Source organism: Phragmites australis, chromosome 19 (genome assembly GCF_958298935.1).
Source record: "Phragmites australis chromosome 19, lpPhrAust1.1, whole genome shotgun sequence".
NCBI lineage: Eukaryota > Viridiplantae > Streptophyta > Magnoliopsida > Poales > Poaceae > Phragmites > Phragmites australis.
This window is the reverse complement of record NC_084939.1, coordinates 25,498,420-25,567,724: the sequence shown is the minus strand read 5'-3', so window position 1 is coordinate 25,567,724 and position 69,305 is coordinate 25,498,420. Positions and strand designations below refer to the sequence as shown.

The 69,305-nt window shown below is 43.3% G+C and overlaps 7 protein-coding genes and 2 long non-coding RNA genes across 14 annotated transcripts in view; 7 read left to right on the top strand and 2 right to left on the bottom strand.

The window, feature by feature from the left end:
• Nucleotides 1-2,831, top strand: part of LOC133900858 (vacuolar protein sorting 38-like) — a 4,213-nt gene extending 1,382 nt beyond the window's left edge. For both annotated transcript variants that reach the window (XM_062342119.1, XM_062342118.1), the window contains 4 exons: nucleotides 250-430; nucleotides 1,011-1,165; nucleotides 1,405-1,635; nucleotides 2,382-2,831. In XM_062342119.1, coding sequence (XP_062198103.1) covers nucleotides 250-430; nucleotides 1,011-1,165; nucleotides 1,405-1,635; nucleotides 2,382-2,501 — 687 coding nt within the window. In that variant the 3' untranslated portion in view covers nucleotides 2,502-2,831. The remainder of the gene's footprint in view (nucleotides 1-249; nucleotides 431-1,010; nucleotides 1,166-1,404; nucleotides 1,636-2,381) is intronic.
• A 9,623-nt stretch (nucleotides 2,832-12,454) lies between these two features.
• LOC133899967 (uncharacterized) lies at nucleotides 12,455-15,257 on the top strand. The gene is made up of 3 exons (XM_062341016.1): nucleotides 12,455-12,687; nucleotides 13,304-14,979; nucleotides 15,068-15,257. The coding sequence occupies exons 2-3, from the start codon at nucleotides 13,344-13,346 to the stop codon at nucleotides 15,103-15,105; spliced, it is 1,674 nt and encodes a 557-aa protein (XP_062197000.1). The 5' UTR covers nucleotides 12,455-12,687; nucleotides 13,304-13,343; the 3' UTR covers nucleotides 15,106-15,257.
• A 2,995-nt stretch (nucleotides 15,258-18,252) lies between these two features.
• LOC133900585 (NDR1/HIN1-like protein 13) lies at nucleotides 18,253-19,357 on the top strand. Its single transcript, XM_062341773.1, has one exon. The coding sequence runs from the start codon at nucleotides 18,334-18,336 to the stop codon at nucleotides 19,192-19,194; it is 861 nt and encodes a 286-aa protein (XP_062197757.1). The 5' UTR covers nucleotides 18,253-18,333; the 3' UTR covers nucleotides 19,195-19,357.
• Nucleotides 19,358-27,837: 8,480 nt separating this feature from the next.
• LOC133900100 (actin cytoskeleton-regulatory complex protein PAN1-like) lies at nucleotides 27,838-37,819 on the top strand. 3 transcript variants are annotated; one of them, XM_062341222.1, is made up of 8 exons: nucleotides 27,838-28,037; nucleotides 28,185-28,377; nucleotides 31,236-31,483; nucleotides 32,273-32,446; nucleotides 32,556-32,712; nucleotides 32,824-32,963; nucleotides 33,061-33,096; nucleotides 36,652-37,819. In XM_062341222.1, exons 2-8 carry the CDS (start codon nucleotides 28,233-28,235, stop codon nucleotides 37,561-37,563), a joined length of 1,812 nt encoding a protein of 603 aa, XP_062197206.1. In that variant the 5' UTR covers nucleotides 27,838-28,037; nucleotides 28,185-28,232; the 3' UTR covers nucleotides 37,564-37,819. The 3 variants fall into 3 exon arrangements, with proteins under 3 accessions (XP_062197206.1, XP_062197204.1, XP_062197205.1); XM_062341220.1 differs by having other exon boundaries at nucleotides 28,167-28,377; XM_062341221.1 differs by having other exon boundaries at nucleotides 28,142-28,377.
• Nucleotides 37,820-45,074: 7,255 nt separating this feature from the next.
• Nucleotides 45,075-46,496, top strand: LOC133900754 (uncharacterized). The gene is made up of 4 exons (XM_062341983.1): nucleotides 45,075-45,155; nucleotides 45,238-45,375; nucleotides 45,520-45,753; nucleotides 46,398-46,496. Exons 1-4 carry the CDS (start codon nucleotides 45,075-45,077, stop codon nucleotides 46,479-46,481), a joined length of 537 nt encoding a protein of 178 aa, XP_062197967.1. The 3' UTR covers nucleotides 46,482-46,496.
• A 341-nt stretch (nucleotides 46,497-46,837) lies between these two features.
• LOC133900330 (uncharacterized) lies at nucleotides 46,838-49,618 on the bottom strand. Its single transcript, XR_009906523.1, has 3 exons — nucleotides 49,487-49,618; nucleotides 48,280-48,444; nucleotides 46,838-48,186 (listed from the first exon to the last, which is right to left on the bottom strand). It is a non-coding gene; the product is annotated as an uncharacterized LOC133900330 (long non-coding RNA).
• Nucleotides 49,439-53,159, top strand: LOC133900327 (protein DETOXIFICATION 21-like). Its single transcript, XM_062341419.1, has 8 exons — nucleotides 49,439-49,935; nucleotides 50,707-51,248; nucleotides 51,452-51,538; nucleotides 51,755-51,811; nucleotides 51,891-52,129; nucleotides 52,220-52,338; nucleotides 52,428-52,514; nucleotides 52,639-53,159. Exons 1-8 carry the CDS (start codon nucleotides 49,651-49,653, stop codon nucleotides 52,717-52,719), a joined length of 1,497 nt encoding a protein of 498 aa, XP_062197403.1. The 5' UTR covers nucleotides 49,439-49,650; the 3' UTR covers nucleotides 52,720-53,159.
• Nucleotides 50,353-53,750, bottom strand: LOC133900328 (uncharacterized). The gene is made up of 2 exons (XR_009906522.1): nucleotides 53,477-53,750; nucleotides 50,353-51,245 (listed from the first exon to the last, which is right to left on the bottom strand). It is a non-coding gene; the product is annotated as an uncharacterized LOC133900328 (long non-coding RNA).
• Nucleotides 53,751-53,912: 162 nt separating this feature from the next.
• LOC133900326 (uncharacterized) lies at nucleotides 53,913-58,276 on the top strand. Of its 3 annotated transcripts, none has more exons than XM_062341417.1 (6): nucleotides 53,913-54,680; nucleotides 54,783-54,927; nucleotides 55,378-55,535; nucleotides 56,051-56,135; nucleotides 56,229-56,283; nucleotides 56,547-58,276. In XM_062341417.1, the coding sequence occupies exons 1-6, from the start codon at nucleotides 54,586-54,588 to the stop codon at nucleotides 57,851-57,853; spliced, it is 1,845 nt and encodes a 614-aa protein (XP_062197401.1). In that variant the 5' UTR covers nucleotides 53,913-54,585; the 3' UTR covers nucleotides 57,854-58,276. The 3 variants fall into 3 exon arrangements, with proteins under 3 accessions (XP_062197401.1, XP_062197400.1, XP_062197402.1); XM_062341416.1 differs by having other exon boundaries at nucleotides 53,914-54,680; nucleotides 56,223-56,283; XM_062341418.1 differs by lacking the exon at nucleotides 53,913-54,680 and having other exon boundaries at nucleotides 54,789-54,927; nucleotides 56,059-56,135; nucleotides 56,223-56,283.
• Nucleotides 58,277-69,305: the final 11,029 nt, after the last annotated feature.

Sequence of the window (69,305 nt, the reverse complement as noted above, 5' to 3'; positions counted from 1 at the left end):
CCAAAACCAATCACTACAGGAATATGTAGGGTACTGTAGCAAGTGTTTTCCTTTAGAAACTTTTTACAAACAAAAGGTGATTATGCAAGTAATAATTATTATTTTAACATATTGTCTAAACTTGTGTCAGATGTAATCTTCTCTTAAATGTGCTGCTTGATGCATTTGGATTCTCAAGGTGTTGATTCAAATGACGCAGCTGTTCTATTCCACTAATCTTACCAAAAATATTTTATTTTGTGGTTATAGGAAGCTAATAAATTGCTGTCAGGAGAAAATGGTCGTGGACGCCTTAAAAATCTGGAACAGAAGTTGCTGATGAGACAGCAACATATGATAACGCAAGTTGCTCAGATATATCCTGTAAAGCCTTTGGATGAACAGTCTCCAGATCACAAGCCCAGCTTAACTTCCAACATCATCAAAACAAGTATGTCATTTTCTGTATTGCAACTTTCGTGGGTTTTTAGTTCCATATTCATGCTTGCTATAAAATTCTATGGCTATATTTTCACAAATAAAAATATCGTAGTACTGGTGTACAGTGGCAGACCTTAATTGAAAATTAAGAGAGGACCAGATGATGGCCAAATAATAATTATAATTATGGGCACATGATTACGGTTGTTAACAAAGAATTTGCTAGAGTGTTCATTGTAAAAGGTATAGAACCATTGACTAAGCTACAATGCTGTACAAAGCTTGACTTCGTGACTGGTAGTGATTGCCTAGTTGTAAGACTGTACAGTTGATAATACAAATCGGCCAAATCGATGGTAAGTTTTTTTTTTTTTGGTGTGTAGAGAACTATTGCTGCTAGTTCACTGGCTTGCTTGAAAATTTTCTCCAGGGATATTGGAAGAGGCATATGAAACATGAAAACTTGATATTCTTGTCAGACTTAATGGATAGAGAACTTGCTCTCTAAAACTATTGCTAACTAGTGCATTCATCTTAAATTCTTCATTCTGAAATGGTGTTTTTTGTCAAAACTTAAATGGTACTTTCAGGCAATGCTGAATCAATGTCGCCAAATGGCTCCCAAAACAGACCTTTGGCCATATTGGGTCTACAGTTATCAAAGCTTTCTGTGAAAAAGGCCAGCTACTTCAGTGACAAGACAGAGTTTCAGAAATCTACTACTGTTTTGGGATATGCTGCACATGTATGTATAATCCGATTTGATTATTTATTAATTTATCATCAAATAAAAACTGACTTCGCCATTCATTTGGTATTTCTACTTTCTTTTCTAGAGGATTTTAAAATTTTATTGGTTTATAATTTATTTTGTTATAGAACAAAGAGGCATCCAGATTAGGTGGACGTGCAACTAATCATTCTTCTTCAGTTTGTACTATTTTACAATGATAGACCTAACTGTTTGTTTGTTTTGGATCATAGGCAGTCTCCCTCATTGCATCATATCTCAATGTTCCTCTTCGATATCCTTTGCGCTTTGGAGGTTCACAGTCATATGTTCTCGATCATGCGCCTTCAGTTGAGCCATCATCTATAACCTCAGTATTAAGTTCTGTCCCTCGGAACACAAGCATGAGGACAATGGAATTCCCTCTGTTTTTTGATGCCCAGGAGACAACAAGATCAGCCTATGCAATGTTCTTGTTGAACAAGGTTGGTCTCCTTGCTATTGGGGTATTTATTTAATGCAAAGTGAGCTCTTAACATTATTTTCTCGTACTTTGTGGCACTGTTGCTGATCATAGAATCTGGGTGATGTAAAATGAACTAAGGAAGAATATACATGTTTTTTTTCTCTTGTCTCCTTGTTCACCTAATCTGGAAATTTGTCCCCAAGTCATTTGAAGATAGAAACTTTTTGAGAGCTATCAAAGATGCTTTGACAGAAAAGCCTGCCTATGTTTGTTTGTTAATCCCCTTGAATCTTGATTCAGTTTCAAATAGACAAATTGGCGGTTTTGAATCCTAATCTGAGCAGAATATAATTGTGTTTTGGTACTTGAGTGTGCGAATAAGTACTCAGTTTAGGATAAGATACCAATCTTAAAGTGCATTTGACAGAATGTTGTGGAAGTACCAAAAGTGTCAGCTTGTGAAGATGTTGGCATGTTCTGGACAACATATGAAGCTGTGAGGAACAAATTATGTTAAAATGAATTTAGTGATGCATGATACCTGAAATTGTGATCAAGTAACTGGGTGTCCTTTTTCTAGAATAACCAGTTGTGCGATTGATAAATGTATAGCTGCTCCATATTTTGAAGCCAAAATTTTGATTTGATTCTTGTAGCCACCTGAAATCTGCAGTTACCAAAACTCCTACAAGCGTACATTCATATTGCATTCCTTTTATCGCATCATTTTTTAGACATTAACTTCTCGCTTGTATTTCCTGACAGGATATTGAACAACTTCTGAATTACATTGGTGCTGAAAGTCTTGGGCCGAGACATGTATTAGCTAACCTCAAGCAGCTGACAACGATCATCCAGTCACAACAATACATTTCTATTGATTAGTTTGACCCCAGATACAATTTTGGAGTTCTGAGTGAGTTTAGTCCAGATGTGGGTGGTGCTAGTTTTAACAGGCACCTCTTTTTTTCCTTATGACATAGAAGAGTCAAATTGTTTCTCTGTTCTGATACATTCATGTAAATGAGTAAATCAACATGGTGTAAATTGTTCTCACTTCCAGGTGTACAGGAAAGATGTGGGTGATAACTGAGATATTAGCGGCAAGTATAGCTGCTTGTTCCGGCCAGACTTGCTGGGTGTTTCAGTGTGTTTCGTATTAGTAATGTAAACTTGGTAACTTTTGGCCGACTAGCTAGCGATCTTTCTTGTACCTGCACCATGCACAGCAGATCAGTAAAATAGGGAGCTGGGTTGTTCAACTCTTCCTTTTTCCCTCCCGTTAAGTTCGTTTACAATTTATGGTTGTAGATCTAGCAACCATTGATTTATGGGTTGTTTAGCAGAGTTTTAGTTTCAAGTTCTCAACAGGATTTGGAATTTGTAAGATAAAATAATATAGTTTAAATATCTATTTTTAATCCAAAATATTAATAATGTGATTCAATCAAATACCATCGATCTATCTACAGCTCTAGCTTTAATAATTTTTGAAGCTAGAGATGACCAATTTAAAAAATAAAATAAAATTATACCAAACATATTCCTATACAGCACGTCCCACCCTTACCCCACACGGGAAGGCGACCACAGACAAAAATATGAATTTGTATAATATACCTGAGCATATTTATTGAAATAGATAATATTTTTCTGTATTCACGAATCTAGCATCTGTATTCGGCATACGGTGTACCAAAAATCACCTGTATTTGGCACATGGTGTGCCGAATACAGGGAACAGTGTGTATTCAGCACATGGTGTGCCGAAATACGCTTTTTCGTACACAATGTGCCATCACGTCATGTCACATCATGCTTTACTTTTTCTTTTTCGCTTTCACCTTTTCCCTTTATTCCGACTGCTGGCGACCTGCATGGGGATTTAGGTAGTGTTTGGTTCGTGGGATGGGGTGGGACGGAGCGGATCCATCCTGTTTTTGAGCTGTTTGGTTGGAGTTCAGTGGGATGGGATGGTTCTGAATCAGAGAATATTCTTCAAAGATTCGGGACGGATCCGTTCCAGAAAAAAGACTGAACGCAGCCATCCCACTTGGGACGGGTCACTGACGGTGGGCCCGAAATCTAAAATGGAGTCGTTTCATCCCACCCACCAAACAAATATCTGATTCCGGACCATCCCATCCCATCCCTAAAAACATGAATAGAATCATCCCATCCCACCTCGCTCTCCAACCAAACACTACCTTAGCTCTCGGTCGGCTGCTATAAAATGGTCGCTGCGCATTCATTCGAGCAGAGCGAGTTGGCTGCGTAAGCAGAGCAGCAGGTGAGCGCGAGGATGAGCAGCATTTGAAGCAGCAGTCGAGCTCGAGGAGGTGTAGTGCAGCAGCAATCGAGTGCGAGCAGGAGTAGAGCAGCAGCGCGCGGAGAGGACAACCTTCCGTAATAGTAAGTACGTAGATTATTTATGTACTTAATATTTTGATTAGAAAATGTAATTAGAGAAAGTAGAGTATTTATTCCATTTGAATACATTTGTTAAATGATATTAAGTTGATAAAATAGAGTAGGTATAATATTTGCATATTTTATGATCTCGTAACAGTAATTATGATCTCGTAACAGTGATTTTATATGTAGATTATGTATGTACTTAATATTTAGATTAGAAAATATAATTAGAGAAAGTAAAGTATTTATTCCGTTTGAATACATTGGTTAAATGGTATTAAGTTGATAAAATAGAGTATGTATAGTACATACATCTAAGTAGTTATTTGCTCATTTACGTTTATTTAGCAGAGATGCTATGACTATCTATATTTATTATGGAGAACGTCCTGCTGTTTTGTATGGGAGGCTCGTATCAATTCAGAACTGCCAGCACGTAGAGAGTACGGTTGAGCTACCTATTGATCTAGAAGGCTTAAATCACATGTTATGAGCCTTTTGCGTGTGAACCAGCAATCCTACAATATTGTCCTAGAGGGTGTGCGGCCACGGCTTGTGCCAAACAGTTCGATCATTGTCCATACGTTGTTCGATTTGAGAAGAAATAACGCATGTGCTTTGTACTCACGCAAGACATTAGAGGAGAACTTTGAAATAGGAGTGTACGTAAACATAGTATCACGACTGGTGCAAGATGAAGCGATGCCTAACGTGGAAGGATCAGACCATCATGTGATGCATGATGAGGAGGGAAGGCATGTCAGGGAGGGCACTTCCGGTACAGAGGGACCTGAGTGGACCATGGTGAGGTAGATGCAGGATGCATGGATGATGAAGCCGGTGGTAGCGGGGATGAAGAATGTGCTGACAACGATGACCCGGTGCCGGTGATCCAGTACTTTCATGGTCCTGGGCTGCTAGATTGTACCATCGTTGAGTATAACACCCTATCTAACTGGGAATACCAGAATAGCGACATCCAGATGGGACAACGGTTTCGAAACAGGGAGGAGGTCATCCACTTCATCAGCAACTATGTTGTAATCACAAGAAGGGACCACAAGTGTGCCCGATCTAACCCTACGGAGTATGAGGTCAGGTGTATCAAGCACCCGAATTGTCCTTACTTCGTACGAGCACATGAGCCAAAATATGAGAACTATTTTGTGATGAGTAGACACACCCCACATACATGCAGCGAAGAGGCTGTTAGGAATGTGAGCCACGCTGTTGATGCGAGGTTCATAGCCCAACTCCTTATCACCCTTGTTGGCATAAACTTATGTTTGTCGCCAAAATCTATTATAGAGGAGGTGCAGACTAAGACGGGTATGCTGATCAATTACCACACCGCGTGGCGAGCGAAGCAGAAGGCGTTGAAGATGTTGTTTGGAAGTTTCAAAGAGTCTTACAACTATGCCCCGAGGCTGCTGCAGAAGATTGCCGTGACCAATCCAGGGACCCAATGGGCTATGGCGGATGAGCCGATTAGGCTAGAGGATGGGTCATACAGCAGCACTGACCGATACCTCATTAGGTTTTTCTGGTCCTTTGCCTAATGCATTGAAGCTTTCAGACATTGTAAGCCGGTGGTATGTGTGGATGCTATATTTCTTAGCGGCAAGTACCATGGTAACCTAATGACAGCGATGGCGACGAATGCAAACAATCATATCATTTCTCTCCCGTATGCAATGGTTGAGAGTGAGAACAATGATAGTTGCTTTGGTTCCTCACCTTGGTGAGGACATATGTCGTTGGCAATAGGGAACGAGTTTGCATTATCTCAGACCGCAACAAGGGCCTCTTGTATGCATTGTAAGTGCTGCATGACAGCACAAATCACTCCATTGTATGGCCTGATGTGGAGAGGAGGTGGTGCATGCGACACTTAGGTGTGAACTTGTACTCAAGGTACCACAAAGAGGGTCTTGTAAAGAGGTTCAAAAGGTTGTGTCTTCAGAACTAGCAAGCGAAGTTCAACGAGATATGACGAGAGTTAAATGAGATCACTCACAAGATGATGGCAGAGCAGGAAGCACAGGAGGACTATTTGCGGACGCAAATCGTGGGGGGCCAAACCATCATTAGCCATTCACGTGCTACGTTTAGCCAGTGGATAGTGGGAAAGCCGGCGGAACGTTGGGCTCTAATCCATGACACTCAAGCCTCCGCTATGTTCATTGTCATGAAAATATCCTATCTAAAATTGTTGTCTCTCATATTAGGTATACGATCATGACAACGAACATAGCGGAGGTGTTCAACAATGTCCTAAAGGGTGTACGCGGCATCTCGTTGTGTGGTATAATTGAGCTCACATTCTATAGAACATCTGACTACTTTCAAGACCGTGGTATAGCTGCAATGGAGTACAGCACACGATTTGCACCTAAGGTGGAGGAAATTATATCCAGAAGGAGGAGTAAGGCACACTTTCATCGGACTAGGATCTACGACCGGGCCAACAATGAATTCGAGGTCATGTGTCGCCGTCAGTACACTTCAGGATACAACGCGGAGGACACAATGCAACAATGTCAAATTGGTTCTCACGAGGTAAAGTGCACATGCAATAAGCTAAAAATGCATCATATCTCGTGCTCCCATGTCTTCGCCGCTTGCAGGGACATGGGCGATAACGAAGGATCATAATACGTATCACCCTATTTCACGATCGATGCATTGAGGAGCACATGGCTTTGGAAGATACGTTCCTTCAACATCGGAAGCAGCTACAAAAGCAATCGAGGGGTCTAAGTGGGTACCTTATCCCAGAGAATGATGCACGGATCCTAGGAGGCCTAGAGCCACGAGGTTGCAAGGTGATATGGTTGCAACAGATGCTGTTCATGGACTATGTAGGTGCAAAATATGCAAACAATCTGGCCATGACAGGAGGACTTGTCTGATCAGATGGTAAACTATTAGGCTATGATCGAACTGGAATGTATTAGATTTGTTGCAATTGAGTTTGTTTTATGAAGTTAATCGCAAACATGGTTTGTATTGTAATTTGTCATGCACCTATTAGTTGTTGTACCTATTTTGTAATAGCTGTTGTCTTATGTTGTTTTTTAATTGAACCATGAGGCTTGAAATCATTGGCATGGACAACGTTCACCTTTCCGAGCTTCTTCAGCTACGGTACAACGAGAACCATAAGGGAATGATGATTTTCGCAGGGCAATAGGTACAACGATAATATATGAATTTCAATTGCCCTGATAACTTGGTACTTACTCAATAAATATATTACACACCTTTGCAGTTGGTCCCGTTGCATTCCAGGAGTGTGCGCAAGCTTAAGGAGTTAGACCCTCAATTCCACGAGCCACTCGCACAGGCAGGACTACTACCGTTCACTCTTATGATGGCCGGAGCTCCCATGGAGGGCGGTGGCAGGACTCCCCTCTCGCCGATCGAGGTGTCACTGCTCACATGCCTCATCAACCGCTGGTGTCCTGAGGCGCATACGTTCCACTTTCCTTGTGAAGAGATGACCGTAACTTTGCAGGACGTGACCATTCTGATCGAGCTGCCGATAAGGGGCACCCCGTTAGTACTTTCACGACCAGCAAAGGAGCAGTGGAAGAGTTATATTCAGGGCAGGTAATTATTTGTTACGTAATGCACTTCATTTGTTCTAGTGTTGTTCGTTCTTCATTGAGTCTCTGCATCTTGTAGGTTTAATATGCATTATGACATGAAGGATATTAGGCTCTCCATGTCATGGATTCATGGGTTACCACAGTTCGGTCCTTGCCCACCGGATGTGGACGAGGCTACAGTTATGCAGTATTACGAGGTGTACTTGTACATCTTGCTGGGAGGCATTATGTTCTGCAACACGACAGGCGTTACGTCCGTACGAGCTGATACCTTACAGTTGGGGATCTGTTGTGTTGGCTGCTACGTACAAAGGATTGTGTGGCACTACCCAGCGGTCAATGAAGATGGGATCTATTTCTGGCTGCCTACACCTTCTATAGCTCTGGAGCTGGGAGTATCTTCCGGTTTGTCGACCGTGGGTGAGCAAGATCTACTATCCAGTTTCCATCTCCGATTGCGTTGCCGACGACATGAGGCCTACGATGGGGTATTGGTGGATTCATGCCAGGTTGCGATGGACTCACCAGCAAGACCATGGAAACTACTTCCGGTTGATCAGTGACCTTGACGTCCTCATCGTCGACCTCATGGAGTGGGATCCATGGCGTATGGAACGAGTGGCCGAAATTGCGATCGGAGGTCTCATCGCATCCTCTTGTTTTTGTGACTCGAACTTGTGGATGACCAGATGCTTCTTGCTGTACATGAACAATGTGGAAGTGTATTCTCCTAACCGTGTACAGAGGCAGTTCGATCATCGACAGTTGGTGCCAGTACCTCCCCCACGAGACGCTGGTCGGGCGCACGAGTAAGTGTGTTATTGTACGTTATTAGGTGATCCATGTTACAAAATTATAGCTGTTTATGCCATGTACAGGAGGAGCGCACAGGGGAACGCAGACACACATGACTGGTCGGAGATTAATGCGGAGCACATAAACAGGTGGATGGAGTCAAGCGCAGTGGATGTCATCGTTCCTGCGGGACAGTACGACGACAGGACGTAGTGGGAGTACCTTTTGTGGTACTGTTCCCGCACGTGTGCCACCTTACCCAATGGCAACGTACCGCCAGCCCCCAGACCCTTCCTCGAGGATCGTGCCCGTCTTCTTCATGTGGTGGTAAGTGATGTTGTACTTCTAATGATTTTCATTAGTTACACATCCGTATTACTGACATAACCCTCAACAAATATAGACCGAAGCGGGTACAAAATGCATATGCAGGCGGAGCAAGCATGTGGAGAAGCAAGTGGGTCATCCACGTGAAGGGATCAGAACCCTCTCAGGGACTACATGAGGACGAGAGGGTCTCATTTGTTGTCCATGATACGTGGTGTAGGTGGTTATACCCCGCGTTCTAGAGGGTACGATGTACTCGCCATGGACTCATCCTGTGCCTCCCACAACAGGCGCTCGTCCAGTGCTCATGAGGCACAATCATGGGAGGCACATTCGTCTACGGCCCATCATGTGACACGTTCTTGTGCTGAAGTCGAGGAGGTTACGGAGGCTCTTGCTCCCGCCCAGTGTACACTGGGTTCCCAGCCCCCTCAGTGGACACAACCTACTCAAGCTACGCAAATACCTCCACCAGTATTATTAACTCATCATGAGGACGTCATTGACTGCATGTAGCAGACGCCAACCTAGAGCGGCACACAAGATTTTGACTGGGCTGCTGCATTGCAAGCGGGTAGCTTCACCGAGCTACTGAACGGCCAGTACCCCCAATATCCCCATGCACCTGGGGGTTCACAGTGGTACCAGCATGCTGAGACTTCAGCATTCAGGACTCCGTCGGAGCACGTACTACCGACATCCATACTCCCGCATGACGATCCTACATCGTGGTACATGCAGGGCCGACTTAGAGGTTCTGGATACACATTTGGTGGAGTTGCAATACCACACAGCGATGAAGATGACGAGCAAGGGCACACGTGGCAGTGGCCAGCTCAGGCCGCTGGGATGAGGGCCACACACCCGCTAGATGCTTACACTCCTAGGGATTGCGTTAAAGACGTCCAAATGGGCCGTGCCTACTGGGCCGGCCCGAGGCACGGCACTGTAGGCACGGCCCAGGCACTGCACGGCTCGATCACCGACGGGCCGGGCCGGCACGGCACGAGGCCACGGGCCGTGCCTGGGCCGAGCGTGCGGCACGACCCGAAGCGTATTTTCTATTGTTTATATATATTTTTAATTTTTAGCTATTTTTTAATATTTTTAATATTTTTATCTATTTTCTATATATTTTTATATATTTTTTTTATCTATTTCGGCCCGTCGGGCCGAAATCGTGCCCGAGCCGGCCCGGCACGGCACGATCACCGATGGGCCGTGCCGTGGGCCGAGGGGAAGGCACGCGGGCCGGCACGACACGGCCCGTTACTGTAGATGGGCCGTGCCGTAGCCGGGCTGTGCCAAGTCGGGCCCGTGCCGGGCCGGCACGAATGGCCCATTTGGCCATGTTTAGATTGCGTGCAGCGTCATCGTCGTTAATGAGCCAGTGCAGTATGTTGTGTACTCATATGTTTTGTGTACTCATCTGTACTATGTGTTATTCACTATATTATGTACTCATCTGTACTATATCTTATGCACTGCAGTGTTAAAGTAATTACATTTAATTTACATAATCTTTGTCAAATAATTAGGACACATAACTTATTTATGAGTTACTTATTAAGCATTTGTATATATCAATTACGTTATTTCATACCTGTTTAATGTTTATTAAATAACCAGCGATTCGTGCTTTGGTGCAGAGCAAAAACATTGCAGTCAAAGATCAATACATATATGGCGGGATATTCTAGTACTAGCTATCCATGGATACCTATAACGATCGATATAGCATTAAATACCTCCTTACATGTTGTGTATGGAGGGAAGGATGATACCTTTAATGAGAGCAACCTAATCCAAGTTGTGTCTAAATTGCATGCAAGACGGCCCTATTATGCGTTCACCGTTCCACTCCTACATGTAACAACCGACGACCTTAGGGCCCTCTTACATGAGCGCCGCCAAATATACCTCAGGGTGTGCGAATTAGCCGACCATCCTTCTGTGCTGGGTTTCTGTATGAGGCAAAGAAGGATGGTGATGTTGCCCGACCAGTATGCATCCCACATACATGTTCGTTATTTTCTATTTGGTCACCCTACTTATCTTATTGCTATTGATTCGAATGCTCCTCTTCTGCGTTAGGCGTTCCCAGAAGACGCAGAGTTGATCGACAAAGAAATCCCACACTTCTTGGTAATCCATATGCTCTTCGGCGGGGGTATGATACCTGGTTCGCGTAGAAGACGACGAAGATCAGCGAACCTATGGTGTACAAGAGCGCCCTCTACTATTCTACCTGAAAATGATGACGCTGATGCGGCCGATGATTTCATGCCACCAATGTCTCGACGTTCCACCAGCCATACAGGAGAAGATTCAACGAACACTACAAGAGGATGTTCACACATCACATCGACATGATGTCCAACCAACAACGAAATAGGACGTGCTCCTACCGTGATACCTCAAGACACCAACGACAAAGATTTCATGCCACCTCGAGCCCTCCCTCTGAGGCCTCCATCTCCGGAGGACCGTGATGATCGTGAAGATGATGTTGGATTTCTTTGTACCCGTCCTCACAACTTCTAACCATCACCTCGGAGACGACTACCATCTTACCCTGATAGTCTTGACTGGCACAACTGGCATTCTTTCGTTAATGTACGTCGTCACTTTCCACCGCCATCTTGAGATGATCATTGATACAAGGGTTAATGTTGTGCATGTTTAAACATACCTAAGTGTTAAGGCTGCCCGTCGACTTAGAGACTACATGCTTTCTTTATCATGTATTTTGAAATGTACAGTTAAATTAGTAAATAATTTATAATTTTGTTGAAAGTTACTAATTACATGAAATGACAATACACTGGTACATAATTATAAATTTTGTTGAAATTTGCCAATAAAATGAAGTGCCAACTCACCGAGATAAAATGACAGTTAAATTAACAACTCATTTTAAATTTAGTTGAAAGTTGTTAATTACATGAAATAACAAAATACCGGTATCAGATGACAGAAGCGAACCGCGGCCAGCCACGACCATATTTGCCAATTACATAAATAACAACACGTGCAAAAAAAAAAATCATAAAACAGGTACTTCGGCACACCGTGTGCCGAATACATACTGTTCCCTGTATTCGGCACACGGTGTGCCGAATACAGGTGATTCACGGCCCAAAAAAGATATTTTCGGCACACCATGTACCGAATACAGATGCTAGAATCGTGAATATAGTAATATGTTATCTATTTTAATAAATACGCTCAGGTACATTATATAAATTCGTATTTTTTGCGTGACCACATGCTGCTGCACCTTCGTTGTACCATCTGGAGACAGATTGAGAAGAAATTCACAAGGCTTCTGCCTCTACATGCGAATAGCTCGAATGGTTGGTGTGAGCTCAATATGAAACGGAGATGGGAGGGCTTCTAGCCCATCTCGGTCACAACTGTCCAGATTTTGATCTCGCAGCTTTGGTGAAGGCAAGTGGTCAGGCTTGTTGCCGGTAAAGCATTGTCGCACAATGGCGGAAAATGGTGAAACCTTAGTGTCTTAGCTATGGAGCTGTACGGTATGGTCCACGCTGCAGAGTTGCAGGATCAGGCAGAGCCAGGTCAGATGGATCGGATGCCACCTGTTGCGGGACAAAAATCAATCAAGCTTATCTTCAAATGACAATAACGTGAATTTTCAAGCTTCACTCACCCTGAGAAGGACATAAGTTGGCGGTGCTGCTGCTCCAAAGCAAAGAATCCTCCTAGAAGAGAAAAAGGAGAGCTTTCGTGCCTCCTTGGCTCCTTGCTTGCTTTATTCTCTCCCTCCCCGTCACCTGTTCCCCCTGGCCATTCCTTCCCCATCCCGTCACCTCTTGCTGCATTCGTGCGAGACGTTTGAAGGATTCTGGCTCTTGCTGCCGTCTCTCGTCTAGCTGCGGCAGGAGCGTCTTCATTTCCCAGTTATTGTGCCGTGAATCTTGTTTCTTACGCTGCACTGCTCATTTCTTGATGAGTGCCATTGTTAGATTCTCTTGTGAGCAGTCATATAGCTTTGTGCTGCCAAAGCTCTTTGTTTCATTTTGCGTAATTTCAATGTGTTGATTTGATCTGCAAATTTGCTTAGGTTTCGATTCTTTTACCAGAATTTACTATTGTTTTTCTCTCGTTTGGGTTGCTCTTAGACACATAACTCTGTAGTGCTAGTGGATTCAGAATAAACCGTCTGCTGAAGGATTGGGTATCTGATCAAATTAGTTTCTATTTGGTACCATTGATATGTTTTGTAAAGCAGTGCCTTTCACTCCCTCATTTGCTGTACAATGTTAGGTGGTACAGATCAAGGATTTTCCGACCAAGTATCAATGTTAGACAGAACAGATGAATTGTTCACCGAGAACCAGAAAAAATCACAAAAAAAACATTTTTCATATTTCTCTTGATCTGTAACTGAAACGACGCTCAATTGACCACCCCATATTATGGGATCGATTTGCCTTGACATGCTTAAAGCACTATACTTGTTTTCAACTATTTCCATAGTACTAATATGCTTCCTGCTTCCTATTACCATACCAGGCTAGGCTTTTGCCTCAGGACTGAACTCAAGGCGATAAATATGGCTTTCGATCTGAACCATCTTCTATCGCACATCAAGACAACAGTGTATTCTTCTATCAGACTTGTCTATCAATCTGCTTGTGATTATCCAATGCTTGGCGCTGGCATTTTGCTGCTATTCCTGCACAAACTTTGCCCTTCTCTAATCGCTTTCCTGCTGTCTTCCTCCCCGGTCTTCCTGTTAACTGCACTTTTTCTTGGAGCACTTTTGCGTTATGGGGAACCAGGTGCACCAGTGATTGGAGAGGAAACATTGGAGAACCAACACACTTTGTCCCCTAATTCCGAAATTTCCATTATTGACTGTTCAGTTGAGGAGATTGAGAATGTTGATGTCAAGGCTCACCCAGCGAAGAGATTTGAAAGTCAAGCTATATACACTGAGGAGAGAACTTCTGATTGTATTTTGCATTTTACTCACTGTGATAATGAAAATGTCACGTGTGTGTCAGCCGATGCTGTTTGTGCAGAATCTTCTGAATTTGCCAAGAGCAACGTCATTGTGGACAAGGAAGAGGGTGTCAAAGAAAGCTACGAGAAGGTTGAGCTGCAAGAATCTGACAACACCAATTCTGAGAGGGGTCACGATGGAGTGAAAAATCAGTATCAGTTTGGTGAACTCATGAGCTCATGTTGGCAACCTGTAATGAGGCAGGATCCTTGTTCTGATTCTGAATCTGATCTTACCGAGAGTTCTTCTGATGCATCAATCACTGACATTATTCCGATGCTCGATGAGTTGAAACCACCTGCAAACTTGGGGACTGGTCACCGTTCCTCAACCTTCAGAGAAAACTTGAATTCTTCATCAGATGGTGACGAAGATGACTCTGAAGATGGTGACCTTAGCTCAAATGAAGATGGGGCAGAAGAGAAGAAAGATGACGGAAATAACTGGAAGGATATTGCCGTTCTAAGCTCTTCTGATTTGGAAAAGAATAGTAACTTTGAGAGTTTGATGGAGCGGCGAAGAGCGAAGAATATTCTGAAGTTTGAACTCGACAAGGGGTTAATGGACATGCAAGCCGCTGATGCAATTCAGAAAATGGAGGAGGTCTCGCGCTTCCATGTCCAGGTTCCCTCCATTTCCACACCAAGGTGTAATCCGTTTGATCCTTCAAAATGTTCAGAGAAAACAGTAGAGTTACCACAGATTCCTGATTCAGCACCATCTGTTCTCCTTCCCTGGAGAAAACCATTTGATATTCCATTCGACCAAATTGTGGACCATGACAGGCAATTGCGGGAAACTTGGACTCCTCGCTTGTACTTTCCATCAACTCAGCATAGAAAGCATGGGAACTTATATGTACGGCAGTCTACTTATCTGCAACATCACATTGGCATAAAGCCAGAAAAGCCTGAACTTAGTGGAAAAGATGCTTGTGATAGTCACTCAGACAGCGATTCTGAGCGAGCAGGGAACAATGGCAAGTTGTTCGGTTCAATGGAAGCACATATAGGTGAAGAGATAAAAATAGTAAGCGCGGCAATTTCAGATGCATGTGTGTTGGAAGTAAATTATGGAATTAATGAAGGCACTAAAAACACTGATTCTAGCGATGAAACGGCTTCATTTTATGTCCAGAAATCCATACCTAGCGCTTCAGAAACAAAGGATTCAGTTTGTGCAGGTAAAATTGTTCATTTTTCTTATCATAACAGATGTGATGCAATTTACCTATTTGAAACATTTGCTCAATTGAGGCTTATGTTGTGCAGGTATTGAGAAATGGGCATTGCCTATCCAAAGAAAATAATTCTGAGCAAAACAGGTGGACATGCTAGAAAACTTGGAGGTTCTTATGTATTACATCAATTCGATGGCTATTCTTTTATGGAAAAAGTCTATTGTACTACACCGAACAACTCACTTTGTCCGTTTGACTCCCTTAACAAAATCTTGGCTGGTGAGGTTTCGTGTAAGACCAATTCGTGCCGTACAAATTTCACCGGTGCTGCACGGATTAGTAGATGTGAAAGTGAAGTGGATAACACCCAGGCTGCAAAATTGGAGAAGCATATAAGACAAGGGAGAGGATTTTTTTTTTTTTTTTTTTTTTTTTTGCGAATTAGACAAGGGAGAGGATACAAGGAATGGAGAATTAGAGTTGCCTTGTTAAAATTAGGAGTAACAAGATCACGATGGAGAAAGAAAAAACAACATAGTTTTTTCAGAGTTGGAACAACAATATGAAATTTTCATTAGACGTACTGTTTATATGTGGATGCATTTCACCTGCTGAATGACACCGTTCTATACAAATCAACTCTGGATGTTTGGATGGAATAATCTATAAAGTGATAGCCAGCTCTGCTTTCCTCATCATGGATACCGTCAACAGCCATGTTTCAACGGTGGGGAGCTCTCTTAAACAACACAAGCAGCCCGACAAAGGGATTAAAATCCCTAATCATCCTCTTCTGCTGGGAAATTTGAAAAGAGCACAACAGGAATTTTTTTGAAAGGTAGAACGATTTGCGCTTAACCTTGCCCAGAGAATCAGAGAGGAGACAGATATTTGGGCATCTACGGGAGCGTGACGCTTGGGACGTCTCTTTTGAGGAGAATAGGTTTTTCTGTCCTTTCCAACCGGCGTCCCGGTCGGACCTTTCTGTTCTTTTCCGTTTTGGTTTTGCAAACTTTGCTTCTTCTTATTAATATAACAAGCAGCTCTCCCTCTCTTTATATGCACACATATTGTATATCTATTATGTGTTTAGGTGCAACGTAGTTCACCTCTGCGTTCACCATCGGTTACAATTTTAAAAGCAATATAGTTGCAATACATAAGATAGGTCAGTTACTGTAAATATATATGATTGTAATTCGGTATCTTCTCTAGTCGTAATTATATACTTTCTGTCATGTGATTGCAAGTTGTTCACCTCTGCGCATAACCCCGGCTACGATCAAAAACAGTATAGTTACAGTCTAAGATAGATTAGTTACTACAAATATATATAGTCGTATCTCGATAACTTCTCTAGTTGTATTTATGCACTTTTGTTATGTGATCGTAACTTATTAATCTCTGCACACATCCCCAGTTATAATATCAAAAGCAGTATAGTTACGATCGTAACTGATTTTTTATTATCTGATCGTAACTCAACTATCTGTGCCGTCGTAACTGACTATTTTCTTAGTCGTAACTTAGAGATAGCGTAAAGGTGACTGCAATAATCGAGAGTGACACAACAGTAAACTACAGAATCTATAAGTAAAATAGTCTGACATGTATCATGCATGAACTTAAAGCTTAATTAAGGTACGATACGAAATACTGCTAGGATATTCTTGAAATTGGACTGTCAGAGGCCAGAAAACATGGTGCGAAATTGATAAATGTAAACGTCCATGGAGGAATTTTTCAAAAAAAAAAAACGTGCATGGAGGCATTGATCAAGCCCCTGTCACGCACTAAAGAAAATAGAGTAGATAAAAACAAGCATTACGATACAGGAGGTACGCAAAGTAGAGCAGACATGTTCCACAGTAGACAAACAAGCTCTAGTCGAAGTAGAGAATTGTGAACCCACAGTTTGGAAATTGGAACCTTGCCTGACTCTGTGACAGGCTTGACTAGACTTCATCCTCGAGCTAGCTCCCAACGTCATTATCGTGCATGATCAAATCACACACCAACTCCTGCATCACAAAATTATTTTTATTAATATAACACCTGGTCTGAAGAATTACAATATTGTATTTAAGCAATAGTTGTGAAGTCTGGAAGAGCGTGAGATGACCGTTTCCCTCCCTCGTGCCCCTTTGTTTCATTTCTTCGATCATCTACTCTGACGCGCTGCTCTCCCTACGCGGCTCAGCTCTGTCAGGTAGGCTTGGTGACGGAGCGGGTAAAGATCAGTGCAGTAAGAACGCATCTGATTCGAAATTCGAATAAAAAGCCAATTCAAATTCAAACCATCTAAGAGGTACAAAATTATCTTCAACTCCAAATCTTGTGGAGAACCAAAACCTGACGGAGACCTATGGGTGTAACCCTTCGATTAAAAAAAAACTCAACTATGCATTAAAGTGCCACTGAGGACTTTATAAGCAAAAAAGTCAATTTAACAAGCTATTGCATATAATAACATAAGAATTCATAGCACAATGGTTCATATTTCAAAGCAATTAAATAATTAGATAAACTCATATAGCAAATAAGAAAGAAGCATCCAGCATAGTAACAATCCACACATGAGTACCTTGAGATTCTGATTGAGTTGCTGAGTTAGATGGCGGTGCAATAACAGTAGCATCATCAGCGTGAGATCCATTAGTATCAGGAGTTGACATTTCTAATCAAGCTGATAAAAATCAAACGAACATAATTAAAGACATGTATTAAATCAGGGATCAATTGGTAATTCAATTTGAAGCCATGCACCTATGCAAAAGTCCAATACTCCAATTCATTTACATTTAGGTAACGAATTTTGAATGTTTGACCTAAGTGGCGGTAGGAGTCGCGAAGCAATAGCAACGCGGGCGAGTGCCAAGGCAGCGGAAGCGGGGGAGTGTTGATGCCGCGGCATGGTGGGTAGCGCCGAGGAGGGCGACACCGGGGAGCGGAGGGTGGTTGGCGATTGTGGCTATGACTAGAGGGTGAAGGGAGTTGAGGGTCAAGTGAAGCACTAGAGCTAGGGTTAGCTACTTAGTCAATCCACATTGGGCTAGGCAGGACTGACTCTATTTTCGAGCAGTCAGTGGATGTTTATGGGCGAAAATTGATCCCATCCTGATCTCACCACCAAATAGGCTCCCGACCCGCAACCCTCACATGGCTAAAATTGCACCCACCTCCACCAGATGTAAAACCCGCAGAGATGTAACCCGCCCCGACCCATTGCCAGGACTCACGGTCACATGCATAAATGTAGGCAACGTTCACTCGCACGCTGCTCCATTTCCATTTCGTCGTTGCCCGCCTTGATCGGTTCAGTCAGCTCACAACAACACAGGTTCAGCCCCTGTCTCCATGGCCGACCGCGTCCACCCCATGCCACAGCCTTCGTCCTCCTCCCCGCCTCGACGACCCGATCGACAAGCCGACGCGGACGCTGCCGCGGCGCCCACGGAGACGACGCCGCTGCGCAAGTCCTTCCGCCGCCCTCTGGCGCCGCCGCCGGGCACCTACATCGTGCAGGTCCCCAAGGACCTGATCCTCCGCGTCCCGCCCCCGGACCGCGCCCGCCGCTACAGGAAGCTCGTCGCGCGCCCCACCAGACGCCGCCGCCTCCGCCGCGCCTGCTGCTTCTCCTGCGCCGCCATCCTCCTTCTCATCCTCCTCGCCGCGGCGTTCGTGGGCGCCGTGTACCTCATCTTCCAGCCCCGCGCGCCATCCTTCTCCGTCGCGTCCATCTCCATCCGCGGCCTCGACAACCTCACCCTCTCCTCGTCATCCACGCTCTCCCCGGAGCTCGACGCCGGCGTGCGCGCGGACAACGGCGCCAACAAGCAGGTCGGCATCGACTACCGCGGCGGCTCGGAGGTGGCCGTTTCCTACTCCGGCGTGCGGCTCGCGTCCGGGGACTGGCCCGCGTTCTACCAGGCGCCAAGGAACGTGACGGTGTTCCCGGCGGCGCTGAGGGGCCAGGGGGTGAGCTTCACGGAGGAGCAGAGGAAGCAGCTGGCCGCGGAGCAGGCGGCCGGCGCGGTGCCGCTGACAGTGGAGGCAAGGGTGCCGGTGCGGTTGAGGTTCGGGAAGGTGCTGTGGACGTGGACGGTGGACGTGAAGGCGAGTTGCGACGTGACGGTGGACAGACTCGCAGGGAACGCGGCGGCGGCGAACAGGGGGTGCAGGGTCAGGGTGAAGCCGCTCTGGTGGTGGTGGTGGTGATCGCCGGCACCACCGCTAGCTCATGCGTGGGTAATGCTGCCGCTTAACAATGCATTCAACACAGAGATTAAGTACCTACTTAGTACTCCGCCTGTGAAGTAAATTAATCTCAATGTCTAGAGATCTTTTGGTATATATATAGACAGAGCGGAATTAGTTTGTACTTCCGGCTTAAATATCTATAGTTGTTTTTTTTTATTATAACTGAAGTATATATTATTTTTTATATGTATATATTACTTTCTAATATTTTTTCTGAATATTTATTAGAGGAGTATATACCTTTAGATGTATATATATTAGACTCGTTGTAAAAACTGTCAATAAATTCAGTATACAGAATTCTCGGTTGCACTATGATGTAACTAGGGTGAAATTAGTATCGCAGGTAATGTATATGTTTTTTTTTTAAAAAGTAAACGTAAATTCAATCAGACCATTCAACCGTGTTGTGACTTGTGAGACTTTGACTGAGCCACTCTTGATCAAAATTTTGGTAATTTTGAAGGAGAACTAAATAGTTAATTCTGGAATTTTCTTTCATGACAGGTGGGACTCACCAAGAAGATGACAAAAAATAATGAAATTTGGGTAAAATTTTGTAAATTTCGATCTTTTTACTGATAAAAAAATTGTAAAACAAAATTAAAATACTAGCCAGGTCAGTCAACTCGTGGTGCCTGCCCTACTTTCGTTCGCTACCAACTTATTACCGGGTCATCTTGGTTGTATTTTTCTTTTTTTTCACGAATACCAATTGACCTTTTGCAGCTCTACTGACGACTAAATTACGGCATGCAGCAGTGTTCTGAAGCCTATTTTGATCTTGTTCTGAAACCATACTGATGCTATTCTTCATTTCCTCCAAAGCACGACCACCATCAGCTGGCGCGAGCGATGAACCATTCAACGATAGCAGCGTGTTAAGTACTCATCAATCTCACGTCACCTACTGATTTGGTCTAAGCTCAACTTTTGCAACCAGCGTGCAGCTGTATGTCATCTGGGATTGTTCATTCTATCTTTCTTTTTTTACAAAACGGATAGGAGAGTTGCTTGTTGTATTGATTAGAGGAAACCCGACATGCCAAAGCTACGAAGAACAAGATCAAAATGACTCAAAACATGCCAAAGAAAGACCGGCCAAAAGCTAGGACTAGGATTGTTGTCTGCTAATGAGGTGGTCGCGAAAGCCCAAAGGGTTGCCCCGGCTTTAATTTTTTGTATGATCCCACATGTTGAGCGGTCAACATGATTAAATGTTTCGGTGTTCCGCTCTCTTCAAAATTCTCAGCAAACAAGCATGATAAACGACTTGAGGCCCTTAGTTGAAGTGTTTGGCCTAGATGCCATAGTGGTCCATCATTGGTGCACTAAAGAAGTTACCAACCATGAATTGGGATGAGTTGCCGGTTGCCCAATCCAAAGGGCCAAGTCAGACCATATGCGCCTAGTGAACCTGCACTCAACAAAGAGGTGGTGCCCGGTCTCATTACCACACCTACACATCACACAACATTAGTTACAGGGCCAACCTATCCGATGTCCACACCGTATTCAGATTCGCAAGCCAAGCAAAGATCTTGCATTTGGATGGCGCCTATACCTTCCAAAGGAGAGTGCGAAAATTATGGTCTGTTGAGGTTGGGAACTGGGCCTTATAAGCCAATCTAACTGAGTATTCACCATGGATGCAGAATTTCCAAGCGATGTCATTTCTAGGCATTATCTTGTAATTGCACTTGTTGGGATGCAACCATAAATGTATAAACTCCGCAAGATGCCCCAGCATGGCCCCAACGGTGTTACGAATCCCAAGAAGCATCCTCTAAAGCATACTTTAGTTATTGGTTGTTTTTTGTTGTTGTTGAGGCTCGGTATATATTCGATGCAAAATCTCAAGGCCACTGGCCATGGTGCCAAACGAAGTTCTAGAAGAAAATTCTTTCATCGTTGTGAATGATAATGTTGGTCAAGGCCACGAAAAGAAGTCTATTAGAGTCATCACAAGGGATCTTTGTCCCCAATCATGACTTATGTGATGCTTTCTACTCGTACAATAACCAGCGTAGCCAAAGGGCTTTTAAGAGATTTTCAAGGTTTAGGATTCCCAATCCCCTTTGTTTATCAGACGATAGGCCCTACTCCAATTAACCTTGCATTTCCCCTAGAGCTCGATTCCGATCCAGCCCAAAGGAACTGTCTCCTCATGCAGTCCACTGCCTTAAGGATGCTTTTTGGTGCTTTGATTGCTATGAGGTGGTATATGGGCTAAGATGTGAGCACCGACTTAACGAGAGTTAGACGTTTGCTTGGGCAATCAATTTTCCTTTCCATGGCACAAGCTTTTTGGCAGCTTTGTCAATAATAGGCTAGAAATCACTCCTCTGGAGCAATGGATGGACAATGGGAGGCCCATGCAGCTGATAGGAAAGGTTGTACATTGAGCCGGCACATCAACACGAATGACGTTTGTCAAGGGATGATCCCTAACAATGAATCTGGGGTGTACCAGATCACGAACGCGTTGATCGACATTTCTTGTGGTTGGATCAAATGAATGCTAGAACGCGGGGGATTCACATTCAGGTCCAGGCCTCCCGTGGAACAATAGACCTACATCCTATGTATTTTCTCATTGATTCGATGAACTTGTTATGTAATACCTCTCCTGATCTCCCCTCCCACCTTTATATAGTTGTTTTGCGGATTCAAAACATGGCGCTTTGAATTGTTGTATATGTATAACTGTATGTATATGTTGCGGGCATGCTAATATACTCAAAATATACGAAAAGAAATAAAGACAACTGTAATAGAAACACGTAATTTTATTCATTCACCATTTGAAATCATAAAGTACAGTTTAATATGATTACAATGTCACACACAAGTACAAACGCACGCGCTACTGACTATCTTCTGGCGACTATGTCTTCTGGTTCCTAGAGCCTCGTGAGGCCGCCGGTTAATTACGTTCGACTTCCGGCCAAACTACCTCCGATTAAGCTATTTTGCCGCTGATCGTTGTCAAGTCGTCTCCGAGTCTGCAAGGCTGTAGTCACATACATCACAGACCAAGCAAAGTAAGCGTCAGAAATCAAAATAGTAAAAGAAATAGGACAAACAGTCTATCATGAGCTTTACAGACTGTATATATATATCCCAGATCATCATCAGTCACACAGGACTCAAAAACTGTAGCCCCTCATCATCGGTCGTAGCCTCAGGTGCTACACGAGAGATAGAGGGAGAGAGAATCTAGCTACATGGCAGTTCACCAGGTACAACCTCGCGGGAGCTCGGTGAAATGCAACATTTTCTAAACTCCTATCTTTGGCCTCTATTACTATCCCACAGGCAACAGAACCACAAAGGCAAATACCACACAGGCGTCGGGGTGATAACAATAACAACCGAAGCCATGAAGGAGAATGTCGCACAAGTATCAGGGCGATCATGGTGAGCCACAAAGGCAACAACCAACAGAAGGGCCACAAAAGGATCAGGATGATCACAGTGCGCCAAAAAGACCACAAAGGGAGAGAGAAGGGTCACAAATACATCACAAGAGGGGCAGGGGACATCATGCCACAAAGGTATTAGCAAACCTCACGACAGGGAGCTCATCTGACATCGAGCGAATAACCCTAAGATCAGTGGATGAGGCAACATCGGAGGAGGAAACCCACAAGAACCAGACTAAACAAAAGAACAGAGACAGCATCCAAGCACCAACAACTAAAGGGCCATCATCATGCCATCATAACCAAACAGCCAAACAACCACACCCATCACAATGAAGCATACAAGTGATGTGAGCTCCATCCATCAGATGGAAATGCTACCGTATCCACTAAAGAAGGAAAAGATCACTACCTTGAGCTCTTGCCCTTCTCCTATCTCTCTCTCTTGGCTTAGTGATTGCATCTTTGAGATGTTGAGAGCATATAGTGCATAATTTCAAGAGTTTGAGCAATTTGGCACTAGTGATCCTTCAAGCAAGCATCATTGACTTATTACTCTTGGAGTTTGTCACCTCCTAGAAAGTTTGAAGGTTGTGGCACTGTTGAGTCTTTCAAGGAAGATTGTGAAGGAGCCGCGATGATGATTGTGAGAGGCTTGAGCACGTCTTGCCGGAGCGGTAAAATGCTTAGCTAGTGGAATCGAGGTATTGAGTAGTTCTTGTTCAATTCCGATTTAAAATCAAGTTGCTCGGTATGAGCCCTTTCTCGTGTGAGAATTGAATATTTGATAGAGAAGTGAATTGAAGCTCGAACTTACCTCAACGTGGATTAGAGGTGATCGGCAAATCACCGATACCACGGGAAAAATCTCTTGTGTCATCCTTGAGCTATTTACTTTATTGTTGAGCTATTTACTTTCATGCAATTTACATCAAGCAATTTATCTTCCTGGATTATAAATTGTTGCATGTCACCCTAGGTTTGTAAACCTCAACATAGCTCTTAGTTGTCTTTCATATTGCTCTAGTGATCCTTTAGTTTGTTTCCGCAAGTTTTCTTGATCGTTTAGCAATTAATTTTTAAAACTGCCTATTCACCCCCCTCTAGTCGATATACTTAATCCTACACCTACGCTATCAGCGTCTTGGCAAAGAAGTTCACCTAGCTCCCAGGCATCCTGGCGGTGAGGATCGCGGAGGATGTTGCGAAGGCAACGAAAGTCACGACGGAGTACATTCTTTAGTGCTATTGCTTCTATGGCCCGACTTCAACCACGAGGTTGTTTGGGAGGGGGTTATGACCGTCGGTCCTAAAGCTGAGGCGAGGCTATAGGTGGAGTGCCAAGGGTCAGTGGAGTATGTAGGGTCTCTCTTTTGAGTGGTGACCATCGAAGAGTAAACACCGCACTGTACCTTAGGCTTGTAGCATATTTTAATGAAGTTTTTCATTTCTTTGATGGATTGTGTTACTGTTATGGTTGTAGTGCTTCTACGTTGACTAGCCCTTCGGCTCACTCCACGCCCCAACCACTCCATCGACCAGCGAAGCCAGGAGGCCGTAGCCGAGTGTGAACTTAGGTTCACAGTCGAGCGAGAGACCCTGTAGAGTGATCTTCGAGGTGCGCTAGACTTGCCATAGACTAAGCCACTTGTAATCCTATGCTAGCCGAGTAAGACTTGACCAGCTGACTCTTGCGTATTTTGCGACCAGCTTGTCAAGAGGAGCTGCTTGCGGCACGTAGAGACCTGGAGCGGATGATGATGGAAGACCACCGATGGCATATGTATTTCTATGATTGCCTTAGTCGTACGTTTTCTCCCTTCGGCTCGTTGGTTCGGTTCGCCGGCGTTCACATTCGTCCAACTCTCGGGAACACCGTGATTGGTCAAATCAACTGGCTCTTAGCGGCCTCCGAGGAGGCAGGTGTACTCGAGTAGAGGCTTCGTGAGACCATTAGCAACCATCTGTTTAAGGTCAGAGTCTATGGCGCTTGCCTTGCTCTTGCCTACGTCAGCAAACAATTTCTCGACATTGACCTTGCCCTGACGGTCTCTGACGGCTTTGTCGATGCCCGAAAGACCACAGAGGAGCTTCACGACCTTGTAGACTCATTTCTATTCACATATCACTCCTTTCTTTGGATTGTCTGGTTCGAACCGCTAGGAAGCATCTTCAGATCCTAGGGACACTGAACAGAATTTTAGGACTAGCCCCCGAACGTTACCCAGGTGGTCATTTTGTATCATAAGGACTTGCTCCTAAATAGATTTTCCCTACGCTCATGTGGTGAGTAGGCTCTAATTACTCGTTACACCTACAAGGGGCCAAGGTTTTTCAGTATCGCTTGCTAGTTAGGTATGTGGAGACTGGGATAGCTTTTAGCACAATAAGCCCTTCGGTGGCGACCAACGCTCGATCCAAATTGGGAATTACTTCATCTTGACTGTTTTCCTTCAGCTGCCCACATCCCTGACATTGTGCGAGTAGCAATTTTCTTCCCCTTAAGCGACTTGGTACTCACAATATGCGCGAATAGGCAAAATAATCTAGGAGCATAAAAATGAACACAAATACAATACTACTCTTGCCCCTAATCGCCTAGTCGGTAGAAGGGCTGCCGACCAGGCGGTCTAACCTTTGAATCGAAAAAACTTACAAGCCGATGGCAATCTACTCTTGTTTGGGAGATCCTGCAAATCAGAGAAAATAGGCTTACGCTAGAGCAGTCTTACACAGAACTTGCGCAACTGGTCTATGTTTCATGAATTGTGTAATACTTTCCCATCCTCGATGGCTTGTTTGACCGCATCAGGTCGGGTAATCTCGACCACTGTGTAGGGCCCTTTCCATTTGAGGGAGAGATTATTCTGACCTATCTTATTCTGGATTTTCCTTAGAACGTGGTCGCTTACAACCAAGGTTCTCTCCCATACCTTGTGGTCATGGTAACGCCCGAGTCTTTGCTGGTATCGGGATTTTTGAATTAGAGTGTGATCTTGAAACTCTTTGATTAGGTTTATGTTATCCTTCTATCGAGTCACCTGGTTATCGTCTAAGTAGTTGGCTACTCAAGGAGACTGGAGGACAATCTCAGATGGGAGCATTACTTCAACGCAAAACACCAGGAAGAATAGAGTTTCGGTCGTGGCTTTGCTAGGGGTCATTCACAATTATCAGAATACTTTAGTTAGTTCGTCCATCCAACGTCTCAAATAGCTTTGAGGCTGATCAAAGACTCGAGTTTTGACCCTTGTATTTCCATTCTATTTGCCCTTTCGACCTACCATTGCTCTGGATGTCCCACCGATGTGTAGCATACTTTGGTACCAATCTCTTCACAGTAGTTTGTAAAAGTGCTATTGACTAACTGAATCGTATTGTTCATAATTTTGTGGTTTGTAATGCCAAACTGCACCGTCAACCCTCGTATGAACTTAATCGTTGCCGCGGCGGTGATCTTCCAGATCAGCTCAGCTTCAATCCACTTAGTAAATTTGTTGGCTGCCACGAATAGTAATTCAAAACCACCACGTGGTTTAGGAAAATGTCGCACAATATCGAGCCCCAAACAATGAAAGACCAAGAGAGTGATAGAGTTTATAGTGCTTGGGCTAGTAGGTTTGGTTGTCGGCCATAGTACTGACACAGCTCGCATCATTTCACCATCTCGCAAGTATTCTGGAGGATCGTGTGAAAATAAAATCCTTGCCATAATGCTTTTCTGACCAGAGTGTGGTATGAAACGTGACTATTACATATGTCTCCGTGGATATCAAAGATCATGGTGCTCCCCTCTTCCTGAGTGATCCATTTCAGTAAAATATCGTTACTCCCCCTGCGGTAGAGGCGTTCCTGTACTAAAGAGTATCTATGGACTTGTTATATGACCCTTTTTACCGACGTATCATCAGATCGCTCGATTCTAAAGACATGTTAAAATCTAATCCATTTATATGTACCCAAATCAAATAGGGTGACCACTTCGTGATCATAAGAGGACTGCACCAAAGGTCAGAACAGCATGCCTGAGTCCGGCATCAACAAGCAACAAGCTCATCCCTTGCTCAAGCTTTCCAGTGCTGAGATATGTGCTCTGGCACCAAACATGTAAACTGGGATTTGCTTTACCAATCTAGATTAATACTGTCAGAAGATAAATAAGCCCTAGGATTTGCGACAAGCAGAGTCTTAAACCTCCACATTCCGCCAGAACTAGAAGTTGCAGTGTTGCCACTTCAAAAGGACCATCTCCTGCTACCAGGTACTAGCTACCGAATATACATGACAAAAGAGAACATAGCAATCTTACTAGCCATCTAACCGGTAGCATCACTTCTTTCTTCTTTTGGAAGTCCTCTGTATTACCTGAACACGGTTATAATTATTAGAATTCGATTTGAATTTAGATGTCTAATTTGGTAAAAAAATTAGACATGCAAAATACAACTCGAAATCGAACACAGATGTTAAAATTCAACTCGAATTCAGTGCCTAATTCGGTAAAAAAAAAATTGGACACAAAGTGTGCAGGGAAGAATCACTCCTCAATTGCTTCAGCTTTAGTGCTTCTCAAAATCCCCCAAGGAATCGTGTTCGATGGACCCGTGTTTTCATTTTCTTCCACCAGTTCAACTTTCACTCCCTTGCATCTCTTCCTCGAAGAACGGTTGGCTGATTGATGGGGCTTGATCTTCCACATACTTATTCACATCATCACCATCATCAACTTCGCTCTCTAGCCGAACGTTCATATTGAATTTACAAATAAAAACTAAGGTACTACATATTTACAATAGATAAATATTTCAACTTCAAAAAAAAATCTCTACTATTTTAAAAACACGTAGCGCTTTTTTTTCGCGGTTTATCTCAACATCTTGCAGACTATACTTGAACTTCACAGAAATTACTCATCTCGTACCACTTAATAAATACTCGATTTTCTCTCTCCCGCGCTCTCCCGTGTGTGTCCCACAACCTCTCAAGTGCTCTGTTTTGAGTCACACGCCCTCCCACAGCTTCACGCGGCCTTCTGTGTGGATCCCATACGCTTCTACATCTAACGTGCAAAACGCGTGTAGCATTTTAGTCAGAATAAATTATCACTGTTATTTTTTTACTCTTTTATCCACCGTATCTTAAAATTTATTGAAAACGGACACTCTTCTTCAAACATAGTCACAAATTCGCGTCGCTGCGAACACGAGGAAGGAACTCCTTCAACAGCCAAAAAAACCAAAAAAAACACACCCAAGGGGGAAAAAAGGGAGGAAGACAGAGGGTTTGGTTTTGGGGGTGTCATCTTATTCTCCTTCGCCTTCCCCTTCTGCTCCTCATCTGCGGCGGCAAACTCAAGCTCGGGAGCTAGCTACCGAGGTACTCGTTTCTCTTTCTCTCTCAAACCCTAAGCTCCAGCCTTTCACCGAAATCCCCAAACTTTCTGATTTTTGGGCGATTTTTCTATTTTTTTCCTGAACAAGATTGCCTCGATCTTGCTTTCCCAAGAAGCATAAATTTCTCTAGGGTTTTAGCGTCTCCGCAAGGGAGCGGAGTTAGGGCTGAACCTTCGTGATGGCGGGCACGAAGGCAGATGCAAACGCGGAAACGGGGGACGGCGGCGGCGGCGGCGGCGGCGGCGGGGGAGGCGGCTCCTTTAGCGAGCAGAGGCTGGTCGAGAAGCTCAACAAGCTCAACAACTCAGCGGCGAGCATTCAGTGTATCCTTTTCGTTTCTTTCTTTCATGCTTGTAAGTTTGTTAATCTAGCTGTTGCTTTCTGTTTACTGTTTTGATTAATATAGTATCGACTAAAGCCCTAAATTACAAGTTGCAATGTATATGAGTAGAACAGGCTAGGAGATTTCATTGAACATTCAAGGTTAGTTTTCGTGTGCTGTTTCTTTTCTGGTTTGTACCTGTCTTTTTCTATCAGTTTGCTGGTGCACACGGGTAGAAGTTATCAAGACTGCCTCTTGTGGTTGAATGTGATTCATATGAGTGTATCTGTAGTAAAATCTGATATATTTTTCTGTACTTCCTGATCATTCTTTTGGTTCTATTGTCTCTCTTGGACAGTTTGATCGAGAAAAATAGTTTTCTTTTGCCGCATTAGAATTGTAATTAGCTTTGTGCTGCACTTGATTTGTTGTGTTTTTACTGCCAATGCTTGGTTTCCAATTCTTTTGATATGATTTTCATTGTTTTTGAGGGTGTGCTCTTTGTGAAATGGAAAATAATGACAGGAACTCCTAGGACTGTACATTACATTTTGTATTAAGCTTTAGGTCATAGATGTCTCTTTATTGTTGGGGCATATTTTTTTAGCCTGTTCAGTTTACCATATCAAGTGAGCAGTAATTATATGCAGCATCCTTTAATAAGGAGCTCAAGTCAGTTTAGTCATCTGATTTTAACTTCTCAACTAGTCTCTTCTGGTTGCTGTTATTTACGTACCAGTCTGGTAGTAACTAGTATACCTGTTTTTGCTCTAAATTAGCTGTTTGAACAATCTCTATGGTATTCTGATGGTTCTTACCTATTCTGTGTTCAAAATAAATTGTGGCAGCATTTTATTGTGGTGAAGTTGTATTGGCAAAGATAATTCGCCTATTACATGTGAAATACAGATACTCCCAAGAAGGAGCATATCTGAGTCCTATGCGGTATCCGATTCGGATACGGCTCGGATACGTATTCAAGAAGCATCTGGAAAAAAATAAATCATAAAATAGCAGATACTTTATAGATACTTTGTGGATACCTCAAGAGGATACGGCCCGGCCCAGCAGCAGTTTGGTTCGGCCCACTCGAATCCTAAAGACATGCTTCCTTCTCGCCTCCGGCCTCCCTCTCGGCTCTCGCATCTCGCCAGGCCCCAGCCGTTGTTGTCGGTCGCGACCACGCCGGCGGCCACCCGTGTCTCCAGTCGACAGCCGCCCTGCCCGCCCGCGCCTACAGCCGGAAGCTGACCCGCCCTCCATCCGGAAGCCACCCCTGCCCATGCCTCCAGCCAGCAGAAGCCCGCCCGCCCGCCCACGCCTCCACTCCCTCCAGCCGGCAACTGCCCTCCAGATTTGGTGAGTAGCCCGTTCGCTTGCCCCGAAATCTGTTATAGCACAGCCGCCCGCATTTGGTGTCCTCCAGTGAAATTGATATATTGAGGATGGGGTACACAGTAGTACAACATATTGAATAGCTGTGCATTTGGTCATATGGGCCTCTGAGCATCTGCAAAGTCAGTAGTTTGTTCAGAACTGCAGGGCGCAGGCCCATGTGGTCACTTATTTGGGTAGATACCAGAGTTGCTATGAACATAACAATCAGTAGATGTTCAGAGTCTGAGGCTGTCTCTCTTGTTCATGTTTTTTATTTTAAAAAATAGTAAAACGTATCTGCATATTGGGTTTTCTGAAAAAATGGCGTATCCCTTATCCGTATTGGTGTTGCATAGGCTATTACATTATGGCCATATATCTTCATTTCAAGCCAACTAACCAGTTAAGAGAAGATATATCCTACAACATTATTGATTGAACAAATCCTGCAAGGGAAACTTTTGGAGTTGAAGTAAGGGTGTAACATTTAGCATGCTGCATGCTGTCCTATATTGACCATAAAAAGGGAGAATCATATGATTATATCCATGTCATTGTGCTTGCATCCTGTGTGGGGAAGTCCATGTAGTATATGGTATATGCCACTCCATTTCTAAGCAAGTCATGATGAAATGTACTGCAAATATTGCCGTGTCTTTTAGAAATGTCTTACATACTAACAATTCGTATCCTGAAGAAGCTAATGATCTCAGCCGTTGTTAACTTTCCACGCTCATCCAGACCTTTAATTTATACTCACCTACCTTGGTTTCCACCACTGAACCTTAGTTCTTATGGAGAAATTTGGATTTTTTTCACTCTAAAGAGTTGGCTTAGCAGTTTTTCCACTCCAAAGATTGGCTTCGTAGAATTGCCCTCAAAGCATGGCCTCTTTGATTTCCTTGCCATTATGTCAATTCATGTTATGTATAGTGGCACTCAAAACATTGTTTTAAAACTGCATAATGGCAAGGAAACCAAAGAAGCAATGTTTGGAGTGGCAAAACTGCGAAGCCCATTCTTTAGAGTGGCAAAAATCCAAATTTCTTGTTTTTATGCGGAATGTTGCTCTTTTTTGGGGCTCGAAACAGTGTTATGCTTCTAGAGATGTAATATAAGACTCACCATCAAATCAAGATGAGATGACTGAAACTGTGGACCATTTTCTAATGGGAATTTACATGGTAGGTAGGTTTTAAGATGGAGCCTATATCAACCTGGGAAGTATGCTCCCTTTTTTGTTCATGTTGGTAGACTCAGCTATGTGGCTTATATTCCTTGTGTGCTTTAATTATGTCTTGATACAATATGGTTTAATTTAGTCCAGTTTTCTCAAGCAGTAAATGACCACATTAGTTATTTATTTCCTCATTTCCTCTTGCTGTTCATGATGTCAAGTTTAATAAGATTTTTTTTCTCTATGTAACTTTGCACCTTGATTGCAGTAGTGTTTTTTCCGGGTGTTCCTTAATTCTTATGCAGCACTTTCACAACGGTGCATTTTTCACCGCAAGAGAGCCAGAAGGGTTGTAGACACATGGGAAAAGCAGTTTAATAGTGCAACAAAGGATAAGAAGATATCGTTCCTGTATCTATCAAATGACATACTGCAAAACAGCAAACGTAAGGGAGGAGAATATGTGAATGAGTTCTGGAGGGTTCTACCTAGATCACTGAAACATGTCTATGAAATTGGGGGAGACGAAGGAAAGAAAGTGGTGGCGAGATTGGTACGATTTTTTATTTGTTTCACTGTTACATGATTAATGCTTTGCAGTCCAGCAACTCCTTTAATTCTAGAGTGCTCCTAGTGCCTTGCCCAACGCTGGAGGATTTAAATGTGTTAGTACCATCATGGTACTATAGTACCATTGGATCAATGATTGCTGTTGGTTTAGTTGATATAGCAAAGTATTGGAGCCATATGTTATTTCTGCTTTTAAGTTATTCAACTATCCTGTTATTCCCTGGTATACTTCTCTGGATTCCAGATATTTTTTGCTCTGATGTCTTCTGAAGGTACGGTCGTGGTCATTTGCATGGTACAGTAGGGTTTGACATACATATGTGCAGAAAATGTGAGCACAAAGTCATACAAGAGTTTTATCAACTAATTTAGCGAATACACCTTTTAGTTTCTAGCCTCATTTCCCTCTTTTTTCAAGAGTGATGGGTTCAATAAATATCATTGTCTTTTCATGGTGATTGTCTTGTTTGGTAAATTGGTATTCAGCTACCAGAAACAGCAATCCGGTCTTTCTTCCACTTGTGTTCCTTAGGTGTATAAATATTTGCATGGGGTCCTTCAATCAGAATTTGCTTGGACCTTCGTCAATATTCTGAAAGGAAATTTGTTGCAAAGTTTGATGGAGCCATTTGCTCTAATAAGATACTGTATGCATCGAGAATAGGTTAATTATGGATAAACCGATGGAAAATTTAATCATTTACTTCATTTTTTATTGCAATACCAAAATAAAAAAGAAATGTTTCCATTTTGTTATTTTTTGGAACTACAGATACGAATTTGGGATGAACGGAAAGTTTTTGGGACCCGTATTGGAAGTCTGAAAGATGACATTCTTGGTGACAACCCTCCTGCATTGGATAACACTGGGAATAGTTTGAACCCTAGCTCTAATCCCTCTTCAAACTCCAAAGCTGCACGGAAGGATTCCAGTACAATAGTAAAAGTAAGTTGCCTACTATCCTGTGGCACAATTTTGCTTTCTTGTATCTGGTGGATTTAACATATTGAATTGGGTATGAGAGTGCCTTCTTAGTGTTGGTCTATTACTGTAGAAACTGACTGTTGGCGGGATGCCTGAAAAGATTGTAACTGCATACCAATCGGTGCTTGATAAACATTTTGATGAAGATACAGCTTTGAAAAAATGTAAGAGTACTGTTGAGGTTTGGAAGAAGATAAATAAAGTTATAGATGATGCTTGTACCCATGGTAAGGATTTTGCTCACTCACTAGTTATTAATGTTATGGATTTCTGCTGTTGAAGAAATTTGACACCATTGTTATGCTTTCTGCTATTTTGGCCTATTTATTTTTCATAAGGTATTCAGCCAGCATCATCATTGATTTCCGACCTTCAAGAACAAGAAGCAACCCTAAAGAAGTGCATTGAACAACTTGAAAGTGTCGAGACGGTGAGGATATTCCTGATCAATCAATTAAAAGAAGCCCTCAGCGAACAGGTCTTAAGCACTCCTTTTATTATCTTCCAAATGTTCCATCTCTATTACACATGCCTCATGTTTTTAAAAACTTATGTTTTCCTTGTTTATATAACAGGAGTCGAAGTCGGAGCTTCTTCACAGCCAGTTGAAAGTAAGAATTATTCTTTTATGTCTTCTTGCATGTTATTGTCCTTTTCATTTGTTGTTATTCCTTGCAAAATCACATCGTAGATCATTCTATCCTATGATGCCTGTTCATGTCCAACTAAACAGGGTTTATTAGGTCATAAATACATGCTGATCATGTTCTTGGATCTGTAAGTATTCTCATTATGATGTTTATCTTCCTTGGCCCAGCTATGTTTTTTTTCCATGTTAAAGTCTGGGAACCATTCTTTCATCTTGGTACTTCCTAAGATGTCCCATGACATGTGGGCATAAGTGGAGTTTTTGCTTTATCAATGGTATCCCATTGGTGAAGTTGCGTCCACACGTTCAGTATCTATAGTGTGATAAATAATTTAAAAAGGGTGGTAGCCAACTCACAGATGCATAGAGAAGCTCTAACATGGTTCTATTGCTTAAATCCTTAATCCTCTAATAGGATAGCTAATGACTTCGGAATCTCTAGTATATTTTGCCTTTGCGATGAAAGGCAGACCAACTGTGCTCTGCTTGGTATCTGTTTGCTGCACATATATGTCAATGATCATAACAACTTGGTGCGCCTGAAGTCCAAGATGGTCTTTTAAGGTGTGCTTAGATGCATTTGGATTGCTTGGACCATGGTGTGATCTGACTGTTCTGTGCACTGACATTTTTCCAATTTGTTATTTGTTCTTTTCAAACAAAGAATGGATCAGCCTTCACAACAAGAAAAGTGTCCAGTGTCCTAGCCTTTAAAATTATTTTTATTATTTTGTATACGCTTTCTAGTTCTTAATGGTGCGTAGTATAGCTCCTAATGTAATCACGTAGCTCACATCTCACCACAACTTTCATGACACTTCTATAATAGGTCTGATTGTTTGATTTCCTTCTCGTGCATCTGCTCCCATCAATATCGCTTTCCCACATGTACATGCAGTGCATAACACTATTCAGCATCATCAAACATGCCTCGAGATTTAGGGCTGTCACTGGGTATGGTATTATTGGGAACCCAATTGACTTCTGTGTCCATACCCATCTATATTTGACCTATATATCTATCCATAGCCATAAAAGTGGGTACTACTGATTTACTGAAAGGATATGGGTAGAGCAGTGAACAGAGGTGAGAATATACTTGATTATCCATTGTTTCCACATTGCAAGTGGTACTATCTTTGCGCTTGGACCCATCAATTTGCACAAAGCAGCTCCTCTGCTTATCGAATTATTTCCACCAAATTTCATCCATGAAAACTTTATGGTGTCAATGCAAGGTTAGAATTCAAAATATTGAACTTTAAGTCTTTTACCATTCATTTTCTTCAAGCCTATGGGCCCCACTTGTGCAGTTAGTCCTGCCAATGTGTGCAAAGTAGATCCCTATACGTTGAATCATGTCCAACAAATTTTAATTGATCTCGTGGAAATTATATGGTGCGGAAGCGATTTGAAAATCAAGATACAGAACTTTTTCTTTGATATATAGAGTGGGAACATTACTTTCAATTTCAAGCGGGTTGGGAGATTGGGGGAAGGATTAGATTGGAGGAGATAGTTGTGGTGTGTTAGAGGACTTGGCCGTGGACTTTTATCGGTGTGGCTGTGTGGTCAGCTACCGCCTTGGCGTGACAAGTTTGAGAAGGGGACGGGGAAGGTAGAATGCTAATTCTTGTGTGATTTTCTTGGGAGTAGGCAAGCTTATATAATGCTTTCCCTAACAATTGCAACTAGGACTAAAACTAGGAAGTGAACTGGTAGAGCCTGGCTAAGGTAGCGCAGGAGAGAGGGGAAGAAGAGAGGGAGGCACAGGGGAACAACAAGATCAGCAGGGGTTTTCGGCAGGAGAAGAATAGAACAGCAGAAAGGACAGAGGCAGAACAGAGAGAGAAGGGAGAAACAGCTGAGAGGTAGAGAGATAGATAAAGGAGGGACTTCTTTATTGCTTGAGGATACATGATGCCTAATGCCAGCTATATATAGCCGGCCACCTAATCCTATCTAGCTAACAAACCTACTAACAAACCCAATAATCCAACTAGCTAACAAACCAAATCTAAAACAACCCAACAGCTAAGCTTAACCAAGTTGGATTCTGTCTGAACCTAGACTGATCTGCCACACCTATGCTGGCCGCCTCTCCTCTGGCGGCGTGGGCAGGCGATAGTCTTGACCCTGGCTGCTGCCGCCTCCAGGTTGGGCTGGCCCTGGCCCATGGGAATTAGGCCCATGACATTTCCAACTAATGAAAGATAATAACTCAAATCTAATTAACTTAAACTAATTTAGGCCTGACCTGCAGGAAATATGTTGCCGCCGGCTGCCTTGTTCTTGCGCAGGACATACCCGACGACAGTTTCTCATTCTTACCCTTACCCGACACTACCAATATTGAGGGTATGGATTTGGGCATAACTGCATGGGTAATGTTTGCCCAATGGCATCCCTATCGAGATTGTTGCAAACTTTCGAAATTCAGATCACCATGCTGTCTTCTAACCTTTGCCATGTATTTCCACAAATCTCGAGACACTTTGGAGGGCAAAGATAATACATCTACAAGGCTTAGAGTTCGCTGAAATTTGTTGTAATTGTACATATGTTGGTGTGAAATATTCAACTTCATGTGTTTGACAATATAGCTTCCACGTCTCACGCAACTCCCCACATATTTGGGTGTAACGGTCCTCATTTTGGAACTGACATTTCAAAAGGTTTTCAATCTCACTGTAACTAGCACCAAATTCTAAATTCATGCAGGTTTCTGTTAAAAGAGTTTTCAATCTCACTGTAACTTTTGAAATGTCATTTTGGAACTGGCATTTCAAAAGTGGTTTTCAATCTCACTGTAACTAGCACCAAATTCTAAATTCATGCAGGTTTCTGTTAAAAGAGTTCTAGACTTATGAATTCTTGTTTTAACGAATCCCACCGGGGCTAGCGAGCTGTGAACACATGTGTTGGCTGAGCCATCTAGCATCCTTGTAACACAAGTATGCCTCTTACCAGCTCCTATTGCAACCTGACCAGCACATGGCCTTTATAAGAAGCCCACTGCTCACTTGGACTGCCTCCTGATTCCAACTTAAGCGTGTTAATTTGAAAAGGCCAACCTAGACTGCTTCCCTAGCACCTTGATATGTTATCTACTTTTCAGAGCGTGGCCCTGTACAGCACCAGCCATACAGGTCTTAGGTCTTCACATCTTCCTAGTCTGGCCCTTGCATTCCTTTGTCTGATGGGAATGTGCTGATAGCAAAATGTGTCTGTTTTCTTCTTTTGTTTGTTTTTTTAATGAAAAAATGCGCCTATAGTGATGGAGCCATGCATATGTCTTGTTGACTATTGCTGCTCCTCAATTGTATTGTTCATTCCTGTGAACTTCTTGCTGGAATTTTTCTATGGGGGCACACTTAACTTTTTTTTCCAGTATTGATAACTATCATCATATATGAGATTGTAGTATCTTTTCTGCAACTGTAATCGTGCTTTAGCTGTTATTTGAGAAATAAGTAAATTGATATTCGTCTAATCTCTGATCTAATTGCCAAAATAGGTTGCTCGAATAGAGGCTGCACGTGCCATGCAACTAAGACAACAACATGGTGGTGCCCTTGTCACCAATGGTGCAGGATCGAGCTCTAGTCCACTCATGATTACTCCAGAGCGAACAGCTACCATGGTGCAGGGTTCAGGAGTAAGGTCAATATCTCCCCAGTTACAGCCACTGCATCCTGCAACCTCATTTCCCACCGCAGTCGGTGCAGTGGGTGATGAGTCCAAGAAAACGGCAGCAGCTATGGCAGATAAGCTTGCATCTTTGTCAGCACCTGAGCAGGTGCTGTCCTCCATTTTGTCATCCTTTGTCGCTGAGCATGCTGCTTCCATGAATAGTGGATCGCCTTCTGGAGAACTCTCTGCAGGACCACCAGGCTTCCAGATTGAAAAGAGGTCTAGGCTTGAGAAATCCGCACAGACTGGTGACATGGTTGCTCCTCCCTTTTTTGGGAAATTGCCACAGTTGCAACAACAGATTGGAGCAGTGCCTACTTCTCTTGGAGGCACACAACCACCAACACAAGCAAACCAAGCACCTGGCCCATTTCCACCACCTCCACCACCATTGCCATCTCTATTGCCACCACTTCTGCAACAATACAGTCAAAGTACTGGAGGGATGATTGGAATGGGAGCTTTCGGGATGATGGCCGGCTCTATGCCACCTCCGCCTCCACTGTCTAACATTCTGCCAGCAGGTTTTCCAAGACCAAGCGGGCCACCCCCTCCACCTCCCTTTCCACCAGCTCAGAACCAACCCCAGCAACAGCAGTCTCCTCAGGCACCACAGCAATCACCGACATCAGCCGGATTCTTTCAATCATCAGGCATTGGGTTCTTCCCACCGATGCAGGTGCAGCAATCGTCTGTCCAACGACATTCGCCAAGCTATAAAGGCAGCACAGGCTGAAAGATTTGTAGAATAGGAATGCGGCTTTTGTGATGTATAACTGTTCCTTTTGGTCTGAGGAGTTTGTTGAACTCTTCCTGGTCATGTGAAGCAGTTAAACTTTCATTTTTCTTTGCATTGATCCTTAATTAGTTCTGAGACAAAGGGAAAGTGACATGACATTGTTACTGAAGAGTTGCCCAATGGTAGAACAGTTTTAGATGAAACAGTTGTAAAACTTACTGGTCATAGTCTCATAGGGATGATGTGAACTGCATATATCTGTCCTGTTGTTAACATTTATTTATTTATTGTTTTCATTAAAACATTTGGTGCAAAATTGCTGTTCTTCTTCACTTGTTTCCTACATTGGGGTCAGTTCGAGCAAGGGATGGTGATTTAAATGGGGTGAAATCAGCAAACTTGACCTTTGTAAATAGACGACGAATATCTTGCACAGATTGATCTTATGTTGCCAACAGTGCACTGGAGAGAAACTGACATTTTCCCAGTTCCATCTTAAACAAAATGAGGCCTCCAGCGAAGCTACGAACTAGCTTAATTAGCAGATCTAGAGATCGTATGAAAACACTTGTGATCTATAACTATGCGGCACTAGAATTACCTGCTCATATAAAAGAAGCACTATGAGATTAGTATTCTCTACAAGATGAGGAGCATTGCTACCTACAGGAGACAAGAGATGGAAGAAGCAGCTTCCAGGCTCCGGTCATCGCCTTCATTCAGATCAGATGGATCCGGTAACTAATTGTGCCAGGGGTTGAATCTGGGCACCGGCACGGGCTTCTTGCTGGCGTCGAACTCCACGTTCGGCTTGGCCTTGGCCCCCGGCGCCGTCGTCGGTTGATGGACGCCGTCCTTGACACGAAAGGTGTTGGTGGCCACGGCCGCCGTCGGTTGCAGCAGCAGCAACCTCCTGGCCGTGGTTCGACGACGCTGCAGCACCAACCCTTGTGCTGGTGCAGGATTGCTGTTGTCGCGAGGAGTCAGGGTCGTCGGCGACGCTGCTGCGCTCGAACTACTCAGCAGGACAAGATGATGGAGCACGAGCATGGCACTGATCATGGCCGCGCCGCTGCGTTGGGACTTCATGTGTAGAGCCTCCAGCTGAGGCTTGTGAGCAGCAGCAGGAGCAGTGTAGGAGTAGTAGTTCTTCTAGGGGGTGATCGATGCAAGAGTGCTTGTGTCTGTTCGAACTTTATTGGAGAGTGTTAGTAACTGCGACAAACTTGTATATACTATGTACGCGAGTGGCCTGGAAGCACGCTACTTCCACTGCCCGGGAACATGCAGATGCAGAGAACATGCTACGACTCTTCTCTTCTGCTCTCCATAGAGATGTTTAGTAGTGGAGTGGAGCAAACGGGCGAGCCATGCATGAATCATATGGCCGAGCTGTGTGAACATGCATGTCACCCTGAGATGTGCTTCAATCTCTTAATCAATACCAATATACTAACGGTTGAAGAATTCTCAAGCTCTCAGAGTCTCTGCTACTGTTGTTACTGTAGCAGTGGCTCTGGATATGTATATGCGTATATACGTACATATATACACGTACAAGTATATATATGTATGTATACATACATACGTATATATAAGTATATGTATATGTATATATGTATACATACATATGTAATTTTCTTTTTCAAAAAATTCTAGAAAATGTCGAAATGAATATTAGTTATATTAATAAATCAGCTGGAAAAATATCTAAAACTCAAAAAATATGAAACAAATTTTTTTAGGTTAGTATTGCTTTCACCTACATGTTAAAACTATGTGCATGTATCAAAGTACTATTGTTTTCTCTATAATTAATTAAATATGTTTAACATTAATAATTTTATAAATAAATATTGAAATATACAAAATTTGTGAACCTAATTTTTTAATCTTTTTTTGTCGTGCTCCATACAAAAAATAAAAAATAGACGCGACATAGGCGCGCTAATCAGACTAGTCAATTCTATAGGTGGAAAAAACAAGCGAAGGTTGATTGTCTTTGACCGAAACACCTCCCTTTTTTTGAGCTGGTCACTTGTCAGATCTAATCCTAAACGCATGGTCGATGATCTACACATACCATTGCCGTCCTTCCTTCTGAATGAAACAAAAGAAAGAAAAATTGGCAATATAATCCGTTCTTGGAGAATCTTGTTTCGTTGTGCGTACACTGCAATAATGCAGCAGCAATGCAAGCTCCAGATTCAGATCGGCATTATATTGTGGGCGATGTACGGCCAGTAGGTCACAAGCGTATCATAGACAGATATATAGCATGCTCCTTCCTTTGGAACCGCAGCAGCTATGCACTCTCTAGTCCCGAGTAAGTAAATATATATGGACAATACATACATATCCGATATTATTCCAATTCAATTCCTAATACTAAAATCTGCTTGATTGTGTCTCATCTCTGAAGTTGGTCAGTAGTAAGAGTAAACAATGTAGTGCTAGGCACCCACAGGTGGCTCTGAACATGGAAGTGAGGTTGTCCAAGGACCATCTGTCTCTCAAGTCCACAGATTTGACCGGCTATCAGATCAGTTGGCCGAGCTCCGTCTTGCGTGGCTCCTCCGCAATCAGTCATTGAGACATTCTTGGCCTTTTTAGCTCTTGGACCACCACCCGTGGTAGATGCATGCCATACTCGAGTCTACATTTCTAATGGTGCCACATGCTGTTTGCAATTGGATGGCTGCTAATCAGACTAATTTCTTTAACTGAACTCAACTATAGCTGTATGCAGAGACCGACGATAAACTCTTGTGCAGTTATATTAGTTTGATATAATGATGAGAGTTAATAAAACTCTTTTTTCAAACAAAACTGAACTCAACTTTCTATATGTGCTCTGCAAACTTCGAATCCAACTGAACTTCAACTTCAACTATCTATATGCATTTTCTGATTTTTATTTTTTAGAGGACTGCATTTTTCTGCTAGTGGCCTAGGGCACAGATGGGTGAAAAAAAATTCTATAAGATCCGATCTTACAGAAAGATTTCTTCTTATATATGACAGGTGTCTCTCTTCTTACTTGAGTTGCACGTACCAGTTGTTGGATCAAAGAAACGTCTCGTAGGGATTTTTCGGTAAAGAGTATAGTAGAATTTACTTTACAGATGAGATGGCATTCACGAAAACATCGTCGCCAGGCGCTATCATTGCGAATCCCAGGCCCGTCGAAACCAGTGGCAACTCTGGTGCGTTCTGTGCTGTCCTCTACGCCGTTGCATATCATGTTGTCCATTATCGTGCCACATTGGGTGATTAAGGAGGTCGACAAGATTAGAAAATCTTTCTTATGGGCCGGGGAGAGAACCTCATCCGGGGGCTGCAACACTGTCGCTTGGTCCAAGGTCTGCCGACCACTCGATTACGGTGGACTCGGTATTCTCGATCTTCGGCGTGTTGGGGTGGCCCTCCGCTTGCGGTGGCTTTGGTGGTAGAGGACGGACCCTGATAGGCCTTGGGGCTCTCTTCCTTTGCAGCATGAGCGCCCGGTTCTTGCTCTCTTTGACGCTTCAACGACCGTGGAGGTCGGCAATGGAAGAAGAACGCTGTTTTGGAGAGATTCTTGGTTGGGCGGTGTCGGTGTACCAGGAACTGGGGGTCCCTGAGTCCCAAGACCAGGCCGGCCGTCCGCCACGTGTCACTATCTCGCGAAGTCCCTCCTGCAAGATGAGGAAAATCTAAGTTTCGGGAGAAGGTGCTCGGGACCACAGCCTCTGGTTCCCGAGCACCCCAGTTCCCCGATGACCCGCAGAGTCCAAGTACCGGGAAGAAAGTGCTCGGGAGGGTGCCCGCTCGCCCCGAGTACCATAGTCCCCCGATGGGCCAAACAACCAAGTACTCGGGAGAGAGTGCTCGGGGCTGCACGTGGCAGCCCCCGAGCACTCGGTTCCCCGAAGGATCTACAGAAGGGCTCGGGAGAGAGTGCTCGGGGCTGCACGTGCCAGCCCCCGAGGACTCGGTTCCCCGAAGGATCTACAGAAGGGCTCGGGAGAGAGTGCTCGGGGCTGCACGTGGCAGCCCCCGAGGACTCGGTTCCCCGAAGGTTCTACAGGAAGTGCTCGGGAGAGAGTGCTCGGGGCTGCACGTGGCAGCCCCCGAGCACTCGGTTCCCCGAAGGTTCGCGCAAGATCACCCGACGCCCCGACGACCCGGAAGGACCCGTCGGCGAGGTGTCATCCAGTCAAAGGTCCGAAGCTGCATTTAATGGGCATGCGCGGCCTGACATCCTGACATTCCCAACTGCCCACGCCGCAGTGTTAGTCCCTGCCATGCTTTGGCAAAGGGGCGTGGGTCCATTAATTGCACGGGTCACGTCCTGTATCATCCGGGGTATCTCGGGATAACGTTGCCAGGATCAAAGTGTTCCGCCTGCCACCCTGCCCTGACAGAAGAACAAGACAGGGTGGGCGCGCCGGGTGCCTCTGTGGCCGCCCGGTGGGCCCTCTCAACGGCGCCAAGACGTCCACAGTAACGGGTGGTCGGATACGCACCGCATTTTTCCACCGCCCCTGTCACTTCGTTCGGACGGAATGATGACGCCTTTCTCCGTGGTGTATTGGAACTCGTGCCCCCACTTTCCCATTTGGGGTAAGTCGAGGTCGGCGTGTGTATAAAAGGAAGGGATGGATAACACAGGAAGACAGACCTAAGAAACCGACATAGAACCACAGGAAGACAAGCCCAAAAACCAACCCGACACTCTCGAAGAACACCACAAGCAAGCTCGAGTAGAGCTAGAGCAAGGGAGCCCCAAGCTCTCTGTTAGCCATACACCCTTGTAACCAGGCACATCCTTGAAGGATTCCCTTCAAAGAAGTATATTGCATCCACACAGGAGTAGGGTATTACGCCCCCGAGCGGCCCGAACCTGTCTACACCCCGGTGCATTTATTTCTTTTTGCACTAGGTCGATCATTCCCCCACCACCGACCGTTGCATTTATTTCCGTTTCCATTTATTCCCCCGACGAACTCGTTCAGGATCATCCCCCCGGCCGAATCTTTAAAAAGGGGCCTCTCGGGATCCCTGCGACAGGAGTTCATCCTCCGACAGGCGGCAAGTCTATTCGCTCTCTGGCTCCTGATCTTCTTCATTGCGTTGCTCCTTCAGTGGTCAACTCCAGAACCATGGCTGATGCTTTGTGTGGGCGGCGTTGGACCAGAGACTTGTCGGGGCCGCTCCATCTGGACATGATTGCTCAGTACCTGCGGCTATGGGTTCGGCTGGGTTCTGTCCACCTCTCTACTGGTGAAGACCGGCCGGTGTGAAGGTGGACTGCAACTGGCGAGTATTCGGCTCGTTTTGCATATAGGATGCTCTTCCAGGGTTCCGAGTTCTTCATTGGCGCCAAGATGATCTGGAAGTCTTAGGCGCCCAGAAAGGTGAAATTCTTTGCTTGGTAGGGTTTGTTAGGAAGGTTGTGGACGGCAGATCGTCAGCAGTGCCACGGTCTGCAGGCAGATGGCTCTTGTGCGTTCTGTTCCCAACTTCCTGAGACGACGAACCACTTGCTTCTCCAGTGTGTCTGGGCGAGGGAAATTTGGTGGCGACTCCTAGGAGTTCAACCTCCTCTGGATCATCCGTCTTTTTGTGACTGGTGGCTCAACTTGAGAGGTAGCGTTGCCAGGGATCTGCACTGTGGTTTGGACTCTCTTATCCTCCTAGCTGCTTGGACAATTTGGGTGACGCGTAACAGCATCGTTCAATAATGGCCGTTTTTCTACCGCATCAATGTCGGCTTCCATCTGGAGAGCGGCGGAGCAAGCAGCCGGAGCGGTTCACCTTGCTACGCTTCTGGCTCACTTGCGTAGGTTTCAGTCAATTTTATAATCTGTGCAATGCGCTGTAGCTGGCTGGTTCTTGTTGCTTATCTCCCTGTATTTTTTTTCCTCTTTCTTTCTTCTTTCTTTCTTGTTCTGTGGACCTAAGGGTCTGTTGTATCTAATCTCTAAAAACTTGGCTTGCTACCGGATCTTTCTTCCGGGTCTTCCTTAATGCAAAGATACGCACGTCTCCTGCGTATTCTAGAAAAAAAAAATTCTTAGTCTTATGCCGCCACCGCCGCCGCGGCGAGCCGGAGATCGAACAGCCGGCTGGCGACGATCTGTGGAGCTACTCCGCCGTACGTGATCCATGGACAGCGCTAATGCCAACCAATCTGCCTGCGTGCGTGCTGTGCTGTGCTGTCAGGGAAACAACCGTGGGGCGCCGGAGGCGGCGAGGAAGAAGGAAGGGGTGGTCGGGGTTTCAAATAACGACTACCCTCTGACCTGATGTTTCGCTTGATTCTGCAAACAAATCGCCAAGCTAAAATCTGCAAAATTTCGTAGATATGGATGTCCGATGTTGAAACAACATACAAAGTTTTAGAGTCAAAGACAAACTGTCGGGAGAAAACGAAAAAAGAGATTTCTGGACTCGGGGTGGACGGTATTTTGAATACCGACCACCCCTGAACCTCCTGTTTCACTTTGTTTCCCAATCAAACAGCAACGAAAAAATATGAAATAAATCGCAAACATTTGGAATGATACGGAGAATCAGCAGATAAAATTTCAGGATCAACCATTACAAGTGGAGGGAGAACGAAAATGGGTACTTGAGATAAAAAAATTCGGTACTTGACATAACGACCACCTTTGACCTGTATCAAGTCGTGACGAGAAAAATATGAAAAAAAAAAACACAGAGATGAATGATACAACGGAGAATCGATACACAAAACTTCTGTTCCAAATGGAAATACCTCTTGGGTTTGGTCCAGATGCTGTTGAGCTGGTTTCAGACAAACTGCACCATGGAACAAACCAGCAATTCCACGGCACGACGGCTAAATGCAACATGACTGCAATCTGGAAGGCCAAAGTTCAGCCGAAATGCAAATTGTTCGTATGGCTACTTCTGCAAAACAAGATCCTAACATCCAACAACCTGGCCAAAAGAGGATGGCCCCATGATCAAACTTGTAGACTATGTGATCAAGAAAATGAGACACCGACATACCTTTGCAAAGACTGCGTTTTCACGAGAGAAGTGTGGTCCTACCTTCAAATTTGGCTACAACTCCGCAACCTTCCAACAGTGGACCAATATCACACCATTTTTGGATGGTGGTGCACGGCAACAAATAAGATCGACAAGCAACTAAGACGTCAATTTGACGGTCTTGTTCTTGTTTTTTGTGGAATATTCGAAAAGAGAGAAACTCAAGGACTTTCCAAAACTTAAGTAAGACGGCGATCGAAGTGGCTTTCAAGATCAAGGACGAGACCTACCTTTATCTGTCTTCTTTAGGTGTCTTTTAATGGTTTTTTCTTTGCCTCTCTCTGCTGTTGCTATTGTCGAGTTGTTTTTTCCCTCTGTTCATGTCTCCCTGACCGGGTGGTCGTTTTTTTTTGGTTTCCCAAACTCCTTTTTACTCCTTATCTAATAAAATTGGCGGACCTCCCACCATCGTTTCTAAAAAAAGAACAAACCAGCAGTGAGAACAAATGAAAATTCCTTTTGAGTTTGATCCAGACACCTCTGAACTGGCTTCTGACATAACAGAATATACAGTAAAACTCAAACAGGTCTGATAACTGTTGTGCCAACTGTATCGTGCCTTTAGTTAAATGCAGTTATCAACTATAACATTTTACTGCTTGATTGCAGTCACATGAACACGATCGAAAGCTTCGGGCAGATTTGACTGTTGAAGAGCAGCTTGAACAAGAGCTGAGTACAATGCTAAAGGACATAGTAACAGTTCAAAATTTTACTGGGACACATGAAAAACGTCGAAGAAGAAAGGTAATATACTCACTACTCCATACTTTAATACGATCCACTTATCAGTAGAATCTAGAGATTGATTTGCGTTCATAATATGAAATCTTGGGCTGCCTGTTCCCTTTTCCATTTGAGCTGACCTTTATATCTGTGTTGGGGTTTCAGAGTAGTATAGAAAGACTGAAAGTGTCAAGGCATTTAGCTGAAGAGGCAATGAATTATTTTGAGGAATGTGTTTCAATTTCAACAATGGATAGCACCGATTTCTCATCACCTGAGGACCCTCAACCAAATCCAGTTGTGAGTGTCCCACCAAAGAGCAACAGTAGATTTTTCCACAAAGGGAGATCAAGCTTTCAAGAACCCCACACTCCAACTGATCAACGAGGCCATCATGAGGTTGGTTATTCGATTTTCTCTGTGCTTGGAGTCTTGTTGTTCAAGTTCGCTCATTGAGGTTCTTTTCAATATGCTCTCAGTTGTTGGAAATGCACGGTAGTATGAACCTATATTGAGACTACCATGTGTTGATGTATTCTTGGGATATGTTGTGCATCCATATTTCTGCATGCTTGATGTAGGAACTGAAACTTAACGTTAAGTGCTCTGAATCATGGGGCGCAATGCAAAGTTTCAGTTATTCTATTCAGAAGTTCTATATCTATTTTTTTTTTTGTGGAGAAACAAAGTTAAAATGTAAGCACACCTTTTTAATCGATTTTGGATAAGCACACCTTTTTAATCGATTTTGGATACGAAAACATGCTGCTTCTTACCATAGCTTATAGAGGTCCCATGAGGTCCACTGCACCTGAACTTGGGATCATCCTGAAATCCCAACTGTACTATGCTTTATGGCGATAGGTTGTCACAAATCATAATATCATCGGTCATTGTCATCTTTCTCTAGTTGTTTCCATACTTTAGGACTATCAATAGTGATGTTTTTTGTCTGATGTATGGATTCATAGGATATCCTCATCTTGAATTTTTTCCATGGCATTTTAGTATAATGACATTTATGGATTTTTTTTTCCTCCCAGGAATCTGACAAGCAAACCCAGTGCTCAATTAGCATAACTGGATCTAATGTGTGTGACAGTGTCATACGAATTCCACTTGTTTGAAAATTAGAAGCAACTCCAGTGATGATCTGGATGGCTTTGTGTAACACCTCTGGACCACCACAAGCCTGGAGTACTACTAAAAATAACCTACATGACCGTCAAATCTTAAAGAAAAATTCGGCAGTAACTCTCCTGCAACTAAAAGTATAACTGACGACTCATCACACAGAGCTATATATGATATCACACTAGCAATAATGAACATCCTAGCAAGAGGAATATACCTAGATCATACATCCAAACCACAATAGATCAAACATACATCATAAGACTAAGAATCGCCCACTGACAACACAACAAGTCTAAACAAAAGATAGAAGTGATTGTGCAAATGCCGTGCAGCTACCCATCCCGCGTGCTCGCTATCATCTCAAGTTGTACTTGGAAAGATAGCAAATGTGAGATTCGAAAATCTCAGCAAGTGAATTGCTTTAACAAGTTATTTAGTTATAGTTGATTAAGCAATAATCTTTACTGGACAAAATTAGAAACTAAACATGTTATCAACATCTAGAAACATGATTAAGGGGATGCCTATCTGCTGATGTTTTGATAGAGTACTTGCAGCTGTGGGACGCCATTGAAGGGATCACACTACAACCAGAAATGCAAGATTTACACATGTGGACATGGACATGATCAAGAGATTTTTCTTCCAAATCAGCCTACAGAGCCTTATTCACTGGTGCTATTGATTTCAAGCCATGGAAACATGTATGGAGAATCTGGGCGCCTCTATTGTGTAAATTTTTCATTTGGCTGGAGATTCATAATCGTTGTAGGACACCTGATCAGTTGGCGAGGCGAGGCTAACCGTATCCTACGTTATGTCCCTTGTGTGATCAAGATGACGAGACAGTGCAACATCTCCTCACCAATTGTGTCTTTGCTCTAGAGGTGTGGTTTCAGCTGTTAGGGCGTGTTGGGCTGCAGAAATTCGCACCTGAACCCCATCATATGGTGTTTGAGGGATGGTGGCATCAAGCTCATCTAAGGATCGATAAACAGTGAAGAAAAAGATTCAACTCTCTTGTGATCCTTGGAGCTTGATGGATATGGAAACATCGTAACGCTTGTGTTTCAATGGAGCCTCACCACGAGTTCAAGACGTTCTCTTTGACATAGCTGATGAGGCTCGGCTATGGTGTTTAGTTGGAGCGAAACGGTTGAGTACCTTGTGGCTGGGTTAGATCCTAGCCAGAGTGGTTGTTGTAATCTCAAAACTGGCATGTATGTTAATCTAGTACCCAGGGGTGTGTGAGTGGGTTGGTGCTATACTTTCGGTAGAGTTTGTGTTTTGGGACTATCCTTTTTTCTTTAATATAAAGATACGTATCTCTCCTACTTGTTCGAGAAAAAAAACCTACATTGTTCCATGATGTCCAAAGCACTAAGAGATAAATGTGAGAAAAGTAGATGTTCTCAGCAATAGAATTCATCAGCAGCACCCAAGTTATAACTCATAAACACTTGGCCAAAGATGAATCTTTCAAGTAGGAGTACATTCTTTCATATACCTTGGATAAGGCTACAACATCTAGCTTTTCTTGGATTACGGTTTCATGATTTCTCGGATTAAAGTTCCATGATGAACTGGTATCTTTCTTGCAGACTGAGCAAAAAAAGTTGATAGAAGATGTGCCCAACGAAGGCACTCCTGCCTTTTCCCATCCCAGAATTCTGACCGTGTAGTAGCTTTGTATCTCTTTAATTAAACAAAGTAAAAGAAAGGGCATATAAGAAAACCATGAACTAAAATTTGGTCAATGACACAAGCATTTCAGGAGAAGTTACTAACCTTGGATTTATCTTTATGAGGAGTATCTACTAGAAGAGGCTCTGTTATGGAATCTGGTATTGTTGTCTCCATATGTTTTTCACTTGTTTTATCAGTGTCAGCACTGCAAGGCCTCCTTTTTATAGCTTTTGAGGCCATACTAGCTGGATGTATGAATCATGCCTGCTGTGAGAGAAGTACGGAACATATTGACAAAACTTCACCAGAAACAACTAACCAATAGAGAGCAAGACTAAAAAACATTGCTCCTGGTCAACAAGAATCCCAGGAATAAATTAGATTTTGTTCTTAAAAAGAAAGACAAAACCATAGAGACTTTTGACAAACAAAACTTGACAGTTCCCAGTAAAGAACAAATTGAATGAACCAAATTTATAGTGAAACTTGCCTAAAAAAGTTCGCAAAATATAGTGCAACGATTCGAGACCAGAAAAGTTTATCTCAAAGAATTGCACAAAGCCGAACACACCCAATTGCATCGAATTTACGTCCAATTCATCAACAGTCCAAAAATGGCTGACTGGTTCCCCTTTCCATGCATTGTGGTTTCTCACTGAAAACGACATGAAAAAATGACTGGTTCCTGGTGTTCCATTAACGTGTCACTGTTCTTGCCTCTCTTTTATCTGAAACACTAGTGATATTAAGGGCATGTTTGATAAAGTTTTAGCTCTAAGAATTTTTAGAGTTAGCCATTTCTAGCTTCAGAAATTTATAGAGTTGGAGCTGTTGGTACAGCGAGAGTATTTGGATGAACATCTTGTTTCTATTTAGATTAAAAATAGTAATTTAAACCACTTTATCATAACCTATAGTCTCAAAATCTGATGTGGAGTTGTGAGTTAGAGCTCTGCTAAACAGGATTTAAGTTTGGTGTGTGATATGATCGATGAAGACGGTTGGCAAATGAAGGAATTAGCCATGAATGGTGCTGCCGCTGGTGCAGGATTTGAGGAGGCATGCATGCTGCGGCACATTGAAATTGGAATCATCGAATGCTGGAGGGCGGGAAGCCAGTGGCCTGGGCGGCCGACACGTCGCACTCCATTGACCTCGCGGCAATGGACGAAGCGAAGTCGATTACTAGTGGTACTATTCTTACTGGCACAAGGCGTGCTTGACCTCGTGGCCGCAGGATTTGCCAGTCAACAATCCATATATATATACATGTCTGTGCTTGCTGTGTCCTGCCATCTATATAACATACCTTAGCTCTCCAAGATTCTCACACCTTAGCTCTCCAAGATTCTTCACACCTTGGCTCTCCAAGATTCTCACTCCTTCACTTCTTCCAGATACTGATCAATCGATCACAGCTCACGCAGCTAATAAGTCGAGGAATAGTTAGCAAAGCAGTTGGATCTGCCATCGATGGAGAAGAGGGGGGAAGAGGAGAAGGTGCCCCTGCTGGAGGCTCGTGGAGATGGAGGCAGCAAGGTGGAGGAAGAAGAGGAGTCATCGTTGTCGCTGGGTCGGCGGGTGTGGGAGGAGAACAAGAAGCTGTGGGTGGTGGCGGGCCCGTCCATCTTCACGCGCTTCTCCTCCTTCGGCGTCACCGTCATCAGCCAGGCCTTCATCGGCCACATCGGCGCCACCGAGCTCGCCGCATACGCCCTCGTCTCCACCGTCCTCATGCGATTCAGCAACGGCATCCTGGTACGTTCCTGATCAAGCGACGGCAAGTTGGTTTGCCTGCACCACAGCATGCACAAGACATTTTTTCTAGCCACAAGCTTTACCTAACCGCACTGGGAGTGATGTGACATGTCACAAACAGAGAGATAACATAAAAATGCAAGACAGTTAGCAAGTTATGTCTGATTTAAATGAAGCAAAATCCAACAAGTGCTTAATCTATACGCAAGAACCATATTCATCAATGCTGAATGCGCCATGCAACAGTATTGTGGTCCATGCCCGATACCATCAACAACTTGAGTTTCTTCTCCATATTTTCGGCCCATAAATTAAAGTTGAGTTTGATCCCAGCTTGGAAAGGTAGCAAAGCAGAACTAGAGGTACAGACAGTGGATGTCTCTCAAGCTCTGAACTTTTCTTGCACGTTCAGGAAAATTAAATCAGTGACTGATTCATCACGGCCATTATATACCCGCCAATTGTAAAGTCACCGTCCATTGCACCAAGTCATGGCAGAACATGCAAAATTGAAATGAACAACTTCACTGAATTGCTTCACTAGCTTGCTTCCGTTCTAGGCCGACCACCCAAAAAAGACCCAAGCTGAACAATATTTGCTGTGCAGTGCACTACATCACACTGATGTTATCACCAGAAATCAACCTGTATAAACGACAACAGCGCAGAATTACATAAGAACCTCAAAAGTATATCAGTATATACCAGCCCAGATTACACTCTGCCAGCTTAACTAACTACACATTGCATGGACATTGTCATAAACTGCAGCTGGGCATGGCGAGCGCACTGGAGACACTGTGCGGCCAATCCTACGGCGCCAAGCAGTACCACATGCTGGGCATCTACCTGCAGCGCTCATGGATCATCCTCTTCGTCTGCGCCATCGTCCTCCTTCCAATCTACCTCTTCACTGAGTCACTCCTCATCGCCCTTGGCCAGGATCCCAAAATCTCTGCTGTGGCCGGCACCATCTCACTTTGGTACATCCCGGTCATGTTCTCCTACGTCTGGAACTTCACGCTCCAGATGTACCTGCAGTCGCAGAGCAAGAACATCATCATCACCTACCTCGCCATGCTCAGCCTCAGCCTCCACCTCGTCTTTTCATGGCTCATGACGGTCAAGTTCCAGCTCGGCCTTGCTGGGGTCATGGGCTCCATGGTCATTGCCATGTGGATCCCGGTGTTTGGGCAGCTTGCCTTTGTCTTCTTCGGGGGTTGCCCCCTGACCTGGTCAGGGTTTTCATCTTCTGCGTTCACTGACCTTGGTGCCATTATCAAGCTCTCGCTATCTTCTGGTGTGATGCTCTGGTAAGCAGCATTTATGTTTGAGTATACAAATACAGTTTCGAAAAAACAACTCTGTTGATCACAAAATTGCAATGCACATGCTGACTAGGTGCTCTCCTACATATCATTATAACTTCCTGGTTATATCAATACTCTTTTTTGGGGCATCTATCAAGACTTCCAATGCGCCTGACATATATATCATTTGTGCTTGCTTTTTTCAGTTTGGAATTGTGGTACAGCACCATATTGGTGCTGCTCACAGGGTATATGAAGAATGCAGAGATTGCACTCGATGCTCTTTCAATATGGTAATATATAGTTTACTATAAACTTCACTTAGCAAGTTACTTATTATAGTTGGCATTTCTTCCATATGCTTTAGTTTTCCACTCATAAGTAGTATTTACTTTGAGAACAATAGCTACTTGCTCGTGCATACAAGTCATTGTACTGGTTATGCTGTTCCTTTTGTGGTCACAAAAAACATAATTAAGCATTGTGGTATCTACTTGTGAACTGTGCAGCCTTAATATCAATGGTTGGGAAATGATGATTTCTATCGGCTTTTTGGCAGCAACAGGGTAACCACATTATCTTTAGCTTGTTATTCATAAATTGCTATTTTCGCAAATTTTTGATGTTAATGCGATGTATTTTCAGAGTGCGAGTGGCAAATGAACTTGGAGCAGGAAGTGCAAGAAGGGCCAAGTTCGCGATCTTCAATGTGGTCATCACTTCTTTCTTGATTGGATTTGTGTTATTTGTGCTCTTCCTTCTCTTCCGTGGAAACCTTGCCTACATATTTACTGAGAGCCAAGCTGTAGCCAACGCAGTTGCTGACCTTTCGCCTCTGCTAGCCTTCTCCATATTGTTAAACAGTGTTCAACCAGTGCTATCAGGTCAGCTTCTCAGTTTTACTGAATGATAAATATATTACTATCATGGTAGCTTGTTTTATTGACACTAAAATGTCATTTGATTATCTTTAGGTGTTGCTGTTGGTGCGGGCTGGCAAAGTGTAGTTGCCTATGTTAACATTACATCGTACTACTTGATTGGCATCCCTCTTGGAGCAGTCCTAGGATATGTGGTGGGATTTCATGTAAAGGTAAGAACATACAGTTTAGTATTACCATTGTGTTTGGTGCATCTTGGCTTTAAGTTGTGTTCTTCACTCCCGTTGGTCGTTTGTTGTAGGGCATTTGGATTGGCATGCTCCTCGGAACACTAGTTCAAACTATTGTGCTTCTGTTCATAACATTAAGGACCAACTGGGAAAAACAGGTAACCTTGGTTCATTGCTTGCTTACTGTTGTACTTAAATATGCTATTTGCAATGTTCATTGATAATAAATGGGCTGCTAGAGGTTACACAAAATGCTGAGTTGTTTTTTCTTCCTATTTGCAGGTGGAGATTGCTCAAGAGGGATTGAAGAAATGGTACATGGACGAGAAAAGAAGACTGCAAGGCTCGAGGGAAAATCCGTGAACTGGCCCTTTGATTGGGGCTTGTGGGTCAAACAAAAAAAGATTTCCTCGGCGTTCGAGACCCTTCGGCAGATACGCAAATTTTTTCACCATCTCAAGAATGATATGATGGAAGTTTAGCCTACCCACTGAAAAAACAGAAAGTGTTTTGTGTTCCTCCTCCTCAAGCCAAGCAAGAAAGCAGTTGTCAGCAGTAGTGATTGCCCGGTAGAAAAGTACCATCTTATTTGCCAGCGGCACGACATAAATATGCGATCCTCTGTTTGCTATCCGTAAGCTTGGCAAGAATGATGCTCCGAATTAGTTCTGGGGCATGCTAGTGTCCTCATCAGAGCAGTGGCTGTGGTTTGGGCATTTGCAGCATCTTTTTGTATGTATACTTGCACATAATTAGTTGGACATTTGGACCCATTGAGCTCTTGTTATATATATAGTTCTCCACTTGAATCCTTGTTTTGGCCAAATCAAAATGGATCGGAATACGAAAGTATGTGAATAAATTGATAATTTGTCACTCAAAAGATTGACACTTTAATTAAGATACCATCCATGTCAATAAAATGTAGAACCAACTAAGTTAATGGCAGTGGTGACTTCTTAACCCTCAAAATGCTGTTTTCAGATAGCGGGAGATAAATGTTGCGCAGCTTATACAACTCACCAACTGCACGGCGTTGGAACTCAACGCGTGATAGATTGCGCAAGCGAAAATGAAATCGAGATCGGAGGAACACAAGAGAGGAGAGGAGGAGACGAACCGAGATGAATGAACCCCGTAGGCGGATGGGCCGACTGTTACAATCATCTCCCATGTAGGCTCGTCGCCCCCACATCGCCGGACCGCCATCTACTCCCCTCCTCAATCCCCATGGTTGCAGATCTAGGCTTGTCCGCCGGCGTCTAGGCTCATTTGCCGCCGCCGCTGGGAAAGAGGAGCGCGGATTTGCTACACAACGCGTCACTCACGGCCCAATGCACCTAGTTTACCTGGCAAGGAACGAAGGCCCAGTTTTTAGACGAGGCTCAGGTTTGTTCTCTATTTTGTTCTTTCTGTTTGGTTTTTTTTTTCATTTTTCTTTCTTTCCTCCTCATTTTTTGATTATGCTTCTATTATCTTATTAATTATTTAATTTAATGTTTGAGATATACAGCCGATATTACGAGAGCTCCCCTTTTGTGATTCAGAGCGCAGGAGCTGGCAAAGTTGGCCTTCAAAATCTGTTCCAGAAGACATCTTGTCAGCACCAGAGCGTTGAATTTCTGTACAATAAATGAATGCTGGTGTGGTCCAAGACCTGAGGTCTTGTAAACATTTTGTTTGTTCCGCTGCTATACAATACTAGCATGTTGTGAATTTGATTAGTGAGATATTGTGTAATACTTGATCTATTAGTATTTTTTGTTTCGGTCCATATGATCCCAGTGTTCTTAAGTAGTGAGTTTAGTATCATCTTAATAGTTTAAATGGATTTAGACTAGTTTATAATTATTTGTGTTTCAAACATAGCACCTCTAATTTAAATTTTTTACATGAAATGAAACGTGAACAAAAATGTAAGAGATGTGATATGCGTATATAAACCTATCTCATAAGTGGACTAGGCTGTAAGTTAATTTTGACCTTGAAAGAATAGGCTGTAATACCCGGCCTATTAATATTTCCGTTAAGTCTTTATGTTTTTACATGAAGAGTGAGAATAGAACCCCGGGGACCCTGGCAGGTGGGCCGTGTGTTTAGAGAATGACAGGTGGGCCTAGCACTCTCTCTCTCATGAATGAAGATTGCCCGCGGAGCGAGATGAAATTTGAAATAAGCAAGCCCTAAATCCCCACCTCTTCTGCTCAGTCCCGTTGCTCCTGTCCATCCATGGCGGCCGCCGAGCAGGAGAAGGGGCTCCTCTCGTCGGTGGTGAGCGAAATTCGGTGCTACGCCGGCTCCGACCCCCTCCGCCCATGGCTCCGGTACGGCATCAGCATCACCATCCATCGCCTCTTCCTTGCCCGTTCCCCTTCCCTCTGCATCGTTTTCTTGGTCGATAAATCGATCCACCCGTTGTTTGCCAGGGGGATGCGTAAGATGGAGCGGGCGCTGCCGCCCGCGACGTTACGGGAGAAGCTGCCCAGGTTCCTCCAGAAGTGCGCCCAGGAGTTCCAGGACGACGCTCGCTACTGCGACGACCCCCGCTACCTCCGCGTCTGGATCCAGCTGGTCAGCACACCTGCCGCCTGCTGCTACCAGCCATCACACCATCCCATTCCTGTTCCCCAGTTAATGCTAAACTTCATGGGTTTCATTGCGGATCTATTGATAGAGGACGGCGATTGATTGCAGTTCCATGCTGACTTTGAACGGTTTGGACTTTGGAGAAGCTGCGTTCGAGCCCCGCTCGACGCCGGTTCTCACCAATTTGTCTCCCTTACTGTATTTCCCTAAAAAAAAACTTTGATCAGTTTGGGGATCTATTGGGAATCTACACTAGTTCGGTTGTCATTTTTCTCTGATATAGTGATATTACCCTGGTACCTTTTGTTTGCTCATACTGTAAATTGCATAATATCCTGGCGTGAATGTTTTCCTGAAAAATCTCGACTTTGTAACAAGAATATTCTCTTATATCGAAGTGCCTTATTGTGATCTTAACCCATTTTAATGGCATAGATGGACTATGTGAAGGATGCAAAGCCATTGCTCAAGAAGATGGAGAGGAACGGAATAGGCCTCAAGAGAGCTTCGTTTTACATGGCTTATGCACTATATTATGAGAAGCACAAGAGATTTGAGGCTGCGGAGAAGATGTACTGTTCGGGAATACAGAAGTAAGCTTGTACCCTGTATTTTTACTGATACCATCCTCTGCTACTACAGTTGTTATTATTGCGTGAACTCAAGCTGAATTAGCTACATCTGATACATATGTTACGTCCAGAATCTTGTCTGTACTTTCATCATCTCGAACTAGGCATATCTCAGGTCCACCTACTGCAAATCAGTTAGTAGTTAGATATTTAGCATCTTTTCATTCTGGGTTCCTGAGGCTATTTGATTCAATGCAGCGTCTTATATGTAAATATATTCACATATTAGATCACAGATCATTGTATATCAACTTTTTTCTGAGATGCACTATGGTAGGTTCATGGCCAACGTGAACAACTCTATCAAATGTGGTAGTGCTGGGGTATGCAACACTTAACGATTGATGAGACAATTAGGGAAGAAGGATTGGGAGTAAAGCCTCATGCCAAAATAGATCTCAATACATTGTTCCTTCGAAATTTAAGCTGGTTACTTCAATTCAAAAAAGCTAGTTACTTACTGAAGTGTTCAATAGCCTTGCAGAGCCTATTGAGGAGTTGCATAAAGCACATGAACAGTTTATTCTTCGCATGGAATCACACAAGAGGAGGAAAGATGAAGTATAACTCTCATTTCATGTATTACTTCAGTTTGGTCATGGCTAATGTTGGGTTTGTTGACCTTTTTTTAATACATATGTGCTTTAGCTGCAGGAAAGAAAGCCTAGGAAAGCTGGGTCTAGTGCTACATTTATGAACCAAGTTGAAGGTAGGCCTACGAAAAAAGAGAACTCAAATCAATCCCTGGTGTAACAAATGTTGTCTTTGCCAAGTTTCTCTATATTAAAAGCTTACTGATCAATGTTTTCGAGAATAAAAGAAATATTCTCCCTTTCATCACTTATTCATTCTTGTAGATCCTTACCTTGAACTTTCCTTTGGATAACACATTTTTTCTGATTTATTTGGCATGCAAATAGAACGGGTGATTTGATCCAGTATTACCGTACTTATTTTTGGAATACATTGCAGGTAAAAGCAGAGATCATAAAGAACTGAAACCCAATACAATGCAAAAGTCAGGAAGCAGTTCGAATCCTTCAGTAGGTTGTTATCCTCCATTGGGACCTGCTAAAGTTGGTATGCTATCCAGAGGTAACTCGGGAGGTATCAAGAACTTGTCTCGTTGTAACAGCGACGATACTGTAGTTGTACGGTTTGTCGGCTCTGCACTGGTTGGGAAGTCAGAAACTGAAGATGCCTGCCATCATGGCCTTGTCGAACCAACTATAAACACTAAGGAGGCTATGGATGCCATCAACAGCATGTTTTTGGAACCACTGGAACCAGAGACAATGCTCAAGAGGCGATCAAAGCGTGAAAAAACAAATTATAAGCAGCAAACAGGTGCATTTGATATCTATGTTGATGAAGATGAACCTAACGGTAATGATCCAAACATGCTCCAAAACAATAGCCTGAAGCAAGACCATCCAAAGTTCAGTCAGCAAACAAGAGGGTTTGAGATCTTTGTTGATGAGGATAGTCCTAATGGCAACGACCAAAATGTGGGGCAAAACAGGAATTCTGAGAAGGAAAACATTAAGGTAAATCAGAAAACAAGTGGGTTTGAAATATTTATTGATGAATATGAGGCTAATGACAATGTCGAGAATGCCATATGCCACAAGAATAATAGGTGTCCTCCTGGACCATTGTGTGATTCGTCTAGGCAGCAAGGCAAAAGTGACTTTCAGAAGCCATTTGTTGGAGGATTTGCAATATTGCCAGATGAAGAAGAAAAATGTGAGAAAAGTGATGATGGTGTTAAGATAAATTCCAGAACTGTGCAGACTACTCATGATAAGAATACTTTGCTCTGTGCACTTCGAGCTGATTCAGGAACAAGATATCATGAAGGTTCTCATGCTGTGAGTTCTGGACTTCGAGAAGACACTGTCATTCATAGGTTTGTTGGATCTACTATTGTTGGTGAGCCTAAGGTGGAAAATGCATGCCATCATGGGTTAGTCGATCCAACTGTCAATCTAAAGGAGGCTATGGATGATATAAACAACATGTTTGGGAAACCACTGAACTTCAAGGATGAGAAGACAAATAAGCCAAAAACCAATACACTGTCAGATAGAAAAGCAGCTCCAGTTTCCGGTTTCTCCATATTAGCTGATGATGACCTCGAAGAGAACCCCACCAGCAAAGCCAATCGGAGCAATTCCGGAAAATTTGGTGCTGAGGATGGTCTATTTGAGCCCACAATCACCACCCGTGATGTCATGGCGGAGATCAATGATATGTTTGGAATGCCACTGGACTTTTAATATACTTGGTGGGAGGGAATTGAAACTCAACACATAATTTGCCCTCACCATGTCATTCTTGCCTTGAGAAATATGCAGTTTTTGGTGTATTGCTGTCTTGCTGATATGAAGAACTCGCTGCTCTCGGGTGATTCTCTGGCGCAGGAGCTGGTAACGACAGCACTGCTGCTGCTGGAGTTGTTGCTGCTGTGATTAATCGCCGCAATGTTTTCCAGAAATGGTATGGTTTGCGTCCACATCTTTTAAGTGTCAACCAGTTGATCGCTGGTGCGGTGTCATGTATTGCTGATATTTGCTTAAATGTTGGCTCAAGGCTCCATTTTTCGTGTTGAAAAATTGTGAGACTTGTACATTTGATGAAACTTTTAGCAGGCATGGGAATGCTGCTCTGATCATCTGATGTCCATAGGTGTGCTTGTCAAAAACCAGAGTCTGATGACATCTCAGCATGATGAAGCAGCAGTTTAAACCTTGGAAGAAAATCGTCCAAAACTACAAGTACACACACACACAAAAAAAAAACATAAGAACACTAGCGTTGTTACGTCATATGTTCAGACTTCAGCAACATTGTAAAGACGAAAAGACGAGCTATTCGAAACCTAGCTCGAGCTGCTGGTTGGTTCGTTTCCAGTTGCCGAACTCAGCTCCATTTGAGTTCATGGGTGGCCGATGCTGAGCTGCGCCAGCCGCGCGGCGATGCCCCCTCCGCCGCACGCCAGCGCACCCTCCACCCTCGCCACGCGCAGGAGTGTGTATATATATACACTCGGGAGTATATACTCTTTACTATGATATACCATATAAATGAATTTGATATACTTATTATATACTCATTCTAAGATACTTCAACGTGAATTGCATAAAAAAGTTGAAAAAAAATCCATCAATTTCAATAGATTTTGATAATACCTTCATATTTGTACATAAAATATAATATACTAAAAAAATATGTACAAACCATTAAAAAAGTATACATACTACTTGGATGATTTTATATACTCACATGCTACATATACATACCATTTATCATATGAGATACTCCATATGTTATGAGATACATATGTGAGAGTACATACTCCCGAAAGTATTAAATATGCTTTATATATATATATATGTATATATATATGTATGTATGTATGTATATGTCTAGGAGCAATATAGTTCAATATTGTGCCACTCACCAATTACGATTTAAAAACAATATAATTACGATCCACAAGATATGTCAATTACTACAAATATATATGATGGTAACTCGGTACCTTCTCTAATCGTAATTATGCATTTTTTTTTCATGTGATCGTAACTGGGTCACCTCTGCTGCGTACATCCCTAGTTACGATCCAAAAAATAGTATAATTGCTATTGAAAAACTGATCGTAACTCAACTATATGTGTCATCGTAACTGACTATTCTTTTTAGTCATAACTAGGGGTGACACAGTAGTAAACCATAATGCGTCTCATAATTATATAATTTTTATCATGTGATCGTAACTCAACTATATGTGCCGTCGTAACTAACCAATTTTTTAGTCGCAATGTAGTTCACTGTTGCGCCTAGACGCAGAATAGACTCGCCGTATACACACACATATACGGTGAGTCTATTTTCCGCCTACACGCACTATAGTTTACTATGGCACTACTCTTCAGTTACAACTCAAACAATTATCAGTTACAATTTGCTAAGTAGATCGGTTACAACAGCGCATCCAGAAGTACATAATTGCAACATGAGAAACTAACGAGTTATGTTTTAGATTGTACTACAATTACAATCGTGTTCCTTAGGTTCTACACCATTATGCAAGGAATTCATTAGGAGTTACACGTTCATCCATAACACAATTGCAACTCATTTTTTTTATTTACGTCCAATTGTAGCTCCCTGTCTTGCGGATTGTAACTCTACTACTTTTTAGATTGTAACTGGGGTGACACAACAGTAACTAGAGTTGAGCCTAAGCACATAATATATATATATATATATTGGTGTACAATATATATACAATATATATATAGGTGTACAATGTGTGTATATAAGTGATAATGTACACCTATGGTATAGAATATTATTCTACACCACCGAGCCAAAACACAACCTAGTCCAACTCGCAGGCCCTGAGCACCTGAACGATCGCGCACGCCCACGTGCCCACATGCCGCCACTTGTCCCTGCGCACCACTGTGCATGCTCGCATGCCCCCACGTGCCACCACCTGTCCCCACGGCCCGCGTGATGCGCCATGTGTCCCCGCGCCCGCGCTCGCTCGCTCACGTGGGCCACACATCCATACACGCCCTGCTCATCCAATAGTTTAGTAGTCCAGTAGCGTTAAGTAGTTTAGTAGCAGCCTTGTAGCGCTAAGTAGTATTCAGTAGTTTAGTAGTCCAGTAGTGTTCAGTAGTTTAGTAGTCCAGTAGTACTCAGTAGTTTAGTAGTTCTCATTAGTGAAGTTTTACTATAAGTTGGAAGCTTCAGTAGTTGTTAGTAGTTTTGTTCATTAGTTACGCCAGTAACAGTTCAGTAGTTTCGAGTCATAGAAAAATTGTTCAGTAGTTAGCGGTAGTTCAATATTCAGTAGTTCTAAGTCATACTAAAATTGTTCAGTAATTTATGTTAATAGTGTTAGTGGTTGTCAGTAGTTACCTGCATTCTCAGTAGTTTGTTCAGTATTATCAGTACTGTGGATTTGGATCTACTAAACAATAAACTACTGGGCGTGTTGGAACAACTATTCTACTCCTAGGGGTGTAGAATAGCTTTGTAGTGCTCAGTAGTGTTCAATAGTTCAATAGTCTAGTAGTATCAGTAGTGCTTAATAGTGTTCAATAGTTTGTTCAGTAGTGTCAGTAGTACTGGAAATTATCGACACCTATTAGGTGGACACGTGTCGAGAGAGCAGGTGCGCTGGGTGGGCAGACACGCCACGTGGCGCGCATTGGCTGGCTGTCGCAGGGACGTGCGCGAGCGAGCGTAGCTAGCGTGCCGCGTGGTGCGCACGGGTGGGCGCGACTAGTGCGCCACGTGGTGCGCACGGCTGCCGTGGGGGATGCAGAATGCGCACAGTCGTGCGCGCCGAACCGAACAACCAACCAGCAGCCTCTAACGCGCGTGTCAACCCCACTGACCGAGTGCGCTCCCATCCACCTACTCCGCAGGCCCACTGGATGACCAAACTTGTTCCCACCTAGTGAGTAGCGATTGGAACCAGTTGCAACTCCATGTATAGAGGAGTTACAACATGTAGTATAGAGTGATTGCAACTATTTGTTGCAACTACAAACATAGAGCAGTTACAATTATATGTATAGCGAGATTGTAACTTACCTGTCCAGCTTGATTGATTGTAACTAATTGTGATCATGTTGCAATCGGCAATATTACAACTGTATTGTTCAGCATATTGTAACTAGATTGTCTATCATGTTGTAACTAGTCGACACTCAACAATACAGTTCACTATGTTGTAACCGTAGTGTTCAACATATTATAACTATGTTACGTAACTCCGTTACGATCCTAAAACTTCATCAAAATATAGTCTTCATGTATCTCATTTTGTTAAGCACATTTTTTTTCAACAATATGCTTCAAACAGATCAAAAATCAGATATGTGATTCTAGAGATATTGTATTTTGACGATTGGAATCAACAAAAGATTCCCTGCATGCATGCTCTAGTGGTGGATTGACTCCCTTAGTTTGTTGACTCATGGAAGGCAAAGCTAGGGCGCGCGGGGAAGAAGCTAGCTCGGTTGGCCAGGCAATGCGTAGCGTAGGTCTATTATGTGTCTATGCGCAGAATAGCCTCGCCGTATATATATATATATATATATATATATATATATATATATATATATATATATATATATATATATATATATATATATATATATATATATATATATATATATATATATATATATATATATATATATATATATATATATATATATATATATATATAGAGAGAGAGAGAGAGAGAGAGAGAGAGAGAGAGAGAGAGAGAGAGAAATTGGGCCTTGGTGTTATGTATTGATAGTGAGATTCTTTCTTTCTCTTCTCTAGTGAAAAGAACTTGGCATTTCTCAATTATTAGAGTGATAACAATTACCAACCAACAAAAGATGAGATAAATAGTAACTTCTATCAAAAATTTCTAATCGTTTTCTTCAAGAAACAAAATCATCAGCTACAGTTTTGTTGACCCATGCATAGTAACGCATATCTTGGTAATCCTATAATCCTATCCCCATGAAAATTGATCAAGAGAGATGATCCAGAAAGTAGAGCTCTTCTACAACGGCCGTCATATGCCTGCGTCAATTAGGACTGTTAGCAGCACATCAATAGAACTCAAGTTCTTAAGTGGTGAAAAAAATAAGCAATTTAATCGATTTAACATAATACTTCTTTAAAGTACTTTACTGTTAGCATATTATGTATCACTAACATGAACATGCTTTCCCAGAAGACTAATGTTACATCGGGTCCATGTCATCAATCAACATGTAGAAATGGTTGCCACCTACCATGTCCTCTTTCCCTTAAAAAGGAATGAAAGGGTGCCGGATGCCGGCCCTAAAGGATCACTTGCACTGCACATACATACCAATCTCTCTCCTCATATACTGAATAGTGGCACAGGCCACCTGACAAGAAGGATATATATATAGAGAAGCACGCAAACTGACAAATTATCAGTAAAGCCTTACTATGTCATAACATCAGAAAGCTTAAACCGCTCACTCACGATGACCACCACACCTTCCATGTCTCAGCAGCTTGCTCAGATGGCAGAAACCGGCAATAGGAATGAAACATACGGGGACACTGAGACTGGCATTTGTGTTCATTCACAACCATCTGCAAACATGCAGATGCAACCGCTCAGTTTTCTACAGTATTATGGCTCATGCAACCATACACTTGGCCCAGAGGCTGACATCTGCATTTACAAGTACGTTTCTTGGCTTTGCCTTAGTAACTAGAGATTTATTGAGTTAATTAATCTTTTGTGTTCTGATTTGTAATTGTTACGCTAGGTTTCAGTCAAGTTAATGATCTGCACTTGCTAGCTGTTAGTTCTTAGATTTTGCAATGTTCTGTTTATGCAAGGAGGTTTAATCGAGTTACTTTTCATCAGAACTTGTGTTCTTATACAAGAAAGAATTCCTTTTGTTTTACAAATTGGTGAATTCTTCTACCGTTCTTTGTAAGATATAGCTATTGCACTGAGGTCACTCTATTTATCCTAGCCTTACAGATTCCCCCTTCTTTCTGATTAATTCCTTGATGGTGCAGAGGGGAGAGCGCTTTCTTCAGCATATAATGCCGGGAGAAAGGAATGAGGGCTGACCATGATCAAAGGAACAATCTGTCTTGAAATTCTGCACCCATATCTAGTAAAGCGATTTGAATTTGTGTTCCTTTCTCTCATACTCCCTAATTTACTACATGTTCATTCAACTATTTTTGGACTATGTCGGTCTCGTGAAAGGAAATTGACACTTCTGTGTTTCCTGAAGTTCCACCTGATGTGTTTCTTGAGTCAACACCAAGTTTGCAACATGAAAAAATAGTAAGGGCCGGACATGCATGCAGTGTTTGGACATTATAGTAGCAGCAATTGGTGAACAGCTTAACGATCTGATCCAAAATGAGAGCCTTTTCATGCTTCAATTGATTTACAACTTGACAGTTCTGTATGGAACAGAGTACAGATATGCATACGACTGCAGATTTTGAAGAACTGAAGTTGTTAACACTATGCTACAAGCCGCCTCAATTTTGCCACCAACTAATCAAATTAATCATTGTTTTTGAACGACTACAGTAGGGCAAGAGCCCTACTGCGAGAAAAATCAAATTAATCATTGCCCATAGAATCAAGGTTTGATATCAGTCCTGGACTCATGGTCTTGGGAACCCTTCCGTTTCGGACCCGATGCGGAAGGGAACAATCTTGATTCTTGAAATAACAATGAAACAAAAATGTGTGGAGCATTTTCAGTTAACCCTGAGTGCAGACTGGGTTGCAGTATTGTGAAGTCTACTCATCAGCACTGTGATCAACAACACCTAGTCAGGTAGCAAGCACTTCAGGACATGTTTGAAGTTAGTGCGACAAGTACTTGTTATAAGCATTCTGTGCTGTATGTAAACTAGCATGAGCTTCTGCAAATGCTGCATACCCTGTGCTACTTTGTCTTGGGGGTAGATAGGAGCTCTTCTGCGCCAACTTTCATGTTGGGACCTGATGCAACCTTGATAATTTTGTTGTCGAGAACTGAAACCTCGATTATGAACACACCACAGACAGGGCGATGGTCTGAAAATTTCGACTCCCCGCGGATGTAGGACAGTTGCACTATCCCTTCACCGTGCCAAAGAATCCGGTCACACCTGCAAAATGTTTTGGTTCATCCAGCACTGAACATTTCAGTACCCCCACACAGTTCAGAAACGCTGTATACTGAAACTGAACCAACTGCAGACATGTTCTGAAGTCACATGATCATTGCATTTGTCATTCAGGATATATGCCATCAGAGGCCTTACCATGCTGGTGTTCTCTTCTTCTTCGACGTCACGTCCTCGCCTGCGTAATTGTCTGAATTCCAAGAGTACTTGTATGTCGGAGAAAAGAGGATCTTGCCCTCGTTCCACCCTCTGAAAACTCCACTCTCTCTTTCAGTTTTGAGCTGTTCAGTCCAGGACGCCAAATAAACATTTGCAGAAACTCTGACAGAGTATGTGCAATGCATTGTTGTTATGGGAGGGGAGTGGCCAACGTGGGGCGCGGTGGTTGGTGCGGTTGCTCTCCGTCTGTCGTCGTCGGAGGAGGAAAAAATTACCGTATATTGTTTGTTCGTCTCTCCTGGCTTTTCTTGCTGTTGCTGGGTCAGCTAGCTGTGAATGAATTTGTGCGCCTGCGGCCTGCTCCTCATCTCCTAGATATCTTACTGTCTCGTGCGCTTGCAACAGCTAGCTGCTTCGTGCATATTGTTAGGAGAAAATACCTTCATTCTACTATTATCGCTGGGGTGAAACATAAATAAGGTAATTCCCCTTGTTGTTATGATCTTCTTGAAGTTATATGGTTTTACCTTCAAAGAATGAGGGTTAAAGTGCATAATGTTAGAAATACAAGGTTTTAGAAAGATGCTTAGATTATTTCAAAACCTCTGTGTAACCTTTTCCCTATTATCTATAGGATCTGTAATGACTTTAATATTCTTGTCAATAATGCTTATCATAAAAATTGTGATCTGCTTTTTAAGACATGGCTTTCCAATGATCTTCAGTCCCAATGGAATTTTATTAGAGATATGTTGGTTTCAGTGGAATTAAGTGATGCTGATGATGTGATATACTAGGCTTTTGAAAAGAATGGTATTTTTTGGGTTAAATCTATGTACAAATGGTTAGTGAGAGGCTCTCCTAACATTTCTTATGAGCATATTTGGAAAGCCAAACTTTGAAGATCAAAGTCTTTCTGTGGCTTTTAGAGCAATGCGCTGCTTACCAAGGATAATATGTTGAAGAAAATGGGCTGGAGATGGAACTTGCTATTTTTGCACTCAACAACAATCTTGTGTGAATTTGTTCTTATATCCAGTAGCTAAAGCAGCCTGGGGTTTTATTGCTATGTTCATTGGAGCTGACTCCATTCTTAATTTTGTTCATCAATTCTTCAGCTGAATTAACACTTTTCTGTCTCAGAAAAAGGAGTTTCATGTGATTGGTTTAGCAGTAGTTTGTTGGACCATTTAGAAAGCAAGGAATCATACTTGTTTTGATAAGAAGTTAATTCGTGATCCTAGCGAAATCATCTTTCATGCTTGTTCTTTTTTAATATTTGGGCAGATCTGTCGAAGGGTTTGAGCAAGGATGAGCTGATGCAAGAGGGTCAAGGTTATATCCTTGCAGAACCTTTTCTTTCCGTTTCCATCATTTCTGGTTGATGTAAGATACTTAAACGATGGTTACTTTACTCGGTAATAGAGATGGGTATCCCCGTGTTAAAAAAAAGCTGTTTCGTGCATCGCAATACGTACTAGTGTTCATCTCGTCTCCAAGGTTCATGCATGGACCACCTAGTAGTCCTTAATTTGCTTTGACTTCCTGTTTTGTTTGGGATAACTGCAGGCATGCATTCATGCTTGCTGCATACTGTTTCACGGATTCGAAACATGCCGTTCGAATTTGTATAACTTTGAGTATGAATATTTGCGGGCGTGCCAGTATGCACAGTGCATACGAAGGAAAGGAGAAAGCAATGATCGAAAACATGTAAACTTTATTCATTCATATCGAAATCATAAAGTACAGTTTCTTTCAATATATATTTTTACTCCACAATGCACACGCTATCTGACTATATAAAATGATCCGACTATTGCTTCGTCTTGGTTCTCGTGGTCTCGTGAGGCTCCCCGGTTAATTACGTCCATCCTCAGGCTACCTTCGATTGAGCTGCGCTGGTGATCGTCGTATTGAGATCGTCTCCAAGTTTGCAAGGTTGTAGTCACACGCAACAAAGACCAAGCAAAGTAAACATTAGAAATCAAAAGGCGGTAGAGAACGGGAATAACAGTCTAGCAAGAGTTAAGCTAGGAGCGTGGTACAACGTGTAGCTTCTACCGGAAGCGGCAGCATGGTCACCACCAAGAGCTCCGACGCCGTGCTTGACTCACTAACTCCCTTTTCGGGGGCCTCAGACTTATCCTCATCGATCATCTCCAAAGGCAACAGGCAACGAACCACACAGACAAAAGCTACAAAGGCGAGGATGATCACAATTGGTCCATGAAGACTCCTAGCGCAATGGCACTTTTATTTTCTACGATCCGTTTTTGTCCGACAGCCACATAGGCAGAGTGATCACAGGAACGGCCTGGCCTCAATTTTAGCATCACCGGTCAAGCACCATATAGACAGTAGGGCACTTCAGAGAATGCCTCAAGTTTCACAATCTGCAAAGTGCCCAAAGGCACTATCATGTATAATAGGAATTGCCATCACTGGTGGGTCAGTAACAGGAGCAATATTCAAAAGGGCCCTCTGAATGAACTGAACCTGCGATAAGATGATCAACAGCACCAGACTTATAGCAAAGGGGCATTGGTATCAGCAGTTATATCCCATGGCAATAACTAAACAGAACTAAATGGCAAGCCCAAACCACAGAAGGGCAGCACCATCAGGATCACTACGCCATAGATCTGACAAGTGAAGAAGATAAATAGTCATTAGGCCTTGGCTGCCAACAGAACCATCATCCTCAAATCTCGATTGGCAATAAGCAGAGGGACAATGTTTGAGCCGAGTAAAGCCGGCAACAGAGCAATCGATAAACAACCAGCCATAGAGTACAGATGCGTGACATGACCAAGAAAAACGACAATTACGCATGCACTGGCCGAGCTCACAGGGATGGCTGGGCACAAGCAGCACCTCAGCACCATGGCACAACACAGACGGCGGCAAAGCAAAGAAGAACATGGCAACCAGCCGGAGCATAGCACGACACCGGTACTGTCAGAGGCTCGCTGACTTGGCCATGGCCAGGAGTCGATCGGAGCATGGTGCGGCGCCGACTAGCCTCAAAAGGACAACAACGAGCACATAGAGTGAGAGCACACCAACACGAAGGCCAGGGACAAGCGTGAATAGCATAACGGCATGGCACTCAGGCACACGCACAGCTCAATGACCGGCATCGCAGAGAGAAGTATCACGAGGAAGTCACGGCCAGGGCTTACCTTGCGGAGCGGTAGCGAGAACGAAGGAGCTCAAGCTGGCCATGACGATCAACAGCGATGACGATGTGTTGTGGCGGATTGACGACGATGGGTCAGTGTAGAGACAAAGCTTCGATGCGGTAGGGCTTCGCCGGTTCTCTAATTCGTCCCCCCCCCCCCTCAGCTGGGCACCCTCCCCTGCCTTTTATATAGGCAGTCGGGCCCCCTCAAGCTGGAGGAGATAAGCTCGGACTCCACCAAATTCGGTTGGGGAATCAGAGACCGGAGCCAACAAACACCAAATCAAACTCCGGATAGAGATAGCGGGTAAGGGGATGAGCAGTACGTGTGAGCCCAGAGCGGAGAAAGGTGCGTGGCATGGCTCGGGCCAGGGGGCGAGCGCGTCGGCTCATGCGGCGACGTGCGCAGCTAAGGGAAAGCGGCACAGGCCCAGAGCAGAGAGAGGCAAGCGGCGCGGCGCGAGCCCGGAGCAGAGAGATGAAAGGGCGGGCAACGCGGCATAGGGTGTCGGCGTGCTCGAGGCGAGGCTAATGGCAGCTCGATGGTGGGGGAGAAGGAGGTGAGCGGCAGAAGAAGCATAGCACCCGGGCGGGGCGCTAGGGCAGCGGGTGCACGAGATAAGGCAGGGGCAGTGAGCCAGGCCGGCCGAAAGAGGAGGAGGGGAAGAGGCCGGCTCGGGCCGGCCGGGCCGCACGGCAGGGAGAGGTGAAGGGAAGGAGGCTGGGCCGGCCTAAAGAAAAGGCCCGCCTCTTTTTTTCTTTTTTTTCTTTTTTTTATGTATATGAATACGTATATGGGTGTAAATATATGCCAAAATAGTATCGCACATATACACTAATATACTCAATGCAAACACGTACGTGGGGCCATGCTCATGCATGCGTCTCCAGATCATCAGATAGTCATGATCCACGGTGGTCAAACTTAACCTGCTTCATTGTTAGTAGGCAACCAATTTATTAGCTTAATTGTTTGTAGAAAACCAATTTGTTAGCAGTAGGCAGGCGTGCATGAAACATGGCATCCTCTAACAATTTGTTAGCTTAATTGCTTCAACAATTTGTTAGCAGTAGGTGTTCCCATGTACTGTTAGCAAGCCAGGAGCGCTAGCTAGCTCCTCATGATATTATTTCAACAATTTGAATATACCATTTCATTATTTCTAATATATTGTTTAACAATTCATACAAAAAATTAAACTAGTTTACCAAAATATTGAATTAGACTTATAAATTGTTGAATCAAGCTTTAGAACATGTTGAGTGTATTTTAAAGGTGGTTTGATGAATTACGTATAAAATGTTGAACATGCGACACCAATTTGTTCAATTAGGTATGCAGAATTGTTGAATTTAATATTTAAAATTGCTGAGTGCATATAGAATGCACAAAATCATAAGTCTAGTGAATAGTAACTTAACCACAATGTCGAGAAAAAAAAGGATAAAGAAATGAAAAAGAAAAAGGCTGCCTATTGTCATTGGCTTCCGCATTCCTTCAAGATGGGCCGTCTCGGCTGTCTGATTTGATGGAAATTTTCGCCGTTGTGTAGAGAGTCCCACTTCCTCCTCGTATTTCCTCCTCCACGTTGGAGTTTCTTATCTGGCTCTCTCTGTATTTGCATATCTGATCAAGCGGCGGGTTCAATATTTTAATAATGGATGTATACAGCTAA

What these genes read in the sequence shown, in the direction of transcription:
- LOC133900327 (XM_062341419.1), top strand. Translation starts at nt 49,651, where the DNA reads ATGGAGAAGAGGGGGGAAGAGGAGAAGGTGCCCCTGCTGGAGGCTCGT. An exon ending in TCTTCTGGTGTGATGCTCTG is followed by an intron (nt 51,249 to 51,451) that starts GTAAGCAGCATT and finishes TGCTTTTTTCAG; the next exon opens with TTTGGAATTGTGGTACAGCA. An exon ending in GGCTTTTTGGCAGCAACAGG is followed by an intron (nt 51,812 to 51,890) that starts GTAACCACATTA and finishes ATGTATTTTCAG; the next exon opens with AGTGCGAGTGGCAAATGAAC.
- LOC133900754 (XM_062341983.1), top strand. Translation starts at nt 45,075, where the DNA reads ATGAAAATTCCTTTTGAGTTTGATCCAGACACCTCTGAACTGGCTTCT. An exon ending in ATACAGTAAAACTCAAACAG is followed by an intron (nt 45,156 to 45,237) that starts GTCTGATAACTG and finishes GCTTGATTGCAG; the next exon opens with TCACATGAACACGATCGAAA. An exon ending in ATCAACGAGGCCATCATGAG is followed by an intron (nt 45,754 to 46,397) that starts GTTGGTTATTCG and finishes TTTTCCTCCCAG; the next exon opens with GAATCTGACAAGCAAACCCA.
- LOC133900100 (XM_062341222.1), top strand. Translation starts at nt 28,233, where the DNA reads ATGGCGGGCACGAAGGCAGATGCAAACGCGGAAACGGGGGACGGCGGC. An exon ending in AGATGATGCTTGTACCCATG is followed by an intron (nt 32,713 to 32,823) that starts GTAAGGATTTTG and finishes ATTTTTCATAAG; the next exon opens with GTATTCAGCCAGCATCATCA. An exon ending in AAGAAGCCCTCAGCGAACAG is followed by an intron (nt 32,964 to 33,060) that starts GTCTTAAGCACT and finishes TTTATATAACAG; the next exon opens with GAGTCGAAGTCGGAGCTTCT.
- LOC133900585 (XM_062341773.1), top strand. Translation starts at nt 18,334, where the DNA reads ATGGCCGACCGCGTCCACCCCATGCCACAGCCTTCGTCCTCCTCCCCG.
- LOC133899967 (XM_062341016.1), top strand. Translation starts at nt 13,344, where the DNA reads ATGGCTTTCGATCTGAACCATCTTCTATCGCACATCAAGACAACAGTG. An exon ending in AAAGGATTCAGTTTGTGCAG is followed by an intron (nt 14,980 to 15,067) that starts GTAAAATTGTTC and finishes TATGTTGTGCAG; the next exon opens with GTATTGAGAAATGGGCATTG.
- LOC133900326 (XM_062341416.1), top strand. Translation starts at nt 54,586, where the DNA reads ATGGCGGCCGCCGAGCAGGAGAAGGGGCTCCTCTCGTCGGTGGTGAGC. An exon ending in TCCGCGTCTGGATCCAGCTG is followed by an intron (nt 54,928 to 55,377) that starts GTCAGCACACCT and finishes TTAATGGCATAG; the next exon opens with ATGGACTATGTGAAGGATGC. An exon ending in ACAAGAGGAGGAAAGATGAA is followed by an intron (nt 56,136 to 56,222) that starts GTATAACTCTCA and finishes TATGTGCTTTAG; the next exon opens with CTGCAGGAAAGAAAGCCTAG.